General features: G+C 43.3%; 1 protein-coding gene across 3 annotated transcripts; it reads left to right on the forward strand.

The window, feature by feature from the left end:
- Positions 1–35,584: 35,584 nt before the first annotated feature.
- On the forward strand, positions 35,585–60,460 carry LOC136484038 (achilleol B synthase-like). 3 transcript variants are annotated; one of them, XM_066481206.1, is made up of 18 exons: positions 35,585–35,847; positions 36,391–36,576; positions 38,706–38,795; positions 38,912–39,100; positions 40,388–40,472; positions 53,053–53,219; positions 54,641–54,829; positions 55,740–55,853; positions 56,550–56,672; positions 56,756–56,875; positions 57,144–57,242; positions 58,360–58,416; positions 58,748–58,794; positions 58,885–59,028; positions 59,116–59,293; positions 59,514–59,588; positions 59,676–59,759; positions 60,132–60,460. In XM_066481206.1, exons 1-18 carry the CDS (start codon positions 35,650–35,652, stop codon positions 60,270–60,272), a joined length of 2,286 nt encoding a protein of 761 aa, XP_066337303.1. In that variant the 5' UTR covers positions 35,585–35,649; the 3' UTR covers positions 60,273–60,460. The 3 variants fall into 3 exon arrangements, with proteins under 3 accessions (XP_066337303.1, XP_066337305.1, XP_066337304.1); XM_066481208.1 differs by lacking the exon at positions 53,053–53,219 and adding an exon at positions 54,165–54,226; XM_066481207.1 differs by lacking the exon at positions 38,706–38,795.
- Positions 60,461–72,089: the final 11,629 nt, after the last annotated feature.

Below are 72,089 nucleotides of genomic sequence, written 5' to 3' on the forward strand. Positions count from 1 at the left end.
TACCGCATGGCTCCTAAAGAATTAGTAGAAATGAAGAAGCAGTTAGAGGAATTATTGGAGAAGGGATTTATCCATCCTAGTTCTTCACCATGGGGTTGTCCAGCCATTTTTGTGAAGAAGAAGGATGCCACTCTTCGGATGTGTGTGGATTACCACCCTCTCAATGCGGTAGCCATCAAGAACAAGTATCATTTACCTCGTATTGATACTTTGTTTGATCAGTTAGCTAGTGCAAAAGTGTTTTCAAAGATTGATCTTTGTTCTAGGTATCATCAAATTAAGATCCGGCCACAAGATATACCAAAGACAACTTTCTCTACTAGGTATGGGTTGTATGAATACCTAGTCATTTCTTTTGGTCTCACCAATGCTCTTGCATTTTTCATGTATCTCATGAATTCAGTCTTTATACTGGAGTTGGATAAGTTTGTAGTTGTGTTCACTGATGATCAGTGTTTTCCTAAACGCTAAACGGTAAACCGTAGGTCATCTACCGTTTAGCCATTATTCGGGCAAAATGTCCCATTAAATGGGCTAAACGGCCAATTAAATGGGGTAAATGGGTGATTAAACAGAAACGACGCACCACCGTGTAGCGTTTACACGGTGTTTACATGGGCTAAATGGCCGTTTAGGTGAACAGTGCTGATGATATTTTGATATACTCCAAGAACAAGGAAGAGCATGCCCAACATCTTTGGATAGTACTGACTCGATTAAGGGAACACAAGTTGTATGCCAAATTTAGCAAGTGTGAGTTTTTGTTAGATCGAGTGCAGTTTTTGAGACATGTTCTGACTCCTAAAGGTATCTCTGTAGATCCTAGCAAGGTGCAAGATGTGTTAAATTGGAAGTCTCCAAAGTCTATGCATCAGATTCGTCAGTTCCTTGGTCTTGCTGGTTATTATCGGTGCTTCATTTCTGACTTCTCCAAAATAGCTCAACCAATGACCAAGTCGCTCCGGAAAGATTTCAAGTTTGTATGGAGTCCGGCTTGTGAAGAAGCTTTCCAAGCCCTGAAGAAATTTCTTACCACTGCTCCTGTTCTTGCCCAACCAGATATTGATAATCCATTTGATGTGTATTGTGATGCCTCAAGAATTGGACTGGGATGCGTGCTTATGCAGGATGGGTATGTGATAGCTTATGCTCCACACCAGCTAAAAAAACACAAGGTGAATTATCCCACTTATGATTTATAGCTCATTGCTGTGGTGCACGCTCTAAAAATTTGGAGGCATTATTTGTTGGGAAATAAAGTACACGTTTTTATGGATCACAAGAGCCTCAAATATATTTTCACTCAGTCCGAGCTGAACATGAGGCAACGGAGATGTCTAGAACTAATCAAGGATTATAATTTGGAGGTTCATTACCATCCAGAAAAAGCTAATGTGGTAGCCGATGCTCTGAGCCAGAAATCATATCAAGTTGAAGAAGCATCCTTGTCTCTCAACCATGCTAAGGTGCTAGCCCATATTGCTCTAGTCTTGGATTTACTTGAGCAAATTATTATAGAGCAAAGGCAAGATGTTTCGGAAATCCCGCATATCAAGAAGTTAATTGCTGAAGGGCGTGGTCCTCATTTTAGTATTGACGATCAAGGTGTAGTGAGGTTTAAGAACAGATTGGTTGTTCCGTCAAGTGAGGAGCTTAGAATAAAGATTTTGGATGAAGCTCATCATTTGTCCATCCATCCAGGAAGTAACAAGATGTACCATGATTTGTGCCACTTGTATTGGTGGTCCAATATGAAGCAGGATATCACCAAGTATGTCACGGAGTGCGATACTTGTGGTAGAGTTAAGGCAGACCATATGCATACCCCAAGATTTTTGTAGCCCTTGCCTATACCCATTTGGAAATGGGAAGATATTTCTATGGATTTCATTGTGGGTTTACCCCGCACGTCCAAGGGCTATAACTCTATTTGGGTCATTATGGATTGCCTCACCAAGTCCGCTCATTTTCTCCCGGTGGATACCAAATATTCAGCCAAGAAGTATGCCAAGTTATATTTTGATCGGATTGTGGCCCTCTATGGAGTTCCTCTTACCATTAGTCTTTGTCTCTCATTTTTGGGAGCAACTCTAGGAATGCCTTGGTACTAGTCTCCTCAGAAGTTCAGCTTATCATCTGCAAGCTGACGGTCAAACAGAAATGGTAAACTAGGTACTTGAGGATATGTTGAGAGCTTGTGCTATTTCTTTTCCTGAGAAGTGGGACGAATGCTTGAATTTAGTTGAGTTTTCTTATAATAATAGCTATCAAGAAAGCATTCGTATGGCACCTTTTGAGGCCCTGTATGATAAGAAATGTAGAACACCTCTTAACTAGGTTGAGGTGGGTGATCATGCATATTTTGGGCCTCATTTTATCAAAGAAGCTCGAGAGCAAGTTAGTATTATTTAGAGACATTTGAAGGCAGCTCAAAGTCATCAGAAAACTTATGCGGACAAGTGAAGAAGGCCCTTGCAATTTGAAGTTGGTGATCATGTGTATCTCAAGGTATCTCTCATGAGAGGTGTACATCGATTTGGTGCCATGGGAAGGTAGCCCCTCGCTATGTTGGACCTTACAAGGTTTTGGCCTAGTGTGGTTCTACTGCCTATCGTCTCCAACTTTCAGACATTTTGTCAGCGGTACACAATGTTTTCCATGTTTCTGAGTTGAAGAAATGTTTGAGAGTTCTCAAGGAAGTAATGGAAATTGATGGACTTTCCCTCCAGCCCGACTTGTCTTATATTGAGCATCCTGTCAAGATCTTAGATCAGAAAGAAAGAGTGACTAGAAATAGTGTGGTGAAGTTCTATAAAGTTCAGTGGTAAAATCACTCGGAGGACGAAGCAACGTGGGAGCAAGAAAGCTATATCTTGAAGCATTATCCCCACCTTCTTTCTAGTTCCCTGAGGTAGTTGTTTACATCGAAATATATTTCTTATCTCTTTTCCCACACTAGGCACATGAAATCTCGGGACGAGATTTTGTTTATGGGGGGTAGATTTGTAACACCCTCGGTGTTACACTATAAATCATTTGCTAAAACATGTCATGAGCATCATGTTTATGTGTTAATGCATGTAATAAAGAGTGTAGTTCAATTTCCGTAACTCAAAACGATCAACGGAAATGTGAAATGAAAGTTAATTCAATAGTCATGTTATATCACTTAGGGTTTAAAACCAATTTTTATTAAGCAAAAATGCTATAGAACATGTATGTGATATTTAAATAAAGTTTGAAGTACAAACTTTGTAGATGACAATGAAATACCTGCGGTCGAAAAATGATATTACTAGCTAAGATTTTCAATAGCCTAGAAATGCAATTTGAAATAGAGTTCAACTCAAAACTTAAAAAATTTCAAAGTTTGTTGATAATTCGACACTGCTATGTTTGGCATTTGTTGTGTGAGACTGGGTTGAGTAGTAGGGTAGTATTATGGCTTGTTTTTGTAGTTTAATATACCCTCTTTGGTATAGCAAAGGTGGTTTGGGGATTGGATCAACTGTTTAGATTTTTTGAACGCTTCAAAAACCATGCACAACACGTTCTCGGCCTGTTTCCTCGTGTGGGCGTGGTCACCACGTCTCTGGGATGCGACATCATCGCCTTGGCTGCCCCGCATGCGCACACTCTGCCACGCTCGATCGGCCACCATGGGTGGGTCGGCCTGGCCGCACGATGCTGCTACCACGTGGACCCAGTGCCCTAGCCACCGTGCCGCCCTGACACACGGGTTTCCCATCCCGCTATCGTGCTGCTACCACTATCTCACATTGCAACGTGGCTGCTGCTACTGCCATCGCATCTTCTCGCACATCGCGCTACGTCTCTAGCCGTGTTGATGCCGCCGCACATGGCCGTGCATGCCGTCGCCACGCCATTGATGGCACTGCACCACGTGGGCCATGCCGGTCGCATGTGTGCATGTCTATCAACTAGTGCCTAGCCACGGGCTATGCCAGTCATGACAACCATGTCCAACCAAGCACGCTCGGGCTGAGTCTGGACCAAGCCCCAACGCCTCCCGTCCGCCCACGTTCCCTTGCCTTTTCCCCTACTGCCACCGCGCCGCGACATTGCCTGGATGCGAGAGGCACCTCTCATTAATTCCGCATGCCTGCACCTGCGCTCTCTTGTCCTCCACCACCTGAGCCACCCACAGTCTTGATGATGGTCGGGTGGGCGCTAATTTGGCGTTTCCTCCCTAGCAAGTTGTTAAGGCCACGCTTGGCCATGGGCGCGGACAGCTCGCTCGCCATTCGCCCACTGTCTAATTCGTTGTACCACTACTTTTGCCTAGCTCTTTCCTTCGCTCCGCGCACCTCAGCCCAGTCGCTACCGGCTCGCCTTCGTCGTTGATGCGACCGTGTCACCGCAGTGCGCCGCCACCAAGCTCGGCCACATGTGGTCGGCTTCCCTCAGCTGCCCTTTGCCACAACCATCACTTCAGGCAGACTCACAGTGCGTCATTATCGCTTAGCCACCACCTCTACCGGCCTGTTAGTGTTGTAGCTCGTCAGGGTGGCTGTGCCGCCATTGTGGGCGGTCATGCACGGTGGCAGCTCGCTCCGGTTCACCCTGTGGCTCCGTATCACTGTGTTGGGTAAACGTTAGGGTCGTAGGTGGTTTTGGCTCTTTGGTGGGGTCAGCGTGGGTCTCGAGTGGCCGGCGCACCGCCTTATGTTGCCGTCCGCCGCGCCAACGCATAGTAATCGCGTGAATAGCAGATGGAGTGGGGGCGTTTTCGCAAAAGTACCAACGTGCGCGGGCTCCCCCGCTATGGGCCGCCTTCGTGCGTGTATGGGCCGTGCCATTCGTTAGTGGGCCACGCGGGTTGAATTTGTTTTTCATTTTTCTAGAAAATAGAAATAGGTTTTATTTTTAGATTCTAAGCTAGACTTTGAAAAATCATATCAATTCACATAGACGTCCAAAAATGATGAAATAAATTAAGTTTAGTTCCTAAAAATATTTTCTAACTGATGGTATGATTAGTGGATATATGTCAAACTTGATGCTTAGGTATATTAATTCATTTGAAAGAGCTTAGTATTATGAGGTTAATATTTGTAGGAATTTTTGTGGCAAATGGGTAATAGGTTTGTCTATGAAATTTTTATAGTAGGTTCATTGTATTATTATGTGCTCGCTGTAATTTTTGTAGCCTTAGAACATGTTAAGAAATATGGTAGCTAAGTAGTCCTTATTGTAGTATATAGGAAATCATTAATAATAGTAAGAATATATTTTAGTTGCTAAGTAGCTCTTGTAGGCGAAACCCTGCTGGTTTGATGGGGATAATGATTAGCTTGGTATCTTAGTCATTAGAGATAGCTTAGTGGCTTAGTAGATGTATTCTTATTTTAAGAACTGATATTGCTTCAATATTGAGCGTTGCATCGTCATTGCATGCATGTAGAGAACGAATTGGTAGAGTTCATAACCGCGGGCGAGCCAGAGTACTTGGAGATAATTGAGGAGTACAAGGAGGAGATCTTCATCTAGGAGGGAGCCCCAGAGCCACCAGCTGCCGACTTTGCTGACAGCCCGCCTGCCAAGGGAAGCCCCGATGCATAACCCTTATTTTGAACAATCACTGGAAATATATATATGATGTGCATTATGTTATAGGATTTATATTGAAACTACATGCATAGATATACCTACCCATGAGTCCTACTAGCTTAGGTCGAGTAGCTACTATGCTTAGGTTTGTCGGTAGCATGAGTAACATGTCGTTACTCACAATAGGTGATTATTATTATCACTCATGATAAAATGGTGAAAGAAAAAATGGAGGCCGGGCAGGGATATGGTATGGGTATTGGTGGGTGTAAGAGGTTGTGTCCCACGGCCAATGGGCATAGCTTGATTACACAGTTTTCCCTATCCGTGTTTGGTTAAGGACCAGCCGTTGCATTGGATTCTAGTCAAGTGACAGACTTATTATCCTGAGCACATACTTGTTTATGGGAGCAGGGAAGGCTCGTTGCTCGCTTGTCGTGGGTTTCGGCTCTTTTTAGATCAATTGATTGGAGGTGGGGATGGTGGAGGTCTAAGCACCACACTGAGTTTGGGACTCAGGTGTGGGGGCTTGGAGTCCAAGTTTGGACGAGGACCTAGACCCGTTGATAGGAGAGTGATGGGTTGGTCCTGCTTGTGCCTAGGGTACAAGCAGGGCGTGTGTTTCGGGTACCCAACTGGTCACATTGATTCACGAATCATCGGGTAATCTGGTATGACTTGTCTACAATCTAGCACCATAGTAAGAACTGGAAGATGAAAGGTGGTGAAATGGATCTGATTGCTCAACTGTTGCTTGAGTGTAGAACAAGTTCTTACCTAGAATGGTTCGATAATGAACTAATCATGATAGCTAATAAGAAATATACATAAGGATTCACTACTAGTATTGCTTTCCGCAAAAAGGAAACCCAGTAAACTATAAAACTTATCATATCCTTCGGAGTTGGGAAATTATTCCCACTAGTCGGGTAAGTCTTGTGAGTACATTGTGTACTCAGGTGAAAGCTCTAGTTTGGTTTTGGTGAATTGATGAAACCCTATGTGCTAACCTAGTTTATCAAGTGATCATGACATAGGTAGCACATTCCAAGTGGTGAAGCAAATGAAGATCATGACATGATAATGGTGATGTCATGGTAATGATCAAGTGCTCGGACTTGAAAAGAAGAAAGAGAAAAACAAAAGGCTCAAGGCAAAGGTATAAATGGTAGGAGCCATTTTGTTTTGGTGATCGAGACACTTAGCGAGTGTGATCACATTTAGGATCGATAGTCGTACTATTAAGAGGGGTGAAACTCGTATCAGAATGCGGTTATCAAAGTGCCACTAGATGCTCTAACTCATTGCATATGCATTTAGGATCTAGTGGAGTGCTAACACCCTTGAAAATGTTTGTGAAAATATGCTAACACATGTGCACAAGGTGATACACTTGGTGGTTGGCACATTTGAGCAAGGGTTAGGAACTTCACCAGTGGAGTGTCCGCCCGTAGAGTGCGGACAGTCCGACGGTGCCACCGGCGCCCTAGACAGAAAAGACAGAGGTCACTGTAAGTGGTCGGACGCTGGTCTCGGTTGGACCGGTGCATCCGGTCAGGGGCAGCAGAGGGCGTGTGTTTCGGTCTCATGACCGGACGCTGGAAGGTTGCGTTCGGCCATGCTGACATGGCAGCAAGAGGAAGACACCATGTGACCAGACGCTGGCTGTGTCCGATCAAGCATGACCGGACATGTCCGGTTGGGAAAAATCCTTACTGGAAACGACTGAACACTAGGGGTTCAGCGTCCAGTCACTGTTAGCTGCTGCATCCGGTCGACTGTTGACCGTTGAGATTGGGCGAACAGTATTCAAAGAGAGGGGACACATGGCATGTATCACGTGACCAGATGCTGAGGGCCAGCGTCCGGTCGATCTGACCGGAGTGTCCGGTCACCCCGAGTTCTGCCTAGTGAAGGGGTACAATGGCTCTATTTTGTAGGGGCTTCTATTTAAGCCCTATAGCTAGCTCAAGCTCACTCTCTTGGCCATTTGCATTGACATAGCAACCTTGTGAGATTAGCCAAAGCCCTCCCACTCATCTCCATCATTGATTCATCATCTTTGTGAGATTGGGAGAGAATCCAAGTGCATTGCTTGAGTGTTTGCATCTAGAGGCACTTGGTGTTCGTGTTTCGCTGTGGGATTCGCTTGTTAGTCTTGGTGGTTGCCACCACCTAGACAGCTTGGAGCAGTGAGGATCGTCGAGCAGAGGGTGGTGATTGTCTCTGGCTCTAATCGTGTTGATTGTGAGGGGTTCTTAACCTTTCCCCGGCGGAGAGCCAAAAGGTACTCTAGTGGATTGCTCGTGGCTTGTGTGATCCTCATCTTGTGTTGGTTGTGCGGCACCCTATTGAGGGTTTGGCGTGTGATTCCAATTAGCGCGTGAACCTCCAAGTGAGTGAATCGCCACAACGAGGAGTAGCTTACCGGCAAGCAAGTGAACCTCGATAAAAAATCATTGTGTTCATCATTTGATTCCGAGGTGATTGGTCTTTCATTGTTATTCATTCTTGTGATTGATTGGCTCTTTCCTCGACACGACGGTATAAACAAATTGCTCACTCTCATTACTTTACCGCAAACTAGTTGTCAAGCTCTTTAGTTAGCTTTTGAGAGCACACTAACTTAGTGTAAGGTCATAGCTATTGTGTGGATACAAACTATATAAACTAGAATTATGGTAGGTGGCTTGCATTTTTAGTAGGCTAGCGCAACACTTGCTTTGCCTCATAATTGTCTAACCGGTTTGTTAAGTCCCCCCTCTAGCCATTAGGACCTTTCAAGTGGTATCGGAGCCGAGGTCACCGTGATTTGAGGCTTAACAACCTTCGGTGTAAAAATAGCTCAAATCAACAATACAAAGAAGCCACCCCAATTTGATGGCTCCAACTATCCCTATTGGAAGGCTAAGATGACAACTTATATCAAGTCAATCAATAGAAATGTTTGGAAGGTGGTAGAAACAAAGATTGAGATAGAAGATGAAGTGGCTCCCACTGCCGCCGAAGAGATGCTACTCCAAAATAATGACATTGCTCTTAGTGCCATCCATGATGCTTTGGATGAAAGAACATTTGAGCAAATCAAGAACATTGAGAGAGCTCATGAGGCATGGAAGAAGTTGGAAGAATCATTTGAGGGCACTCAAGCCGTGAAGGGTGCAAAGGCATACATTCTCAAAGAGAAGTTTGCAAGCTTCAAGATGGAGGATGAGAGTGTGCCAGACATGTTCCATCGGATGGAAGTGCTTGTTAATGATCTTAAAGCACTTGGTGAGAAGATAGAGGACAAGGACTTCTCTAATAAGTTCTTAAGATGTTTACCCACAAGATTTGGCATGTTGGTCACCTTGCTAGTGAGGACCGGTTTGGACACAATGACACCAAAATAAATCTTGGGAGATATTATGATCGATGATGCTTATAGAGATGATGATGAGAAGGAAGAAAAGAGGGAGAAGAAGGATGAGAAGAGGGATGACAAGAAGAAGAGTGTGGCATTCAAGGCCACATCATCCAAGGGCAAAGCTAAGCAAGAAACATCAAGTGAAGAAGATAAATCGTGTGATGATGATGATGATGAGAAGATGGCCCTCTTTGTGAAAAGATTTGGTAAGTTCATGTTGAAGAAGGGCTACCATGCTAGAAGAAAGAAGTCTTCATCCAAGAACAAAGAAGAGTCAAGAAGGTGCTTCAAGTGTGGAAGCAAAGATCATCTTGTTGCTCAATGCCCATACAATAGCGACAATGATGATGACAACAACAAGAACAAGAAGAAGGACAAAAAGGAAAAGAAAGAGAAGAAGGACAAGATGGCCTTCAAGAAGGAGGGTGGTTCATATGTGTTCACTTGGGATAGTGATGCTTCCTTAAGTGATGATGATGATAGTGATGATGACAAGACCACCAAGAAGAAGGCATTTGCAAGCATTGCTATCAATGAGAAGCCTTCTCTCTTCGACACTCCATCATGCTTCATGGTTGAGGCCACTAAGGTACAAATTTGTGATGATGGAAGTGATGAGGAACATGATAATGAAAATGATAGTGACAGTGATGATGATGAACCTACTAAGGAAGAATTATTTGACATGCTAGAAGATGCTAGATAACACTTTGACATCAAGAGAAGGGAATGCAAAAGCTTGCGTAAGGAACTAAAAGACCTTAAGCAAGCCTTTGATGAGCTCAATGCATCTCATGAGAGGCTAGAGGAAGCCAATGAGAAGCTTGGCAAAGCTCACAAAAAGCTTGAAAAGGCTCATTCCTTTTTGCTTGATGAGCAAAATAAAAATAAGCATGTTGAAACTTGCAATGTAGGTTTAACTTATGATATAATTGATGAATCACTATCTATGCCTATTATTGTTCCTCCCACTAACCCTTCTTGTAGTACTTCCACTTCCACCTCATCTAGTAGTGATGGTCTCACTTGTGATACCTCATTAATGGTTGAGAATGAGAATCTCAAGAAGGAGGTTAACAAGCTCACACACACTTTGGCTAAGGCCTATGGTGGTGAGGACCACTTGCTTATGTGCTTGGGTAGCCAAAGAGCTTCTCTCTATAAAGAGGGATTGGGCTATACCCCCAAGAAAGGCAAGGCAGCTTTTGCTCCTCACAAAACTAGTTTTGTGAAGAACAATGGTCAGTTTTGCACTAGTTGCAAGCAAGTTGGTCATAAAGAGCATGAGTGCAAGAACAAGAGCAAAAATGCTAATGTATCCTCAATTAACATTAATTCTTTCTATGTACTTACTAAGGGTACAAATGGGTTAAATGCTAAGTTCATTGGCAAACCATGGATGGGCTCAAAGAAGAAAGCCATTTGGGTACCAAAGAGCTTAGTAACTAACCTTCAAGGACCCAAGCAAGTTTGGGTACCTAAAAGGAATTGATCTTCTTTTGTAGGTCAATTACAAAGCCGGAGGAAGGCATTGGGTTCTTGATAGTGGGTGCACTCAACACTTAACCGGTGATGCAAGAATGTTCAACTCAATCAACACCAATGGCAATGATGGTTATGATAGTATTACATTTGGTGATAATGGCAAAGGCAAGGTCAAAGGGCTTGGTAAGATTGCAATATCCAATGACATGAGCATATCCATTGTGTTGCTAGTAGAGATCTTGAACTTCAATTTGCTATCCGTGGCTCAATTGTGTGATCTTGGATTCAAATGCATATTTGGGGTAGATGATGTAGAGATCATAAGTGTAGATGGCTCTAACTTGATCTTCAAAGGCTTTAGATATGAGAATCTATACTTGGTTGATTTCAATGCTAGTGAAGCTAGATTATCTACATGCTTGTTCACTAAGTCTAGCATGGGTTGGTTATGGCATAGAAGGCTTGGTCATGTTGGAATAAAACAATTGAATAGATTGGTTAAGCATGACTTGGTTAGAGGCTTGAAATATGTTGTGTTTGAAAAAGATAAGCTTTGTAGCTCTTGTCAAGCAGGAAAACAAGTTGGAAACACCCATCCCAAGAAAAGCATGATGAGCACTAGTAAAGCATCTGAGTTATTGCACATGGATTTGTTTGGGCCAACATAATACACTAGCATCGGTGGTAACAAATATGGCTTTGTGATAGTGGATGATTACACTAGATACACATGGGTATTCTTTCTAGTGGATAAAAGTGATGTATTTGCAACATTCAAATCATTTGTCAAAGGCATTCACAATGAGTTTGAAACAACCATCAAGAGACTTAGGAGTGACAATGGTAGTGAGTTCAAGAATACTAGAATTGATGAATTTGGAATTAGACATCAATTCTCGGCCAAGTACGCTCCACAATCAAATGGCCTTGTTGAGAGGAAAAATAGAAAACTCATTGATATGGCAAGGTCTATGCTTAGTGAGTATAATGTTAGTCAATCTTTTTGGGCCGAAGCTATCAACATGGCTTGCTATTGTAGCAACCACCTCTATTGTCACCCATTGAAAGAGAAGACACCATATGAGCTCTTGAATGGTAGAAAGCCCAACATTGCATATTTTTGGGTCTTTGGTTGCAAATGCTATATCTTAAAGAAAGGCACTAGATTGGGCAAGTTTGACAAGAAATGTGATGAAGGATTCCTACTTGGCTACTCCACTACAAGCAAAGCATATAGAGTTTGGAATTTGGATAGTGGTACTCTTGAAGAAGTTCATGATGTTGAATTTGATGAAACCAAGGGTTCACAAGTAGAGAATGAGAACTTAGAAGATGTTAGAGGCATTCAACTTTCAAATGCCATGAAGAACATGGATATTGGTGAATTGAGGCCTAGGCATGTGAATGATGATGAAGATGATCAAGTGCAAGTGCTCTCTAACTCAAATGTGCAAGATGATACAACTCAAGCAAGCTCTCATGATAATGAACAAGATCAAGTGGCTAGTATATCATCTCAACCTAATGATCAAGCAAGTGTAAGCAATCAAGTTCCAATCCTTCAACCAACCAATGTTGCAAGGGATCATCCATTGGACACTATCATTGGTGATATTTCTAGAGGTGTGCAAACTAGATCAAGATTGGCTTCATTTTGTGAGCATTTCTCATTTGTGTCATCCATTGAACCAAAGAAGATAGATGAAGCATTGAAGGATGTTGATTGGGTGAATGCTATGCATGAAGAATTGAATAATTTCACAAGAAATCAAGTATGAGAATTAGTAGAGAGACCAAAGGGACATAATGTGATTGGAACCAAATGGGTCTTTAGAAACAAGCAAGATCAAGATGGGATAGTAGTAAGGAACAAAGCAAGATTGGTAGCACAAGGATATACACAAGTTGAAGGTCTTGACTTTGGAGAAACATATGCCCCGGTTGCTAGATTGGAAGCAATTAGAATCTTGCTAGCCTATGCTTGTGCCCACAACATCAAGCTCTACCAAATGGATGTTAAGAGTGCATTTCTCAATGGTTACATCAATGAAGAAGTATATGTTGAGCAACCTCCCGGTTTTGAAGATGATAAGAAGCCCAACCATGTGTACAAGTTGAAGAAGGCATTGTATGGCTTGAAGCAAGCACCTAGAGCATGGTATGAGAGATTAAGGGACTTCCTACTCTCTAAAGGGTTCATGATGGGCAAGGTTGACACCACTCTTTTATCAAGAAGATTGGAAAAGATCTATTTGTATTGTAAATCTATGTTGATGATATCATATTTGGATCAACCAATCAAGATTTTTGTGATGAGTTTGGAAAGATGATGGCTAATGAGTTTGAGATGTCCATGATTGGAGAGTTAAGTTACTTCCTTGGTCTTCAAATCAAGCAATTGAAGAATGGCACATTTGTGAGTCAAGGCAAGTATATCAAGGACATGATCAAGAAGTTTGGCATGAGTGATAGTAAGGCCATTAGCACACCAATGGGAACAAATGACATCTTGGATAGTGATGCAAGTGGAAATATGGTGGATCAAAAATTGTATCGGTCTACGATTGGAAGCCTACTCTATGTGACCGCATCAAGGCCGGATGTCATGTTTAGTGTATGCATGTGTGCAAGATTTCAAGCCTCACCAAGAGAAAGTCATTTGAAGGCTACTAAGAGAATATTGAGGTACTTGAAGTATACACAAAATGTTGGTTTGTGGTATCTCAAAGGAGCAAAGTTTGAGCTAGTTGGTTACTTCGACTCGGATTATGCGGGTTGCAAGGTTGAAAGGAAGAGCACCTCAGGCACATGTCAATTGTTGGGAAGATCACTTGTTTCATGGTCATCAAAGAAGCAAAATAGTGTTGCATTATCAACCGCCGAAGCCGAATACATATCCGCCAGTAGTTGTTGTGCACAAGTACTTTGGATGAAGGCCACTTTGAGTGATTTTGGAATAAAGTTCAAGAAAGTGCCATTGCTATGTGATAATGAGAGTGCAATCAAGTTGACCAACAATCCGATCCAACATGCAAGAACAAAGCACATTGATGTCCGCCACCATTTCATAAGAGATCACCAACAAAAAGGGGACATTTGCATTGAGAGTGTAGGCACCGAAGATCAACTTGCCGATATATTCACCAAGCCATTGGATGAGAAAATGTTTTGCAAGCTAAGGAATGAGTTGAACATATTAGATTTCTCAAATATGTGTTGATGCACCCTCCACTTATGTGACATGCATCTCCTTCGAGCAATCCAAGGTAAAAGTTGATTGGCATGACATACATCCTTACTAAGTGAAAGGATCAAGATGCCCAAGAGGGGGGTGAATTGGGCTAATTATAAATTTCTTTGCAATAATTAAATCCTACGGTTAGCCCAATTAACCCCTTGTGCCTAGAAAGTGTTTCTAATTGTTCTACCACACAAAAGACTTGCAACCTAAGTTCCAATCCAACTCTAGCATGGCAATTCTATGAATGTAAAGACAAGAATTGAATTGCTCAAAATAAATGCTCAAAGTAAATGCTCAAAGTAAATAGAGAAGGAGGAATGCGCGATGTTTTGCCGAGGTATTGGAGAGTCACCACTCCCCACTAGTCCTCGTTGGAGCACCAGCGCAAGGGTGTAGCTCCCCCTTGATCTGCGCAAGGATCAAGTGCTCTCTATGGGTTGATTCTTCGACACTCCATCGTGGTGAATCACCCACAACCGCTCACAACTTGAGTTAGGTCATCCACAAGCTCTCCGGAAGATCACCAAGCTCACAATCACCACCAAGCCATCTAGGTGATGGCGATCACCAAGAGTAACAAGAACGAACTCTCACTTGACCATGACAAGCCTAATGAGAAGGGTGGATGCACACTTTGCTACTCTTGATCTCACTAATGAGGACTCTCTTTGGGATTTCAAATCTCAATCACCTCACTAGGACCTTGCTCTCCTAGGCACTCTCTAAGGTGTTTCTTAGCTGTTGGAATGAGCAAAAGTACCCCCACACCCGAGTGGTAGTTGTATTTATAACACTGGCTGAAAAACGAACCGTTATGTGTTCTGTGGGGTGACCAGACCCTTCAGTCATGTTGACCGGACGCTCCGGTCAGTACACCCCAAACTTCAGTGGTTTAGTGTTGACCAGACGCTGGCCAGCGTCCGGTCAGCACTGACCGGATGCTTCCGGTCACGTTTTCCCCTCACTGAAACCTTACTGATGTCGATCGGACGCTGGACCCCCAGCGTCCACTCACTTGCTGAGCAGTGTCCGGTCAGTAGCCAGAACCTAATTAGCGTCCGGTCAGCATTGACCGGACACGTCCGATCAGGATTCTTCCTCTCTAGGACCTTACTGGAGTCGACTGGATGCTGGCCCTCAGCGTCCGGTCACTTCTAGACGCTTTCACCTTGGTCAAATGAACTGACCAGACCCTGAGCTAGCATCCGGTCACACCGGAGCCAGCGTCCGGTCAGTATTTGACCCTCCATTCACTTTCAACTCTCGATCATATGTGAATGAAGTTTGCTCCATTCGATCAAAGGGCTATTATGGAGCTACCTAGTGCTAGTTTTAGCAAGTGTGCACCACACCTAACTCACTAGACTCACCTAGGTCAAGCTACCCATTCATACCAACCTTAATAGTATGGCCAAAGGAAAAACAAAGTCCTAAACTACTCTAAGTGTCTCTCCAACTCCAATCGACACTTAGAACTAGTCCATCCTTAACCTTGTCGTCCATCCTTTGAAAACTGAAACAATTTCCATCGTAGGGGCATGACCACCTTGATTGCCCAATCGATCACCATTACTGTGACCTAACTTAATTGCCTCTGCAAAACACACATTAGTCACAGTAATCACGTATTGTCATTAATCACCGAAACTCAACTAGGGGCCTAGATGCTTTCAATCTCCCCCTTTTTGGTGATTGATGACAATACTACCTCGAGTATGTGAAAGAGATGAGGTTTTTAACATTTTGGTTCATATAAGCTTTTGGCAATAAGAACAAAAGTGTTAGACAAGCTTATATGACCCAAGCCAACATGATGTACTCAAAAGATATGAAATAAGCATGAGTACAAGTAATGAAGCTCATTTGCATCAGAGTAAAACATGGAAGCAAAGGCAAATGAGCATAGCACAAGTGATATGACATATAAATAATTCAAAGTAGAGAGCACACATGTCATATATCACGATCACGTAGATATCACTATCACATAAATATAGTAGTAAACATGAATGCATAATGTATCACACACATAAAAACTCCAAATGTAATAGATAAGCTAAAATAATAACTAAGCTCCCCCTAGATATGTCGCTCCCCTTAAGGCTAACATACTCGAACCCTCTCCCCCTTTGGCGTCAAACACCAAAACCTAAGGGTTGGTCGGCGGGGCTACAGCGGACGAGCCGGGCGCTGAGGTACGAGGAGCGAGGTGGAACTGGGTGCCATCATCATCTGATCCTAAGCTCTAGGCTGTCTGACCCTCTGTAGCTAGAAGTGATGTTGAAGTAGTCTGGGTCGAATCAGAAACTGAAGCTGCTGTAGGCTGTGCTGGTATGACTGAAGCAGCCGGCTCTGATGATGCCACTGAGGAGGGGAGCGTCTCTATAGTCGCTATGATAGGTGTAGCCATAGAAGGACCTGGAACATGCAGGTATGGAGGAGTGGGCTGCCCTATCAACTCACTGAAGGAGGCACCAAGACTCCTGGAGACTGAAGTGTCTAGCACTAGTAGCGACGATGTTTGAGCCAGTGTGAAGCCCGTCTGAAGAGGTGTGAACTGCGGGGCTATCACTAGCGAAGCGAACCACTAGGACACCTACTCTATAGGTGAAGCATACTATGCTGGTGGCTATCCCTAACTCTTAAGCCCACTAGGCTATAACGCTGAAGTCATCGAAGTGGTGGTAGGCTGACCAATCTGGGGCGAAGGCTATGGCGGTGGGGCCCCAATTGCTGTCACTACATGCTGCATGAATCCGAGAAGCTGCTGCTGCATGAGGATCTGCTACTGATGCATGGCCTGTTGCTGCTGTAGAGCCTACGTCTACTGCTGAATAGCTAGCTGCTATCGCTGAAACTCGTCCTGCCGAGTCTAGAACTAAGCAAATGTAGCAGCTGTCTCCTGAGCCTGTCGTGCCTGGTCCTGCCTCATCTGCTCAAGTATAGCAAGAAGAGCAGGGTCTGTCTGTGGGGTAGGTGGCGCTGAACTGGAGCTACCGGCCTCAGCATCATGTCATCGTGGAGGCATCTAAGGAATGGGCTGGTAGTCATCATCAGAACTATCACTAGGCTCGCTCGTGACCATCCCCTCCTACTGAGCAAGCTGCTCCTCCGCTGTAGCTGCAATACCCCTGATAATATCATCCTACTGGGCTATAGTCTCTGGCACCTCTAGGCGACGACACGGCTGGCTAGGTGCCTATGGTGTACTATGGTAGATCATCTGAGTCAGGTTATAAGCAAAAAACTCTGTAGTGGCACCACTGTACTCAGCTAGCATCTCAGGCGGCCTCACTGTAACTACTCTATGGATAAGGAATGTGATCTAGTGAGCATAGGGTAGCTGCCTATGACCTCTAAAGCCCTCAGCTATAGTGTCCTCCACCTCTGATAAAAGAAGATCCCAAATATCAAAAATTGTCTGCTACATCAGAGAGTTGAGAAGCCATAGCTGTATACGAGTCAATCCCTCTCTATATCCCATCCTCGGAAGTAATGTCCTCCTCATGATAGCCTCAATCATGCGAGCAGTGGGAGTGAGATCACTGGGGTTCCTCCTCGACCCCTCGCCAAAGGGCTCTATGAAACAGTGATGAACCAAGTCCGTGGGGGCACCATACCACCATGAGGGCGTCTGGGGGTGTGGTCTCTCCATAGCAAACCTCATGAAGCCTGACTGGCTGCTCTTGAAGCCTGAGTATCTCCCTAACCCTAGTGCTCGTCAGCCAACAGTCTCTGCCTCCGAATGCAAAGTGTATAAACCTGTGCTGCGGATAAATCTAGAGTGTAGCATAGAACTATCGAACCCAAGATGGAACATACAGCCCTATCCATCCAATAAGATCTGTCAGCCCTAGTAAATAGGATAGATACAGGCGAATGTGCTCTCCAGCTACTGCTACTATAGACTCTATGTTGCACACCCTCTATGATCTGAATACTGCTACACTATTGAGATAGGCATTATAGAAATCCTCCTACAAGAGTGTATAGAATCCCTCTGATGCTCTCTTATCCCTCCTGGGTGGAAACCACACCTCAAAGTCCATGAACCTCAGCTGTTGTACCTGCTTGGCCATGGCGGCCCTCAGGTCAAGATGGATCACTAGAGGCAGAACCTGTGGTCTATGCTATGGATGAGAACCCCTCCGCTGAGTGTCTGGCCTCGGTGTAACTGGAGCACGGGTACGACCAGAGCAGCATAACTGTGGCTGAGGTGCTAGCTCTGTCTCCTTGGCCTACTCGGCCTACTCACCCTCCTAAGTCTGCTGTGCTGGCTGTGCCTCCTGAGTCTGCTCTGCTACCTGTGGCTGCTGCTGTGACTCCCCCTAAGGCTAACCCTCGTCAATGGCAACACGCCGTCCTCCAATCATGAGAGTCCCAGCTAGACCACCATGAAGGCACTCAACAAGCTCAAGTGTAGCCCTTGCTTCTGGTGAAAGCTGATCAGCAATCCGAACTCCACTACGAGCACCTCCTCTCTCAGCACGCTCTGTGGCCTCTACAACTGCGGCGGCTCTCACTGTCTCTGCATCTGGATACTTGTGTTTCCTTATTGCCAACTTCTTTGTCTCCTTGCCTTTTGGATCTGCAGGCTGGCGAGGCGGGGGCCTCGGATCCTCGTCATCGGGACCACCTCCGACATTCTTCATACGAGCCATCTGATGGATCTGAGAAGACTCAACTGCCGCTGACAAAGATCAACTATCACTTCCAAGGTTTGGCCTCATTCCATACTCGCAAGCTTGGCCCCGAGTTGACTGACAACTGCCACTGACACCTCAACGGCACCGACTCGCTGCACGATGGAATAGATAGGATTTACAAATAATTTTAATTATGCATCTAGAGATACGAAACCCTAATAGAGCAAGCAATTAGGTACAAAATTGAGAGGCGGGCTTGCTACCTGACGAAACAGCGATCCAAGGAGAAGAGAAATGATGCACGAGGAACCACCGAATCGCGAGGCTAGGAGTCACTGGTCGGCGTGGATCGGCGACACTAGATTGCGATTGAAGTCACCGGCGAGAAAGTAATGGGGGCGCTAGGGCACTACAATGGCACGGCGGGAGCGAGCGCTGGGGCACGGAGGAGGAGCTGCTATTCGGGTGGTGCTACGGCGGTGCAGGGCGTACAGCGGCGTGCGGAGCGGCTCTAGAGGTGGCGGACGAGCGCGGGGACGAGGCATGGTGGCTAGGGTGCAGGGGCTCAGCAATGCTGCGACGGCTAGGGTTAGGAATCCGGTGAAGACAGCGCGGATGTGGTGCAAAGGTCACGGCTCGATGGTTATAAGGTCCCCTGAACGAAGTTGGATAAGGAAATAAGAAAAGAGATCGAGATCCGCATGACTCCTACTGACTGGACGCTCTAGTGGTAGCGACCAGATGCTGCCACCCAGCGTTCGATCGATTCCAGAGAGGTCCAATTCCTCTAGAATCATGACCGGACGTGTCCAGTGGACATCGACCGGACACAGCTAGAGTCTGGTTAGTATAGCCTTCATCTTCTCCACATGACCGGACGCTGAAACGCCTTCTGACCGGACACTGAAACGCAGAGTCCAATCACTCCTTTGCAGCAAGTTTACCTCCTGTGAACTTACCGGACGCTGGACTCTAGAGTCCGGTGCAGTATCCGGTCACTCTTTCTTCAGCAAATCTTCAAAGTTCTTCATGTTGCCTGTTCCCAATCAAGTCCCAACTCAAATAAGATCCAAATAAACATCAATTGGGACTGACATGAGTGACCTCTCTCAAACCCTCAAGTTTTTCAAAATATTTTGCCTTAGGCTATAATTCTTTTTAAGAAAATAGGCAATAAGAGGGCAATTTGAAGACAAACAATAAAACAACATTCATGCATATGGAATGCAATACTTGTAAGTAAATCTAGTTGCTTGTCAAGTTTGATCCAAGGTTAAGCTTCTTCACACGCTTTTCGGTGGTTATCTTAACCATGTTAGACAAGCCCTATATGCATTACAAAACATTAAACATGTTGTATATTACAATGCAATGCAAGGGACAACACAAGCTCATTTTTTAGTGAAGTTACTAAAATCAAGCACATTGAGCTCATTCCGCAATCTACAAAATGTTGCCTCATTTAGCGGTTTAGTGAAGATATCCGCCAATTGATCCTCGGTCCTTACACCTTCTAGTGATATATCATTCTTTGCAACATGATCTCTAAGAAAGTGATGATGGATATCTATGTGCTTGGTACGAGAGTGTTGAACTAGATTGTTTGCAAGTTTTATCGCACTTTCATTGTCGCACAAAAGAGGAACTTTTTCTAGAACTACACCATAGTCTAGCAAAGTTTGTTTCATGTAAAGTATTTGTGCACAACAAGCACCCACGGCAATGTATTCCGCTTCGGTGGTGGACAAAGCCACACTATTTTGTTTCTTAGAGGACCAAGACACAAGTGATCTACCAAGCAAATGGAACCCTCTGGATGTGCTCTTTCTATCAACTTTGTAACCGGCATAATCCGAATCAGAATAGCCAACTAATTCAAATATAGCTCCTTTGGGATACCAAAGGCCAATGCTTCGTGTGTGCTTAAGATACCTAAGAATTCTTTTTATGGCAATCAAATGAGTTTCCTTAGGATTAGCTTGAAATCTAGCACACATACACACACTAAACATGATGTCGGGCCTAGATGCGGTTAAATATAACAAACTACCAATCATAGAGCGGTAGAGAGTTTGATCAACCAGGTTACCTCCCTCATCTAGGTTGAGATGTCCATTAGTTGGCATTGGTGTCTTGATTGGCTTACATTCATCCATCTTGGATCTCTTGAGAAGATCATTAGTATATTTCTCTTGAGAGATGAAAATCCCTTCTCTCATTTGCTTGACTTGAAAACCAAGAAAGAATGTAAGCTCTCCAATCATTGACATCTCGAACTCCATCGACATCAATTCACCAAACTCTTTGCATGAATCTTCATTTGATGATCCAAAGATGATATCATCAACATACACTTGACAAATGAAGATATGCCCATCAAGCCTCTTGGTGAATAGTGTGGTGTCGACCTTCCCAATTGTGAAGCCCTTCTCAATGAGGAAGTCCCAAAGGCGCTCATACCAAGCTCTTGGAGCTTGCTTAAGCCCATATAATGCCTTGGACAACCTATAAACATGATTAGGATATCTAGGGTCTTCAAACCCGGGAGGTTGATCAACATAGACTAGTTCATTAATAAAGTCATTTAAAAATACACTTTTCACATCTATTTGACAAAGTTTCATTTCATGATGTGATGCATATGCAAGGAGGATATGAATGGCTTCTAATCTTGCAACCGGTGCAAAGGTCTCTCCAAAATCCAAACCTTCAACTTGAGAGAACCCCTTTGCAACTAGTCTTGCCTTGTTCCTCACAACAACACCTTGATCATCTTGCTTGTTTTGGAACACCCACTTTGTTCCAATGACTTGCACATTTTGGCCGCTCTTCAAGAGTCCAAACTTCATTGCGGGTGAAGTTGTTCAACTCTTCATGCATTGCATTTATCCAATCCGGATGTTGAAGAGCTTCTTCTACCTTAGTAGGCTCAAAGCAAGAGACAAAAGAGTGATGAGCAATAAATGAAGCAAGTTTTTGTGATCGAGTCATTACACCCTTTGATGGACTCCCTATGATGAGATCTTGTGGATGATCTTGAAGTAGAGGTGTATTTATTCTATAGACCACTTGAGGGGGAGGTTGTGGAGCATCAACATCTTGTGCTTGTACCACCATTTGTTCATGGGAGACATGAGTATCTTCATTTTCTACTCTCCCATCTTTTTCACCATCTTGTGGCACACTTGATGAAGAAGGTGGATCAATCACTTGTACATCATCTTCATCATCTTTAGGCTTGATGTCTCCAACCAGAATGTTCTTCATAGCCTCCCTCAATGGTTCATCACCTACATCATCAAGATTCTCATGTGCTCCTTGGGAGCCATTAGATTCATCAAATTCCACATCATATGTTTCTTCAACCAATCCGGTGGCATGATTAAATACTCTATATGCTTTGGACTTTGATGAGTAACCAACAAGAAAACCAATATCACAACATCTTTGAAACTTCCCTAGGTGTTGGTGCTTCTTGTAGATGTAGCATTTACAACCAAACACCCTAAAGAATGAGACGTCCGGCTTCTTCCCATTGAGCAACTCATAAGGTGTCTTGCTAAGGAACTTTTGAAAGAATAGGCAGTTTGATGCATAGCATGCGGTGTTGATAGCTTCCACCCATAGAGCTTCGGGGGTGTTGTACTCATCAAGCATTGTTCTTGCAAGAGTGATCAATGTTTGGTTCTTTCTCTTAACTACACCATTTTGTTGAGGAGTATATGTTGCGGAGACCTCCTGTTTGATTCCAACTTCATCACAATAAGCTTCTATGTTTGTGTTGTCAAATTCCTTCCCATTGTCACTTCTAATCTTTTTGAGCTTCACTTCAAATTCATTTTGTACTCTCTTGGCAAACTTCTTGAAGCAAGATGCAACTTTGGATTTGTCATGAAGAAAGAATACCCATGTATACCTCAAATAATCATCAACAATCACAAGACAATAAAGATTTCTTCCCAAACTCTTGTATGTTGTTAGTCCAAATAAGTCCATATGAAGGAGTTCTAGCACTCTTGCGGTTGACATGAAAGCTTTTGTTGGATGGGTATTTGCAACTTGCTTGCCGGCTTGACATGCACTACAAAGCTTGTCCTTCTCAAACTTCACATCCTTCAACCCTCTCACCAAATCATTCTTCATTAGCTTCTTGAGTGAGCTCATCCCAACATGAACAAGTCTTCTATGCTATAGCCACCCAAGTGTTGTTTTGGTGAATAGGCATGTCTTCAAGTTTGCATCTTCGGAGGTGAAGTCCACTAGATATAGGTTGTTGTATCTAAATCCTTTGAATATTACATGATCATCCTCCTCCTCGGTAAACAAGCATTGCAAGCCAAGATCACACAATTGTCCAACGGATAGCAAGTTGAAACTCAATGAAGAAACATATAGCACATTTGAGATGGAATGATCATTTGATATTGCCACTTTGCCCAATCCTTTGACCTTGCCCTTTGAGTTATCTCCAAATGTGATTCTTTCTTGTCCATCTACTTCTCCATCTAGTGAGGTGAACATACGAGGATCACTGGTCATATGTTGTGTGCAACCACTATCAATAACCCAATGACTTCCACCGGTCTTGTAGTTCACCTACACACAAGAGATCAAGCTTTAGGAACCCAAACTTGTTGAGAGCCCTTCACATTCGCAACAAGTGCCTTTGCAACCCAAATTTTCTTAGGCCTATTTTTGTTGGGAGGTCCTAAGAACATCACTTTCATCTTTCCACTAGAATCCTTTCCAAGCATGTAGTGAGCATTGAAGGCAAAAGGTCTAGCATGCTTGGCCAAGGGTTGTGGTGGTGGAGTTTGGCACTCATGAGCAAAGTGGCCTTCTTGTCCACAGTCAAAACATCCCTTTGGCTTTGGCTTGGACTTATGTTGTTGTTGAGCTTGAGCCTTCTTTTCTTGGTTTGCCAAGTACCCAATGCCACTTCTATCCATCTTCATGATGGTGTTCATTAGTAGCTCACTTTGAAGATGCTTGCCTCTAGTGAACTTGCTCAATCCAATCTTAAGATGCTCTTTCTCCAACTTAAGCTTCTTGTTTTCTTCCTTAAGAGCATCATTGTTTTTCTCTTCCTTGAGCTTCTTGTTTTCTTCTTTGAGCTTCTCATTTTCAAGCATCAACTCACCATCATGATCAAGAGTTTCTAGCACAATGGTGTTGTGGCTTTTGATCTCTTCAAAATCTTTCTTGAGCTTTGCATTGTCATTCTTGAGCTTGACAAACTCATCATAATCATCGACCTCAACCACTTGCTTGCCCTTGCTACTAGAACTTTGCTCAATGCTCTCAATAATCAAGTCATCACATGATGTAGCTATATCAATCTTAACAACATCGTTAGTAGCATCATGTGGCTCATTGGATAAGAATTCTTGAGCAATAACAAGATTATCATGATTAACCTTAAGAGTAGTATATTATTCTCTTAGCTTGTTGTGGCTAGTGATGAGCTCATTATGTGTCCTCACAAGTTTATCATGTTTTTCTTTAAGCTTTTTCTTAGAAGATTTGAGCTCCTTGAGTTTGGATGATATAGCATCATTTGCTTCTTTAAGCTCAACACTAGCCTTCTCCGCTATATCACATTTGGCTAAAAGAGAGTCATTTTTAGCTTCTAGCTTTTCATTTTTAGCTCTAGTTTTTATAATGATCTTAGTGTATTGTTTTAGCAATCTAGCAAGATCATCATAAGAAGGTGATTCATATTCATCATCATCACTATCGCTATCATCATCACTAGCATGCTCATCATCACTACTATCATCATTATTAGATACCTTGCGGTCACCCTTGGCCATGAGGCATAGGTGTGTAGAGGATGATGGCGGTGGTGGCAATGAAGATGATGAAGAGTTCATAACAATTGCGGCCGCCTTCTCGTTGTCACTATCATCATCGGATGAGGCACTAGATGAATCAATGTTCGTGAGCCAATCACCGACAATGTATGCCTTTCCACTCTTCTTCTTCTTGTGGAAGTCCCTCTTCTTGCCATCTCTCTTCTTGTATGGCCTGTTCTTCTTCTTCTCTTCTTCTTCTTCATTACTTAAGTCATCTTTCTTGCCCTTGTATTTGTTCTTGAACTTGTCTTTCTTGGGCTTAGTGCATTGGTGTGCTAGATGGCCAAGTTCTCCACAATTGAAGCAATCCATCTCGTAGATTGGCTTCCTTCTAGAGCTAGTGAAGAACTTCTTCTTCTTGCCATCAAACTTGATGCCACTCTTGTTGAGCTTCTTTAGCATCTTGGCAGTCTTCTTCACCATGAGAGCAAGACTTTCATCATCAACTTCATTATCACTTGAGCTCTCATACTCAAGTCTTGCTTTGCCCTTCTCTTGGCTAGCTTTGAATGCTAAGTCCTTATCTTTCTTCTTGGTAGAGGATGAGCCATCTTGTGGCGTGATGTGCATGTACATCTCATGAGCATTGATCTTTCCCAAGATTTGTGTCGGTGTAGCGGTGGAAAGATCACCTTGATGAAGCACAGTCACAATATGCCCATATTTATTAATGGGGAGGACACTCAAAATCTTTCTTACAACATCAGATGGTTGCATTTGAGTGAGTCCAAGCCCATTGACTTCCTCTACAAGAACATTCAAACGTGAATACATCTCATTAGCACATTCTTTACGAAGCATTTCAAAAGAGTTGAGCTTTTTCATGACAAGATGATAGTGTTCCTCACGCTCACTCTTAGTTCCCTCATGGAGCGCACAAACGTCCGACCATAGTGCATGGGCGTCTTTGTGGTTCCTCACCCAATTGAACACATCTTTGCAAAGGCCTCTAAAGATGGTGTTTTGAGCCTTTGCATTCCACTTCTCGTAGTTCACCTCATCGCCTTGTAGGTGAGTAGCATCCCGAGGTTTTGGGAAGCCATGTGAGGCGGCTCTAAGAATACCAACATCTAGAGCTTCTAGATATGCCTACATGCGAATTTTCCAATAAGGTAAATCATCTCCCTCAAAGATAGGAGGAGGTCCATCCCCATAAGACATCTTGCTCTAGGCGGTTAAGCCTAAATATGTGAGCATGAGGCTCCGATACCAATTGAAAGGATCAAGATGCCCAAGAGGGGGGTGAATTGGGCTAATTCTAAATTTCTTTGCAATAATTAAATCCTACGGTTAGCCCAATTAACCCCTTGTGCCTAGAAAGTGTTTCTAATTGTTCTACCACACAAAAGACTTGCAACCTAAGTTCCAATCCTACTCTAGCATGGCAATTCTATGAATGTAAAGACAAGAATTGAATTGCTCAAAATAAATGCTCAAAGTAAATGCTCAAAGTAAATAGAGAAGGAGGAACGCGGTGATGTTTTGCTGAGGTATCGGAGAGTCACCACTCCCCACTAGTCCTCGTTGGAGCACCCGCGCAAGGGTGTAGCTCCCCCTTGATCTGTGCAAGGATCAAGTGCTCTCTACGGGTTGATTCTTCGACACTCCGTCGTGGTGAATCACCCACAACCGCTCACAACTTGAGTTGGGTCATCCACAAGCTCTTTGGATGTCACCAAGCTCACAATCACCACCAAGCCGTCTAGGTGATGGCGATCATCAAGAGTAACAAGCACGAACTCTCACTTGACCATGACAAGCCTAATGAGAAGGGTGGATGCACACTTTGCTACTCTTGATCTCACTAATGAGGGCTCTCTTTGGGATTCTCAAATCTCAATCACCTCACTAGGACCTTGCTCTTCTTGGCACTCTCTAAGGTGTTTCTTTGCTGTTGGAATGAGCAAAAGTACCCCCACACCCGAGTGGAGGTTGTATTTATAACACCGGCTAAAAAACGAACCGTTATGTGTTCTGCGGGGTGACCGGACGCTCCGGTCATGTTGATCGGACATTTTGGTCAGTACACCCCGAACTCCAGTGGTTAATTGTTGACCAGACACTGGCCAGCGTCCGGTCAGCACTGACCGGATGCGTCCGGTCATGTTTTCCCCTCACTGGAACCTTACTAATGTCGACCGGATGCTGTACCCCCAGCGTCTGGTCATTTACTGAGCAGTGTCCTGTCAGTAGCCAGAACCTGATCAGCGTTCGGTCAGCATTGACCGAATGCGTTCGATCAGGATTCTCCCTCTCTAGGACCTTACTAGAGTCGACCGGACGCTGGCCCTCAGCATCCGGTCACTTGATCTCCCAGTGTCCGATCACTTCCAAACGCTTTCACCTTGGTCAAATGAACTGACCGGACCCTAAGCCAGTGTCCGACCACACCGGAGCCAGCGTCCAGTCAGTATTTGACCCTCCATTCACTTCCAACTCTCGATCATATGTGAATGAAGTTTACTCCATTGGATCAAAGGGCTGTTATGGAGCTACCTAGTGCTAGTTTTAGCAAGTGTGCACCACACCTAACTCACTAGACTCACCTAGGTCAAGTTACCCGTTCATACCCCGCTTAATAGTACGGCCAAAGGAAAAACAAAGTCCTAAACTACTCTAAGTGTCCCTCCTACTCCAATCGACACTTAGAACTAGTTCATCCTTAACCTTGTCGTCCATCCTTTAAAAACCGAAATGATTTCCATCATAGGGGCACGACCACCTTGATTGCCCAATCGATCACCATTACCATGACCTAACTTAATTGCCTCTGCAAAAAACACGTTAGTCACAGTAATCACGTATTGTCATTAATCACCGAAACCCAGCTAGGGACCTAGATGCTTTCACTAAGGACAGGTCTAGTACATCTAGACATCTTTCACATTTAATAGGCTCATTCATGAAAATCAAATGAATTTGATGATTATATGGTACCACTATTGCTTCTATGCTTATTTTGATCTAGTGGTAGCATATGACATGTTTGTGGGCTTGTAAACCTAGTGTTTAATCTAGAAAATGAGCTCTAAGTGTTTAACTCAACATGGTACAAGATAACCCTTATTTGGAGGTGTGAAGAAGCTTGTCCTTGGATCAAACCGAGTTAAATATCTTTGACAAATGATCCAGATTGGACCAAATTTGGAAATATGATCCTCACACCATTGATTGACATTGATAATCTCAACCTATCTATAATTTAAGCCTTTGTGGTCATTGATGACAAAGGGGGAGAAATAGTGCACAAAGATAGTGAAAAGACAATACAAAGGGGAAGAGAAATAAAGATACAAGTGATAGGGGGAGAACTTGACATAAGGGGAGAAATATGATAAAGGAAAGGGATCAATTAAAATGTTGAGCACACAAGTAGGGGGAGCAAGCTCATGAACTTGTATGGTGCATTTGAATGTGCATTTCATATGTTTGCTTGCATGGCACAAGTTTTAAATTTCAATATCCATGCTTGTGTGGTGTATGCTAGTTATAGGTTTGAATGATAAAATGAAAAACTAGCATGCATAGGATATCTAATGATTTCATTTCCAAGTATTTCCAAGTGGTATCAAGCTAACCATGGTGCTAAGGATGGTATAATGGTGCACTCTGATTGGTATCACGCTTCAAAGGTCCATCTTTTATACCTTAGCATCATTTGGTAGACATTGTCTCCTATATTTCCTATCTAAGCATATGTTCAAGCTACAATCCAAACTCTTAGCACATATGTAGAGGGAGCAATTACTACCATATGGGGTTCATGAAACTTGTCCATATCCTTTTACACATGGTAAATATGCTTGGGCAAGCAACATGGATTCAATTGAATTTTAATTCATATCTTTGTGAAAGGGTTGTCATCAATTACCAAAAAGGGGGAGATTGAAAGCTCTAGTTTGGTTTTGGTGAATTGATGAAACCCCAAGTGCTAACCTAGTTTATCAAGTGATCATGACATAGGTAGCACATTCTAAGTGGTGAAGCAAATGAAGATCATGACATGATGATAGTGATGCCATGGTAATGATCAAGTGCTCAGACTTGAAAAGAAGAAAGAGAAAAACAAAAGGCTCAAGGCAAAGGTATAAATGGTAGGAGCCATTTTGTTTTGGTGATCAAGACACTTAGCGAGTGTGATCACATTTAGGATCAATAGCCGTACTATTAAGAGGGGTGAAACTCATATCGGAATGCGGTTATCAAAGTGCCACTAGATGCTCTAACTCATTGCATATGCATTTGGGATCTAGTGGAGTGCTAACACCCTTGAAAATGTTTGTGAAAATATGCTAACACATGTGCACAAGGTGATACACTTGGTGGTTGGCACATTTGAGCAAGGGTTAGGAACTTCATCGGTGGAGTGTCCGCCCGTAGAGTGCGGACAGTCCAACGGTGCCACCGGCGCCCTAGACAGAAAAGACGGAGGTCACTATAAGTGACCGGACACTGGTCTCGGTTGGACCGGTGCGTCCGGTCAGTGGCAGCAGAGGGCGTGTGTTTCGGTCTCATGACCGGATGCTGGAAGGCTACGTCCAGTCATGCTGACATGGCAGCAAGAGGAAGACACCATGTGACCAGACGCTGGCTGTGTCCGGTCAAGCATGACCGGACGCGTCCGGTCAGAAAAATCGTTATTGGAAACGACCGGACGCTGGGGGTTCAGCGTTCAGTCACTGTTAGCTGCTGCGTTCAGTCGACTATTGACCATTGAGACCGGGTGAACAATATTCAAAGAGAAGGGACACGTGGCGTGTATCACGTGACCGGACGCTGAGGGCCAGCGTCCGATCGATCCGACCGGAGCATCCGGTCACCCCGAGTTGTGCCAAGTGAAGGGGTACAACGGCTCTATTTCATGGGGGCTTCTATTTAAGCCCCATAGCCGCCTCAAGCTCACTTTCTTAGCCATTTGCATTGACATAGCAACCTTGTGAGCTTAGCCAAAGCCCTCCCACTCATCTCCATCATTGATTCATCATCTTTGTGAAATTGGGAGAGAATCCAAGTGCATTGCTTGAGTGTTTGCATCTAGAGGCACTTGGTGTTCGTGTTTCGCTGTGGGATTCGCTTGTTACTCTTGGTGGTTGCCGTCACCTAGACGGCTTGGAGCAGCGAGGATCATCGAGCGGAGGGTGGCGATTGTCTCTGGCTCCGATCGTGGTGATTGTGAGGGGTTCTTGACCTTTCCCCGGCGGAGAGCCAAAAGGTACTCTAGTGGATTGCTCATGGCTTGTGTGATCCTCATCTTGTGTTGGTTGTGCGGCACCCTATTAAGGGTTTGGCGTGTGATGCCAATTAGCGCGTGAACCTCCAAGTGAGTGAATCGCCACAACGAGGAGTAGCTTGCCGGCAAGCAAGTGAACCTCGGTAAAAAATCATTGTGTTCATCATTTGATTCCGAGGTGATTGGTCTTCATTGTTATTCATTCTTGTGATTGATTGGCTCCTTCCTCGACACGATGGTATAAACAAATTGCTCACTCTCATTACTTTACCACAAACTAGTTGTCAAGCTCTTTAGTTAGCTTTTGAGAGCACACTAACTTAGTGTAAAGTCATAGCTATTGTGTGGATACAAACTATATAAACTAGAATTGTGGTAGGTGGCTTGCATTTTTAGTAGGCTAGCGCAACACTTGCTTCGTCTCATAATTGTCTAACCGGTTTGTTAAGTGTTGTTGTAGAATTTTTTAATAGGCTATTCACCCCCCTCTAGCCATTAGGACCTTTCATCAGGGTTTATTCCCCCTATTGCATGTGAAGTTTGAAGGGTAGTTGTTCTATGGAGGATTCTTCTGGTGGGCAGAGACAGATCTTGTATTCTACATTAGATGTTTATTGTAATTCCGCTGTTTAAATTCCGCACTCAGAACTTGGTACTGTAATAATGAATTTCTAGAACTCTGGTTGTATGAAATTGGCTAAGTATTATAAACTTGTCCTCATTATTGGATCCTGGAGGAAAATGTGGATTATTCGAGTTCTCCCTTGGGGTGTGCTCAACGGAATCTGTCTGATGTAGCTTGCTTTCGGGGTGCTTAGTGTCTGGTGGAAGATGAGCGCCTCCGAAGGTGGGTTATTTTGGGCAGTTCTCCCACAGGTATGGATGAATTAGAGCCACTAGATTAGATCTAGATGGCCCAGATTAGAAACAAGGGAGGGAGAGAGAAGGCCACCAGCCCGAACAGTGTCGGCGCAGTGGATGGCCATGGATGGCGGCGAGAGACCTCGCCGACGTACACGAAAAAAGGCCTATGAGCCTCGATGTGGCACAGGAAAACCACAGGAAGTTAGAGAGGGAGGTGGCGAACATGGCTAGGGGTTCGAAAGAGGTTGCGAGGGTACGATGGCAGCACCGGGCTCACTTTGGCGGCTCGGGTTGGCCGGAGATGCTCCGGCGAGCTCGTAGAAGCAACAAAGAGAGAGGGAGAGGAAAATAGCGGTAATGGCCGCTTGCTTACCTGCTAGCGAAGCTCGGCTAGGGCTCGGGGTGACGGCAAAGCAGTGGAGCAGGAGTTCAAGTGCCGGCGACGGCTCTAGGGTTTTGAGCAGTGGCGTGGGTGCTCTAGGCGTGAGGCGGCAGCGCTGCGGCTTGGTTGGAGGGCGGAGAGCTACGGGCATATGGCTTTTATAACTTGGTGGTGGCGCCATAGATGGAAAGGGAGGATCGGAGGGGGATTCAATCCTTGGTTCAAGGAAGGAAAGGGCGGCAGCGTTGTCTTGAGGAGGAAGATGGAAGGCATTGTGGGTCGCTGATGAACCGGGCCCACTAGTTAGTGGTAGAAGGGGCGCGAGGTCGGCCTGTCATTCAGAGGGAGAGGGGGGAAGCTACGCCTGCGCGGCTTGGGCTTGGAGGTAACCTAGGCCTTGAGATGGAGCGGGCCTGCGCGCATAAGCTATGGCTCTAGTTGGGCCGACCTGCCTGGGCTCACTGGTGAAGGAATAGAGGGAGGGAGACGGGCCGGAAGAGAGAGGGAGAGTGGGCCTTCAGGCCAAAACAAGAGAGGAGGGAGTTTTCATTTCCTTTTCTTTTGTTTTATTTCAAAGCCTATTTCAAACCATTTCAAAAGCATACTTGAATCATTGTGTTTTGAATAAAAACACTCATCACAATAAATAATATGCACCAACATGTATGCACAACAATGTTGCTACACCCTATGATGAATTGTAATTTAATAAAAAGTTTATTTTTCCTATGTTTTCATGAGCACAAAAATTCAAAATTAAATCATTATAGCTCTATTTCCAAATAAGCAAATTTTAGGGTGTTACAAAAAGTCTACCATCATATGCCTCCTAAAGCACACAACTTCTGCGCTAGTAAGTTCGACGTTTGCACACAACTTTCACTAATGGAGCAGCTCCATCAGTGGAGCTGGTGAAGCTAGAGGTGTTTGGTATAGCTCCACCTTCATCCTTTCTATTTCACTTCCAATTGAGCCCCACGCATCATAGGGCAAAATGATAAAACTGCAAAAAAAACAACGGTCTTTCTTCTTCCCCTGATGCGCGGAGGGAGGGTGGGCGTGCGGCCTCGGCAACTGAGCGACGCACCACCAAGGCCGGGCACGGCTCCCGCAGGCACGACAACGGCCAGACCGAGCTCCAGCAGGTGGGCAGCGCACCTCATTAGGAGCGTGACGGTGGAGCTCGACACGGCCCGGTGCAGCCATGGTGGATCTCGGGGCGGCACGATGCGGCCACAGCGGGACTCCACGCGGGCAGGGCGCGGTAGCATTCAGTGTAGGAGCGTCGGCAGTCTTGCACAGAGGGGAGGAATACATAGAGAAGAAAACCGGAGAAAAAGAAGAATAGAAGGAAATGTTATGTGTGTAACCAGACATGGTGGGTAATTTTTTTCAACTCCACCAAACTTTATGAGAAGCCGCCAAGAACGACGGTAACGGCGTGTCGGCGTCCACTAGGGAAGCTAGTGGAGCTAGAGGTGTTAGGCTAAAAAATTTAGATGTGGATCTAAATTTTATGGATCAGAGCCGGTGGAGCTGTCCTAAACATACTCTTAAAACAATATTTATTTTGGAATGAATAGAGTAGGTGCACTGCACGCCCATGGCGTGATGGACTACGACACTCAAGCCCGAAGAAGAGGAGGCTACGAAGGAGTGGCTATCCGGAGTTGTGAGCGAGGCCGCCAAGAACGACGGTAACGGCGTGTCGGCGTCCATGCCACAAGCTCTATGAGAAGCCGGTCCGCCAAGCACGGCGGCACCCTCTCCAGCCTCGCCAGTCTACACGTGCCAGAGCGGGTGGCACTAGCACCAGCCCACGTGCCCGTTCAAACAGCTCCTTTGCCGTCGCATCTCCGGCCTCTCGACAGCTCCAAGTTCATTTCTTGGCACCGCAGCTCGTGACCTGCAGTGCTCACTTGTCAGAACTCAGAACCAGCTCGTGCAAGCTAGCGGCGGCACAGGGGCTTGGGCCAAAGGTAACTGCACATGCACACGGCAAGGACGTGCGCACGAGGGCGACAGCGATGAGGAGGAGGAACAAGGGGTCAACAGTGTCACCGTCAAGCTCTCACGGTGATGGACATGCATGGGATGGACATTCCCGTTTTACCGTCAACTAAATATAATTAAGTAATAACAAACTAGATCGGATTCTATCTATTTTAATACTGTTCCCACCTATTTTGGTATTGTATCTATCTTTTTGTACTTTAAGTAATTTCATTTTGGTACATCCTATATATTTAAACCGTTCGGTTTCTTCTTATAGATGGTCTATATTTTTTCCTTCTATTATAAAAAGAGAAATTTTATAATAGTTGGAAAAAATATGAACCATCCACATGACAAGATCGGATGATGTAAAAATAAGAGGTACCAATATGAAAGTACTTAGAAGTACCAAATTAATGGTGATAGTACCAAAATAGGTGGGACCAATTACCAAAATAGGTGGACCAATTCCATATTTTCTGAATTTATTTTATTTATAATAAGGATAATTTGGAAAATTTCAGTATAGTCGTTGAAGGCACCCGGACCATTCTTTCTTCTCAATTTGACGTGTGCTCACTTAGACACTCGTTGTTTTTTCTCCGCATCGGGAGCACTCGGACCGTCGCCGCCGCGCGTCCGTCTCTGTCCCTCCGTCCGCAAACGTGGGGAAGTCCCTGGAGAGGAAAGCCTTGGCGTTCGTCGCCGCCTCCAGCACTGCCCAGCGCAACAGTCGTAGCTCGCTGGCTTCCTCTTCCCCGATGCCGACGCCCACGTCCACCACCCCACGGATGTGCCCAGCTTGATTGTCCACGGTCTGGACCATCAATATCTCCAGTAAGGGGGCACCTTTATGCAGCTGCTGGACTCGAGCAATCCTAGGGCTGTTTGGATCCTTTTATTTGGAGTAATTGAAATCTACTTAATAAATTAGGCTATTTGGTTTGGAATTTGACGTTCCATGACTTTTCAAAGTTCACATATAAGCCTATCTCAATTTGATAGGGTGAGAGATGAAAATTGATTCTATAGATCACCGTTCTATGTTTCCACTTTGCAACTTATAACACGCTTTTTCACTCACTCTTCTATGATAGAAATGGAACACATAAGTATCTCTCTTGTATAACCAACAATAATATACAAATATTATCTATATACAACCATATTAGCTTAATTAATATGTGTCTAAATTATGATTATTAAAATGAATTCAATTCTAAGTATAAAAAAAAGAGCCTTAGTGTTTGTCAAGGACAGCTACTGGACCATCAATATTTTCACGACTAGACCTTGCTGAATGTTTTTTTGACTTGTTCATGTTTCCCTGAACACAACTGAATGTTCAGCCTGCTGTGCTTAGGCGCCCACGGCAGAGCACCAAGAATCAACATCGATGGGGCCTGACGGCGTGAGCACCTTGCTGTTGGGGGTGAAGACACCTCCAGTGCAGCCACGACCCAAGACGACGAGGAGCCGACCTCCGTTGCTCGTAGGCTGCTGCAGCTGCAACGCCCTGAATCCGATACACGATGTCCGATCCCCTGAATCCGTTAATCTAGAGAGGAGCGCCTAACGGCGGCGGTGGCGATGACGAGCGATCGGGAGTTCAGGGTGCGGCGGCCTTTGACAGAGCCGAGCAGGGTGCGTTCGTGGGTGTGGCTAATCCTAATAATCTGAAAAAACACGTGAGAGGCCACCGTGTTACCAAAATACCTCTATAATACAAATTATATTTTATAAATAATTTTCCTCAATTAATTAGCAAAGAAAATAAAAAAATAAAACTACCTAGAGGTACCATGGCACTTTCACAACCATTGTAAAACAACTCTTATAAAAATTCTCAGAACAAAGAACTATCACAAAAAAGTCCTTACATGGTATTATGATCTACTTCTGATGGCATACCTGAAAAGAACGCAAAATGAGTTACAACCAATAGTTGTAGTTGGCTAGCTAGCTGGCTAGAAGACTTGGCTAAAAATTGGTCCACCAATAGCCATCTTATTTGGATATTATATACTAGATCTAAACTAATTTTTAAGCTAACTACTACCAATTAGCACTTAGTATCCAAACAGGTTCTTTGTTTGGCTTTTCTTTTTCTCGCTTTGTTTGGCTTTTCTTTTTCTCGCTTGTCTTATTAGTTTGGCGCCTTTAACTTTGGTCTTTGCAGGTCGGCTTCTCGTGTTTTAGCCCGGTATATAGTGGTGTTTTTAAGTAGTCTCTTCTTTTTTTCTTCCCTTCTCCTGGTAGTTCTTACTGGGTGTGAGCTAGTAGCTGATATCTCTTGTTGTTCTCTATTCCTATTCTTCCTATAAACTACTGCATTTGAGGTAAACATCCTGCCGTCCTTTTCTTAAAAAAAGGGGGCACAAGTTGAAATATACTAGGGCCATGCAATTATTTCCCTCACGACAGAGACTTGCAAGTTTTGGGCCTACAACATTTTATTAGTAAAACGAGGCTCAGGTGTAAGCCAAGCATGATTCATGTATGGGTAAATGTGCAGCGGCAGTGGATATTGCGGTAATGGGACTGAGTGACAGAAAAATTGGTTAAGAGGATAACATCACAGCAAAAATTGCATAAGCTCGTCGCACTCTGATCCTGTACACAAGAGATTTCTCTAACTAACCTGCCAGATAAACAAACAATACAAAAACCTGGAACACGGACATCATTGACCAAAATGTTCTATAGTGTAGCTCGGAAGGCTCAAAACTAGTTCAGGGTCATAAGTATCCAGGTAGCATTGCCCTCTCAAAATAATGCTATACGTATCCATCTACCTCAGAAGGTTGCATTGCCCTCTCAAAATACTTGTTAAAGTAACTGCGGCCACTCTCGACCCCTATAAAAGTCTACCATCATATGCCTCCTGAAGCACACAAGTTCTGCTAGTTAGTTTGACGTTTGCAAGGTCGCCTAGCCTTGCGAGCAACATTGAGCATCACTGACTGGGCAGCTCATGTGGAGGCTGAAGATCGGCGAGGGCGGCGGGCCATGGCTGCGGTCGGCGAATAACTTCATCGGCAGGCAGGTATGGGAGTTTGACCCCTACGCTGGGAGTCAGGATGAGCTCGCTGAGATTGAGAGACTGAGGAAGGAGTTCACAGAGAACCGTTACCAGAAGAAGGTGGCCCAGGATCTCCTTTTGCGCATGCAGGTAATAACAAGCATAATAGAATTTGAAATTTATGTATTTTTCATTCACATGTTTTACAAGAACATAATACCTGGTCAAACCAGTACCCTTTGCAGTTATCACAATGACAGGCAACACTGGAAATAATTCCACTGTAATATTCCACCATATATACACTTGTTTTAGGTGTGTTGCCCAGGATAAACAAGGCCTTGTTTGGATGCACATTTTTGGAATATTGAAAAATACTGCAGTTCTGCAAAATACTTTGCTTTTCCAAACCTGCTGGGTGCACAAGATTCACCTGCTAGCACATTTCCATAATTAATCTGCAACACTTATATTTATCCAAAGCTGAACCCATAGAGATATTGTTGGCACTTGGCAGAACGTACTCTAAGAGTAGCAATAACATAAGGGTCAAAGTGGCATATCAGTAGCTAAAACTTAAGAACATGTCTACAATATTCTGTTTGCACTATTATGACGTGCACTAATTTAAAAGAGGCATGACATGTACCATTAAATTCTCACGGTATATAATTGTATATATATGTAATGCAGTATGCAAAACAAAACAATCTTCAAGTGGATGTTCCGGTCATCAAACTTGCACATAGTGCCGAAGTAACGGAAGAGACTATATTAGCATCATTGAGGCGAGCCCTTGCCCAATATTCTACTCTACAAGCACATGATGGTCACTGGCCTTGTGATTATAGTGGTGTCATGTTCATTATGCCTATTCTGGTACGTGTTTTCTTTTAATTTGCAACAACTATGTATATTTGAATCATATTAAGGATGCACAACTATATAAGCATCATCGCCGCAGGTTGGGGATCTCCAATCACAGTCGGTCTTGCAAACCGGTGGTAAATTGAAGATTATATCACCGTCAATTTGCAACTGACCGTGATAATAAAATAAAAAAATTAAAAAAAAAACATGTGCCTCGGCAAGTGTTGTTGTCACCTGCAGCTACACCTCGGGCCGAGCTCACGCCCACACCGCCGCCACCCAGCTCGCCACTAGTGCCACTCGTCATCGTCGGATTTGGCCACCTGCCCGCGCTTGCCGCTAGCACCTGGCACTGTCGGGGGGCGCTGCGCCGGAAGGCTGCCTGCTCTGGGAATCGTCAATCGTGCTAGGTAGTGAGAGGGAGAGAGATAGAGGGGAATAGAAAACACACGGAGGATAGCACCTCTCTGCATGCGACAATTCTTGGGGCGACATGCAGGTACACGCGCCTGCTTGTCAACCAACCCCAAGAAAGCACACATGGGTGAGAGAGATGTAGCACGCGCAGGTTAGTCTGGGTGGTTTTTTACCATGGGCTCTTCTCCCGAACCAGTGGAGAAATTGATCTTGTCCGTATAGATGGCCATCGGGCCGGCCTGGCCCAGCATGGCACCGGCCTGTGATAGGCATGACCCGATGGGGTCGGGCCGGCACAGGCACGGCCCGATGGGGGTCAGGCCGGCACGGCACGTCGTGCCTCCTAGAACGTGTCGAACTAGGCTTCGTGCCTTACCAATGGCCCAAGCACGGCCTGTCGGGCTGTTATTGAGGCTAGGCGGCCCGAGAAGCATGGCCCATCCATCGTGCCGTGCCCGCCCAAGGCCCACGAGGGAGCGACGCCGTCGCCTGTCGGGGGAAGTTGAGGTTGCAGCCATAGCGCTGTGACGGAGTCGGAGAGGGAGCCTCCGCTCGGTGCCTCCACGCGCTTGACAAGGCAGGAGCCAAGAGGGGAGCCACCGTCGCACTTTGCTCCCACGCGCTCGCCTCGGGGTCGTCGGATCCACACGATCGGAGGCACTCGCTGCCGGATCTGCATGGCCGACGGGCTGATGGAGTGGAGGAGAGAGTTCACGATGAGAGATGGGAAGGGGAGCAAGCGCTGGGCGCCCGAGCGTAGCGGATGGGAAGGGGGTGAGCGCTAGGCGCCCGAGCCGAGCGTGGCGAGTGCGGCGCCTACGAGCTGTGTCAGCGAGAGTGCGAGTGCGGGGTGAGGAGGGGGTGCGCAAGGGGCCGGGCCTTAGGTTTAGGAGGGGTTGCTTGCTAGGCTGGGCTGACTAGCTGAGGGCGTGGGGAATTTTAGCAGGCCGCACTAGTCATCGGGCCGCCACCGGGCCGGCCTGGGTCCGCGCAATACCAGGCCAGGTCATGCTTAGCTCCGGCCAAAAAACCGTGCTTCGAGCCGGCCACCGGACTGCGGGCTGCATGGACATCTATACTTGTCCAGCAGTTTTATTCGGAGCCGAAGTGATATATTGGTGATTTTAATAAAACTGGCAGCATAAATATCATTGGCAAAAACCATTTTGGTAGAAAGTTCTATTTTCATGTGGTTAGTGAATAAGTTAGTTTTCCATATATAATCATTAGTGATTAAATATCATTGGTGATTTTTTTTAGAATTACAGAGTGCAACGTAGACGCACACAACACGCACGCACACTCACCCCTATGAACACACATACGCAAACCCTACCCCTATGAGCACCTCTGAAGGACTGAGCCGGCAGATCTTGAGATTCACGAAGTCACCACAGGTGACTCGCTATCGACAGGGACGTCACCTACCACTAAAAGCATAGTGTCATTAAATCATAGAATAAATCTAGGAAAATGCGAGCACCTGTGCCAGGTCGAGGACTTGAACCCGGGTGGATAGGTTCTACCATAGGAAACCCAACCAACTGATCGTTTGCAAATATCATTGGTGATTAAATAAATGATCTTAAGTCATTTCGTTTGTAAAAGTTGGTTATGCACGTCTTTTGTTCTCACTCTCTTTTAGCTTTATATAACTCATATAGGTACCTTTCAAAAAGAAAAAAAATACGTATGTTATGAAAGTTCTGTATTTTCTGCAGGTATTTGCACTATATGTCACTGGATCACTCAATACTGTTTTATCAACAGAACATCGATATGAGATCTGTCGCTATATTTACAACCATCAGGCATGACAACTAAAGCTTAGTTACTTTGTAGTTAACGTATTTGGTTGAACAGGCAGTATTTTTTTCTACAGGTAAACACAATGAATAAAAGTTTTTCTGTAATATATTCCATGTAGAATGAAGATGGTGGTTGGGGCATGCAAGAGTTAGGACCAAGCACCATGTTTAGCTCATGCTTAAACTATGTTACCGTAAGACTTCTCGGGGAGGTGTGTACGCATGACGCTTTAACCAAAGGACGAGCATGGATTTTGTCTCATGGAAGTGCAGCAGCAATACCTCAATGGGGAAAGATTTGGCTCTCGGTATGGCATTGAAATAATTAATAAATAAATAGAACTTTATTCTTTTATATGTGTTTGTGTTTGTGCAATCAACTAGGTTGAGTCCCATGTCTAAAATTTATAGTTTCCCTTATGTATTACCATGTATGATTGTTTATAGAGTGTTTCTATTTTTAATAATCTTTTGCGCTACTAGTGGCCCCACTCGAACAACTGCACTGTACGTACCATACCTTTAAATCATACATGGTAGTACAAAATGGGACGTTGGATTAGGATTAGATGAATATTTAACCTGTGGCACCTGCAAGAGGTGGGGCAGGTAGAGGAAACATGCTAATTAGTGGGGTTGGTAGTTGATGAGCGCGTAAGTCCCAACGAGGAGGACAAACAGAGGTGGGAGGGAAACCTGCTATGATTGTTGATCGTTAATATTCTATTTTAGTGACCGTTATCCGACGCTAATTATTGGCTGTGGTATAGTGGTATTAGTTTAATGTAAACCTTCTATTTGAACTATCTTGAAGCAGGAAAAGAATAAAGTTAAAGTATAGTGCGAAGTTAAGTAAAGCTGAAGCATTGTTTAAATTTGTTTTATGGTTGACCTTAAAAATGAAGGGTTTACAAAACACAGTTATCACAGATGTATTATACATGAATTGCATAAGGTTATATGCACAACCTTATAGTACAAATTCTTGGGAACTCAGGGTCGAGTAGTCCGCTAATAAACCAAAGGGATGTAATAGGTGATCGTACAGATGGGTTATAGTGAAGAATTTAGCAAGGCTGTGGTATTTAGAAAGATTCCTACTCAGTAATTGAATGTCAGTGCTCTTTCATTTTTCTTATTTTTTTTATGAAAACTAATTAGATTTCAGATGGATATCAATTGAAAATGGTGGATTGCACCATGGTGCTCAAATGTAGTGTTAATACTTAGTTATTATATTATTATATATAGTTGAGAAGTCCATTGCTAACTCAAGTTAAAAGTGGGTTTCACATTAAAATATTACTCTGTTTCCCTTTAATAAATGTTACATATTATATATACCACAGAATCATTGATGTTCACTTTGCAATTGTGGATAGGTTGGGTCTAAACAAAAGATTAGTCATGATTGTTTCTTTGTTTCGTGGAGCATCCTTTCCTCTGTTCAATTCCTAGGGTCTAAATAATGATGGCCGAATTCCAGCTGCAGCTATTTGATTTTTTTTAGATAAGGGCAGCTATTTGATTTATATAAACTAATATCTAGCTAGTGACCAAGAAGGAACTAATTATTGCCTTTTTTCCAACTGGAGGTGATCGGTTTATATGACTGGAATGGGAATAATTCGATCATTCCTGAGTTGTGGCTTGTTCCATATTCTCTTCCATTTCATCCAGGTATATGTTTGTTTCTTAGAACAATTATAACTTAACTTTACCATAGACAGGTAAGGTCACTCCCTACATCAAGTATCAACTTTTCATATTAATTATTACTATCACATTAGTCATTATAGTCAGTCATTAAATACTATGCTATAAATTGATTTGTTGAAATATATACATGGCTTGGCAAGAACTATATTTTTTACTCTACATAACAATTTCTATACTCGCTAATACTTTTTCTGTTCCCATGTCTATCCATAGAAACACGGTCATGTTGCTATGATAAAATTTTGAATTTGCAAGAATATGACTAATATTAGGTTGAGGATTGTGGAATATCTAATAAGCACTCATACTAAATGGGATTTTACCATAAAATAGCATTCCTCTAATTACTTTTCTTAGGACATGGAGAATAGAATCAACCTGGGTGGACACTTGAATCGTAATTATCAGTAATTGGTTTTGGATACTAATTTAAACTTGTTACCTATGTAGAAACAAGAATAAATAAATATTTACCCTCAAAGATATAATTTAACTAAATTCTGTAATCTAAATGTTGAAAACATTCTTTGGACGTGAAATCTATTATTATGTTTAAATTCCAATGAATTTTGGGGCATTTACATACACCTAATCTGAATTTGCATAAAGTATTGTCACACCCAAGTTTTAAGGATAAAATTGAATGCATAAAGCTCATGTGTGCCTAGGGATCAGTCACACACATAAGTCGACAAATTACATAAAGTATCATCACGGTGTTTCTTACATCACGATTAATACCATCACATAATCTTATACAACACAGCGGAAAATAAAAGATAACTCTCTCGTGGTAACTTCATCACAAGGAAGGTTAACTGGTTGACCACAAGCCTAATAGTCCTTAGGAAACTCCTCATACACGTTGTCATCTGTTACCCATCCGGGATTTTTATCCAAATATAGAAAGTAAACAAGCGTAAGTAATTCCCATACTTAACAAGTTAACATGGGGTTATGAAAGCTCAAAAAGGATGACTCTAGTTTACTGCAGTTAGCACTTTTATTAAGACAAGATTTTATCATCAACTATTATCAAGTTATGCTTAAGCTCCCATTTAAACCCATATAATCAGATATCAGAATCATTTGGGTCATAGCATCGCCGTATAACATCATAGCTGAACAACAATAAGTAACTAGTTATTCTGTGAGTTTTCCAGGCCGCTCGTGACCGTGAGCACGGCTGTTATAACAGTTTGTAATCCTCTGCAGAGGTTGTGCACATTCACCGCAAGTCGTGATTCCCATATGCCCGAGTTAATTACTCCCATATCACTGCCAAGGTGAGCGGGCAGGGTACGCTATGAAGCCATTTCATAGGTTTCACTAACAAGTTAGGGCCGCTAGATTTCCTCGGCAGGCAGATGTAGGAACCCCCCTTTCCTATGGCACAAATCCATCGCGGCTATACACATAGGAACAGAGGCAGTCCTATACCCAACATGGCAAGCCCCTTTTGCGCCAAAAAGGTAACCTCTAACAAGCTAGAAAAAAGATCCTATTACTGAGCTAAAGTCAGAGCCATATAACTCTCATGGTTGCACTGTCAGTCCCAGCTTTTGCCGATAGATAAGTCCTTATGGAGGGCCGAGAGCATCATGATCAAAAGTCATTTGCTCCTTCACCCTATACTTTAGTTGTTTAAAAGCAACTTTTACCTTTTCTTTCCACAGAATCATTAACCATTGTATAGATCATGTTCAGTTAGAGCGCTAGCAATCTACCCATATGCATATAACCCATAGGAGAACAAGGAACAGGATAATCAAACACTAGGATGTCCTTACGGGTATCAAAATTAGACACATGCAAATGAGTAATTAATAAAGGTGAATAGGACATCAAGGTAGGCCCATGCTATACTTGCCTTGGTTAGCAAACTCCTACTGGTCCTGCTGGTCATCGAAGAACTCTTGGTCTCCAATGTTCTCCTCACCGTCTGAACGCGACCAACACGACAACATACAACATTCCAAAGGCATTCATGCAAAGCAAACAATCCTATAGTTAGAACAGTACACTAGTAGTATAGAGAACAAGATAAAATGTTTATGAAAAGATTCTATGTCTCGCTACGATCACGTCAACGCGAAGTTCACGAAAAACGGAGCTAAAACGCGAAAGTTATGATTTAAACTGGATTTCCTATAGCAATTTATTTAACTAAATCTAATCTCAAATTTTAAATGTTGCAAACAGGGTTAACAGTGGTATTAACACGTTGATTATGAAATTATGAAACTAACGCAATTTGAACGGGTCGATTCGGAGCTAAAACGACGATTCTATGAGCAAAACAATGCAATGGCATTTCTGTAAAACAGTGCAATGAGCAAAACAATGCAATTGCATTTCTGTAAATACTGAAAACGTATTTTGGACTAAAACAGTATATTTTACGTTTTCAAAAGGAGAAAGCGTACTCAATAAATGTGCTTTGGATTGTGGGTTATATTTGGCCAAACTCGGGGTCTCTTTAGCAAAACTGCCACGCGAAGGGGTATGGGATGATCTATGCCGTTGGATCACAGATGGGTGGCTCGGATTAGATCTAAGGGGAAGAAAGAAGGAGCCAGCCGGGAACAGTAGCTCCAACGGCGGCGCAGCCATGGCTGGCGGCAAGGAACATGCCGGCGTGTGCGGAACTCGGCCTACGGGCCACGGTGTGCCCATCCAAGAGCATCGGGGGATAGCGGGGGTGAAGGAGACCTCGACCAGGCCAATACGGCGGCCAGAGGACGCAGCCGAGGCGGCGGTCGGCGAATCACGGCGCTTCTCCGATGCAGTGGTTGCGGCCTTTTCATGCGCGGGAGAACGCAAAATGGAACGGGGAGGCAACAGGGGGTGCGCACGGAGGGTCTCGGTTCCCTTTTAAAAGAGACAGGGGAGCGGGGCGACGTGCCCACGTCACGAGGAGTGGGCGTGGGGCGGCGGTTGTGGCTGACGCGTGCGGTGCGGGGGGTTGGGGCGGCTCTGACGGGCGGGGCCAGGTTGTCAGCGGCTGAGGCGCGGCGGCAGTTGCCGTGCGGTGCTGGGCTGGCACGGCGCCGGTTGCTGGGCCGGCCCAAGAAGGAAAATGGGAGGAGGAGAAGGAAGGGAGGTGAGCGGGCCGTCGAGGAGCTGGGCCAGCAGGCCGAAGTGAGAGAGGGGAGGGTGTGAGAAGGATTTTTCCTTTTCTTTTTTTTCAAATAAGCACTTTCAAATAGATTTTGAATTCATTTGAACTTTGAATCAAGACCAATCATCACAAAAATAAATATGCAGCAGCATGTATGCATCAAGAAGTTACTAACCTTATGTTTGATTTTAATTCCATAAAAATTATTATCTCCCTAGGTTCAATGCTCACCAAAATTGCTTAATAAATCATTTTACCTATTTTGGAAAAATGCAATTTTTTCAGGGTATTACAATTCTACCCCCTTAAAAAGAATCTCGTCCTCGAGATTGGTTGATCGCTTACTCGAACAGCTAAGAATAGGATTTTCTCATATCCTCTTCTCTTTCCCAAGTAGCCTCATCCTCTGAATATTGATTCCACTGCACCTTGCACATCTTTATAGTTCGGCTTCTTATAACTCTTCCTGCAGTTTCCAAGATCTTTATCGGATACTCTTCATATGTAAGATCTTTCTTAACAGCAAGTTCTTCTAAAGGAATCTACTCTTCTGGTACTCGCAAACACTTCTTTAATTGAGAAACATGAAATACATCGTGCACACCTGATAAACTCTCAGGCAGTTCCAACTGATAGGCTACTTCTCCACGTCTCTCTAGGATCTTAAAAGGTCCCATATACCTCGGTGCCAACTTTCCTTTCATATTGAATCTTTTCACACTTCTCATTGGTGACACCTTCAGGTACACATAATCTCCAACTTCGAAAGTCAGCTCTCTTCTATGAGTATCAGCGTAACTCTTATGTCGGGACTGAGCCACCCTCAAGTTGTATCTAATCATTCTCACTTGTTCTTCTGCGTCTCTAAGGACATCGGGTCCAAACACTTGAGTTTCACCAGTCTGATTCCAGAACAAAGGTGTTCTACATTTACGCCCATACAATGCCTCAAAAGGTGCCATCTTGAGACTCTTCTAGTAACTATTGTTGTATGAGAACTCAGCATATGGTAAACTCTTGTCCCAACTAGTACCATACTGCAGTGCACAAGCTCTCAACATATCTTCAAAAATCTGGTTGATCCTTTCAGTCTGTCCATCAGTTTGTGGGTGGTAAGCAGAACTGAAATTCAACTTTGTCCCCAAAGATCTATTATGTACTTTCTGCCAGAATTGCGATGTAAACTAAGTGCCTCTATCCGACACAATTTTCTTGGGAACACCATGTAAGCACACTATCCTTTCCATGTACAACTCTGCTAGCCTTGCGCCCGTTATAGGTAGTCTTGACTGGTAAAAAGTGAGCAACCTTGGTGAGTCGATCTACTATTACCCATATTGAATCATAACCTCTTTGAGTGCGGGGCAAACCTACGATAAAATCCATACCAACTTTTTTCCCATTTCCACTCAAGAATCTTCATTGGTTGTAGCAATCCTGCAGGTCTTTGATGCTCAGCTTTCACTCTTTGACAAGTGTCGCACAAAGCCACATACTCTGCTACATCTCTCTTCAAACCATACCACCAATACTTCTCTTTGAGATCCAAATATATCTTCGTACTTCTGGGATGTATAGAATAAGCAGACTCATGGGCCTCTTGCAGAATTGCATCACGGATAGCCTTCACTTCTGGTACACATATCCTTTTTCCGAACATAAGAGTACCATTCTCATCCATCCTGAATCCTGGTGCCTTTCCAAGCACTATATTCTCCGCTATCTCTTTTAGTTTTTCATCCTCCAATTGACCTTTGCGTATCTCTTGCTCCAATGTTGGCTCTATCACCAATTCCATTGGATTAGTCACAAGACTCAAGTTGAGATACTCCATTTCAGCACACAACCCTGCTGACATCAATGTCAACCGAAGTCCATTGGCATAACTCTTCCTGCTAAGTGCATCAGCTACGACATTTGCTTTTCCCGGATGATAATGCACTTCCAAGTCATAGTCTTTGATCAATTCTAACCAACGATGTTGTCTCAGATTCAGATCTGATTGGATAAAGATATACTTCAAACTCTTGTGATCTGTATAGATATCACTCTTATGCCCAATTAGATAACGTCTCTAGATTTTCAAAGCATGAACCACAGCTGCCAATTCCAAGTCATGAGTAGGGTAATTCAACTCATGCTTCCTCAATTGTCTAGATGCATATGCCACCACTCTTCCTTCTTGCATAAGCACACATCCAAGGCCCAAATGATATGCATCACAATATATAGAGAAGTTCTTGCTTAAATCTAGCAAAATCAACACTAGAGTTGTAGTCAATCTCTTCTTTAGCTCATCAAAGTTTGCCTGGCATTTATCAGACCATGCAAATTTAGCATTCTTTTCCAATAGAGCTGTCATAGGCTTAGCAAGCTTGGAAAAACCTTCTATGAACCTCCTGTAGTATCCAGCCAATCCCAAAAAGCTACGAATCTCACTTACATTGATTGGTGGTTTCTAATTCAATATATCTTGCACTTTGCCTGGATCCACTGCTATTCCACCATTGGAGACAACATGACCCAGAAAAGAGACCTCCTTCAACTAAAACTCACACTTGCTCTGCTTAGTGTACAACTTATGTTCCCTAAGCTTTTGCAAGACCAACCTTATATGTTCATCATGTTCTTCTTCGGTCTTGGAGAATATCAGTATGTCATCAATGAATACCACCACAAATTTATCAAGAAACTCCATGAACACCTTATTCATCAAATACATAAAGTATGCAGGTGCATTGGTCAATCCAAAAGACATAACGGTATACTCATACAAGCCATACCGTGTAGTGAATGTTGTCTTAGGTATGTCCGAGTTTCGAATCTTTAGTTGATGGTAACCTGAGCGGAGATCAATCTTGGAGAACACATAGGCTCCTCTCAACTGATCAAACAAATCATCAATCCTAGGCAAAGGGTATTTATTCTTGATTGTAACCTCATTAAGTGAACGATAATCCACACACATCCGTTGGCTACCATCCTTCTTATCCACAAAGATCATAGGTGCCCCCATGGGGAAGAACTGGGGCATATAAAACCTTTTTCTTGCAACTCTTTTAGTTGTTTCTTAAGCTCTTCTAATTCATTAACACCCATTCTATATGGACGTTTAGCTATTGGTGCAGTTCTGGGTAATAATTCAATAATGAATTCAATGTCACGGTCAAGTGGCATACCTGGCAAGTCATCGGGGAAGACATCCAGGAACTCCTCCACAACACGATCTTGTTTATTGGCATCACCATCCAGCTGATTCACAGTGGCCGTTGGCTGAGCTTGCACTACCACCTCTACACAGATTCTATCTCCATTGGGTGATGTCACAACCACAGATCTCTCCTGACACTGAATCACTGTCTAGTGTTGTTTCATCCAATCCATTCCCAGAATAAGATCAATTCTCGCAGTTCTCAACACAATAGGTTTCACTTTGAAGTCTACCACTCTTAAGGAAATGCTAGTTGAGGGACTCCAATAAGAAGCTGGCATACTACCTTCTGGTGAATTCACTAGTATGGGGTTTTTCATGGCACATAAAGGTATGCTATGCATTCTAACAAAAGCTTGGGAAATAAATGAATGCGAAGCTCCAGAATCAAAAAGTACTGTAGCAGAGATAGAGTTGACACTGAACGTACCCAACATGACCTCAGGTGTCTCCTGAGCTGCATCAGATGACACATAGTTCACCTTCGCAGTGTGAGGTGGTCGGGCATTGAACTTCTGATTGCCATTCTAGTTCTGAGGAGCTTGCTGGTTCTGCTTCTTTGGACACTGATGAGCATAGTGACCTACTTCTCCATAGCGGTAGCATGCATTAGGGTTATTGGGTGCACCACTCTTCACAGGGGCATTGTTGGGCATTCCCTGGCGTGTCGCCGAATTGCCAGTCTGTTGTGGGAGACGCTGATTACCGAACTATTGTTGGTACTGAGGGCGTTGCTGGAACTGATTACGCTGAGGATACTGACCACGGTTTCCCTGGTTAGATGGTCCTTGATTCCTCTACTGAAAACCCTACTGAGGATAGGCACGCGGGCGGGTGTTGCTTCCAGGAGCTTGCCCTTGAAGTCTCCTCTTCTTGGCTTCCATCTCTTTGCGCTTATCGTCAATCACAATAGCGTGGTTCACTAATGACTGAAAGTTAGGGTAGGTGTTGGACATCAGCTGGAGCTGCAGTCCATCATAAAGTCCCTTGAAGAAGCAGCGCTGCTTCTCCTTATCCTCAGCTACATCATTTGGAGCATAGCGTGACAGTTGAGCAAACTTGTCACGATACTCCGCCATAGTCATGGATCCTTGCTTAAGGGATCTGAATTCCTCTTGCTTCAATTCCACCAGTCCATCGGGGATATGATATGACCGAAAGTTGTCCTTGAATTCCTACCAGGTGATAGCAGGAGCATTGTTTGGGCGTCCATACTGCAAAAAAATCCCACCAATCCTGAGCTGCTCCCTGGAGTTGACCAGAAGCATACAACACCTTCTCAAGATCATTGCATTGTGCTATGTTAAGTTGCTTCTCCACAGCACGCAACCAATCGTCTGCTTCCAAGGGGTCTGAGGCATGGGTGAACACTGGTGGGCAACCCTTCATAAACTCTCCATGCTTATCTCTGACCTGAACAGGCGGTGGTCCTTTTGTAGGTTCGTTATCCAAGCGTTGCATCATGACTTGCATTAACTGCGCTTGCATTCCCATCAATTGTTCCATAGACACTGGTGGCGGTGGTGGTGGATTTATGAGAGCATCATGACCACGACCATGGCCTCTGCCTCTTCCTCCTCTTGCGGCCATCTGTTTTTCAACAAATGCACAAAATTTTAGAGATTTCTAATTTATAGAAAGCTTATGAAAGATAATGAACAATGCTGAAAACTTTCTGGATAAGATTCAATTACAGCAGTTCGGTAAATCTGTCATAACTTGAGTTTCAGAGATCCAACAGAGGTGTACCAAGAACGGTTGGAAAGCTTAGGAGATCGGCTACAACTTTTATTTAGATCACTTTTACAGATTCTGTCATACACAAGGTCAAAAACATAGCTAAACCGAATATGTTCTGGGTTCCAGTCTGCGCAAAAACATCAACTTGTGACAGCTAGATCTCACAAACCTGAACATATATTGACGTGATTCGAGAGACATTTTAAAGATACAGAAGTCTAGATATCTCCACAAAAATTTCAGAATTTTTGGCAACCTAGATCTCGAGATACAAGATAAAGAACACAGGCTGCTCCAGAAATCAGCACAGCAGAGATAAGATAAAGCAAACACATCTACATTAAGACCATCATCTAAACTTAAGGTTCAAACCTAAGGAAGTTGTGGACATGCCCACAAACTTCCAGCAATCAAACAAACTCTGAATTAACCAAGTTCACAATTAAAGACATCTGATCACTAAAGTTCACAAGACCAAACAAGACTAGACATGACTCACGAACTAACAACGTTGTAATCTTTAAACAAGGAATCTAACACCTATGGGGCGGTGTCAATCATGGTGAACGACCGGCGCTTCTTCTTGTAGATCAATGGCAACCCAAGTTGAGCACGTAGTTCATCAACTTGCTTCTAGAGATGCCTCTCGGCCCTCTATGATGCACGCAGCTCTCCCTTGACCTCTACATCTACCCCCTGCATGGCATGGACATGTTGCACTATTGCTTCCAGGGTTGGATCACTCTCTGGTGGTGCCAGGACCTGCCAATTACCCTCATGATCATTGCGAGGGAGGAACCTAAAACGATCCTCCTTCATGGCCTCAAAACGACGACCATGGTAGTTGATGTAGGCGTCCTATGCTGCATCTTCCATGCCATCCAATGCGTGAGCCCGTCTAGCAGTGGCATGGTGAATAGTCTCCACCTCATGTCCATTCTTTATGTCATTCCAAGCGGTGACAACCAACTCTACCTTTCAAAAGGTTGCCTCCAAGGGATGCTGGTACTCCGCACAATGATAGCTGATGGAGGCATGCAGATCAGGGTTGTAGTCATCCAACACATGAGTAAGGAGGGTCTGGTAGTAGGCCATCTCCGGGGCTGGCTTGAAGTAGTATTTGCACTTCCAGCCTATCTCCTCATCCACCACAGGAATAGCTGGGGATGGCATAGGCATAGGTGAAGTAGCTGATGACTCCGCTGGGGTAGCTACAGTGGGATAGACAGGTGCAACAGCTAGAGTAAGAGCAGGTGCAGGTGTTGGGGTAGCCATCCACTCCTCATCATCGGAGATGATCACAATCTCCTTCTCCTCCTATGGAGCTTGGGGGTGAACAAGGCACGGTAGCCTGCAGTGCTGAGGCGGGCGGTCTTCGGGTTACGAGACATCTATAGATTTAAAGTGAGATAGAATTAGAATCAACAATTTTATATAATAGATTAAGGTATGAATAGCATAAATATTTTAATAAAATAACAAGAATGAGACAGTAAGCAATAAACTAGTTGAGCAAAGATGCTAAAACGACCATTTCTAACTAGGCTTGCATCCTACAGTCAACACGGCTCTGATACCAAATTGTCACACCCAATTTTAAGGATAAAATTGAATGCATAAACCTCATGTGTGCCCAGGGATCAGTCACACACATAAGTCAACAAATTACATAAAGTATCATCACTGTGTTTCTTACATCACGATTAATACCATCACATAATCTTATACAACACAGCGGAAAATAAAAGATAACTCTCTCGTGGTAACTCCATCATAGGGAAGGTCAACTGATTGACCACAAGCCTAATAGTCCTCAGGAAACTCCTCATACACGTTGTCATCTGTTACCCATCTGGAATTTTTATCCAAATATAGAAAGTAAACAAGCGTAAGTACTTCCCATACTTAACAAGTTAACATAGGGTTATGAAAGCTCAAAAAGGTTGACTCTGGTTTACTGCAGTTAGCACTTTTATTAAGACAAGATTTTATCATTAACTATTATCAAGTTATGCTTAAGCTCCCATTTAAACCCATATAATCGGATATCAGAATCATTTGGGTCATATCATCATCGTATAACATCATAACTGAACAACAATAAGTAACCAGTTATTCTGTGAGTTTTCCGGGCCGCTCGTGACTGTGAGCACGACTGTTATAATAGTTTGTAATCCTCTACAGAAGTTGTGCACATTCACCGCGAGTCGTGATTCTCATATGCCCAGGTTAATTACTCCCATATCACTGCCAAGGTGAGCGGGCAGGGTACACTATGAAGCCAATTCATAAGTTTCTCTAACAAGTTAGGGCCGCTAGGTTTCCTCGATAGGCAGATGTAGGAACCCCCCCCCCTTCCTATGGCACAAATCCATCGTGGCTATACACATAGGAACAGAGGCAGTCCTATACCCAACGTGGCAAGCCCCTTTTGTGCCAAAAAGGTAACCTCTAACAAGCTAGAAAAGATCATATTACTGAGCTAAAGTCAGAGCCATATGACTCTCACGGTTGCACTGTCAGTCCCAGCTTTTGCTGACAGATAAGTCCTTATGGAGGGCTGAGAGCATCATGATCAAAAGTCATTTGCTCCTTCGCCCTATACTTTAGTTGTTTAAAAACAACTTTTACCTTTTCTTTCCATAGAATCATTAACCATTGTATAGATCATGTTCAGTTAGAGCGCTAGCAATCTACCCATATGCATATAACCCATAGGAGAACAAGGAACAGGATAATCAAACACTAGGATGTCCTTACGGGTATCAAAATTAGACACATGCAAATGAGTAATTAATAAAGGTGTATAGGACATCAAGGTAGGCCCATGCTATACTTGCCTTGGTTAGCAAACTCTTGCTGGTCCTGCTGGTCATCGAAGAACTCTTGGTCTCCAATGTTCTCCTCACCGTCTGAACGCGACCAACACGGCAACATACAACATTCCAAAGGCATTCATGCAAAGCAAACAATTCTACAGTTAGAACAGTACACCAGCAGTATAGAGAACAAGATAAAATGTTTATGAAAAGATTCTATGTCTCGCTATGATCACGTCAACGCGAAGTTCACGAAAAACGGAGCTAAAACACGAAAGTTATGATTTAAACAAGATTTCCTATATCAATTTATTTAACTGAATCTAATCTCAAAATTTAAATGTTGCAAACAGGGTTAACAGTGGTATTAACACGTTGATTATGAAATTACGAAACTAACGCAATTTGAACGGGTCGATTCGGAGCTAAAACGACGATTCTATGAGCAAAATAGTGCAATGGCATTTCTGTAAATACTGGAAACGTATTTTGGACTAAAACAGTATATTTTACGTTTTCAAAAGAAGAAAGCGTACTTAGTAAATGTGCTTTGGATTGCGGGTTATATTTGGCCAAACTCGGGGGTCTCTTTAGCAAAACTGCCACGCGAAGGGGTATGGGATGATCTATGCCGTTGGATCACAGATGGGTGGCTCGGATTAGATCTGGGGGGAAGAAAGAAGGAGCCAGCCGGGAACAGAGCTCCGGCGGCGGCGCAGCCATGACCGGCGGCAAGGAACATGTCGGCGTGTGCGGAACTCAGCCTACGGGCCACGGTGTGCCCATCCGAGAGCACTGGGGGATAGCGGGGGTGAAGGAGACCTCGGCCAGTCCGATACGGTGGCCGGAGGACGCAGCCGAGGCGGCGGTCGGCGAATCACGGCGCTTCTCCGATGCGGTGGTTGCGGCCTTCTCATGCGCGGGCGAACGCAAAATGGAGCGGAGAGGCAGCAGGGGGTGCGTGCAGAGGGTCTCGGTTCCCTTTTAAAAGAGACCGGGGAGCGGGGCGACGTGCCCACGTCACGAGGAGCGGGCGCGGGCGGCGGTTGCGGCTGACGCGCGCGGTGCGGGGGGTTGGGGGTGGCTCTGACGGGTGGGGCCGGGTTGTCAGCGGCTGAGGCGCGACGGCAGTTGCCGTGCGGTGCTGGGCTGGCGCGGCGGCGGTTGCTGGGCCGGCCCAAGAAGGAAAATGGGAGGACAAGAAGGAAGGGAGGTGAGCGGGCCGTCGGGGAGCTGGGCCAGCAGGCCGAAATGAGAGAGGGGAGGGAGTGAGAAGGATTTTTTCCTTTTCTTTTTTTTCAAATAGATTTCGAAAAGCACTTTCAAATAGATTTTGAATTCATTTGAACTTTGAATCAAGACCAATCATCACAAAAATAAATATGCAGCAGCATGTATGCATCAAGAAGTTACTAACCTTATGTTTGATTTTAATTCCATAAAAATTATTATCTCCCTAGGTTCAATGCTCACCAAAATTGCTTAATAAATCATTTTACCTATTTTGGAAAAATGCAATTTTTTCAGGGTATTACAAGTATACAGTTATAGATAACTCTATCTCCTCTTATGACAAAAAAAAACTTGTCATAATATATTTGTCATTTAATGTCCAATTCTTAAAATCAAACAAGATGTTTTCCTGTGTAGGACGTTTCTGGTGCTTCTGCCGGTTGATATATATGCCAATGGCTTATTTATATGGCAAGAAGTTTGTTGGGCCAATTACACCAACCATATTGTCAATAAGAGAGGAAATCTATGAAATACCATATTATGAGATCGATTGGAATAAAGCTCGAGATACTTGTGCTAAGGTTGGGTTTACTAAGTTTTGACTAGATCCAAAGTAACCCTTGCTCATTTAGGAATAAAATATATTTGATGACTGAGTATCTATTTAGTAAGTATAACAGCAAAGTAGGTATGTATAGTTCTGTTTGTTTCTAACGTTGCACATCAAGTACTTTGTTTCTTTGAATCTTATCAGGCACTATGCTATTTTTTGTTATGTACAATGATGGAACAATTTTTTTTCTCCAACTAATTTTGAGTTTCAATACATCAGTCAGAGAAAAATTACTAAAAGATTAAGTACCAGTTGTGCAATTAGAATTACAAACAATTTGAGCATAAAACATCAAGAAAATATAAGAAATTTGTTGAAAGTGTCTATTAAACAGCGTTGGGGACAGCGGAACTTCCTTCTGCAAATCCTGCTGGCTTGCAATCTCTTCTCCTGCTAAACCATTATGTAGCATCCTTGTTGAAGAATTATAGAGAACTACTCAGATGAGATTCCTCCAAATTAGGCCAAAATCACTTGTCTCAACATTTCCAATAAAAAGACCATGACACTGAGTCAAAAAATGCTTTCAAAATGTCTAGCCTTAGAAGAATTTGTGGGAGTTTATGTTGATGTAAAAAGACCTGGACAGCTGAAAGGTTGCCCCACCCCAATCATTGTACTCTATGTGACCAAGAGCCTGATACCGCGTGCATCATATCCTATCCGATTGCATCTTCTCCAGGAAGGTGTAACCACTCCTATTCCGTCTCTATGGTTTGCCAGATCTCTCATCTATAAATGATGACAAGGAGTTCTATGGCTAGTGGTTGAGGATTACTACCTTGGGGCCCAGGGTCAAAAGAGGTCTAGATTCCTTGCTAACCCTGTGGGCATGGATTTTGTGGAAGCACAACGATTGTGTGTTCATTAATTCAATGGGGGTCTAACTAGCATTTAGCTTGTTCTTGGACAGATTTGGAGGAGGCTCAACTCTGCTGTATTGCAGGCGCTAGAGGATTAGCAGCCTGTTTGAAGGTTGCTTCCAGATAATTTGTTGGTCCATTTAGTGTTTGGTTGGGTCTTTTGTCTATTCTTTTCCAAATGTGCGTATGTATTATGTCCCTATCTGAGGTTTTGTGTGGTGGAGTGCATTGCTTTATATTCTTCTTCTTCTTAATTGAATGATCACAGGTCTCCTGCGCATTCAAAAAACAGAATATGTTACAGTTTTATGTCATAATAATTCAAGATGAGCTTAGCTTTTGCTAACTTGATTTTTATATCAGTATATCAGAAATTAGCTTGTATAGCATTTTCACCACTATGGGTAGTGCACTATATATATATATATATATATATATATATATATATATATATATATATATATATATATATATATATATATATAGTTTTAACCTTTTGATTCCATGGTGTTTCTGTTATGAGCAGGAAGACCTTCTCTACCCAAGGTCGTTCGTGCAAAACGTTATTTGGACTTCTGTGAATAGAATTGTGGAACCATTGCTGAATATTTGGCCAGCTAAGATGTTAAGAGATACAGCACTGAAAAACATCATGAAACATATCCATTATGAAGATGAAAGTACTAGGTACCTTTGTATATGCCCAGTAAACAAGGTAATGCATTCAGGAATGTTAATTTGATTAATTTGAATCCAAGAAAATTGGTTAACTGCCAATTCTTCTGGTTAATGGATGAGGAAATTTTATTGCCCTTTCCCATTTGACTCTAAATTTCTGTTTACTTCAAGTCATGTCATTCCAGCCACAATGAACTTCTGTTTATTTGGTGCCAGACCAGAGCTAATTCCAATGTGCCTTAACAAGCTTCGGTTTATTTCAAAAGCTGCGTGCCAGCCATCAGAACTTCACTTGAGCTAGCTAGTTGAATGATGTCCCACCTAGCATGTTAGTAAATCCAGTGTAATGCATGATCAACTTGTGTAGTGTGTGAACAAGGATCTGGAAGTTTGAAATACGTACGATAGGTTTAGGTACCTAAACTCATATTAGTCGATCACCAATTATTCATGATGTCCCACCTTGCATGTGGTTCCAGTGAAGTAAACAACCTACCACGATATTCTTAATCACAATTTGTGATGGGATTACCAGACGAAAGTACTGGTGATGAATGATTAGTTTTGGATTTCTTGGAATTTTTTGTATATGATTGAAGTACATTGCAATGGTTTGTTTTTATCACGAAAGCCATCCACGAGAACCTGAACCAACTCTGACTCACCAGAACCACATGTAGACTAGAAACCGATTTTATTAACTACTCAGCTAGACAACCAAGACAAAGGAAAGAAACAAATCATTGGTTCCTGCTTAAAGAAGGTCGTTTGCAGCTGTTGGGAGTCTTTTCAGAGATCACGAGAGTGTTAGGCTTTATTTAGTCATTTCAGCAACTATAACTACTTGTAGTTGGTTAAAGACTAATAAGACCTATAATTGTTTTGGATAGCCTAAGCAGTTTAGGTCATGAAGTAATTGCAACTACTATACTTTTTTCTATTTGTAGGCACTAAATATGATTTGTTGTTGGGTTGAAAATCCAAATTCGGATGCATTCAAGCAACACCTTCCAAGGATCTATGATTATTTATGGCTTGCTGAAGATGGCATGAAGTTAAAGGTATTATCCTACCATATCCTATGTATTGGTTGCATTTCGGTTCCTATTCGTAGTTAAGAAGAATGGCTTAGACTAATCACCTGTTGAAAACCTTCCATCCTCTTCATCCTTCAACTTTGTCCAATATCCATTAGAAAAACTACTATAACAGTGAATTTAAGAAAATAAAAAAGTATATCTATTGTTTTCTCTATCTAAATGTAACTTTGCTTGCCTTTCGCATATTGTACACAACACACTATTAACTAAGATGGTGACATTGGAATCCTACAATACACCAACACCATAAGAAGTGGTCTGGAGTTCAATTCTATCTTTCTTTATCCATTTTTCTTGTTATCTGATCTCTTCTTTCTCCTTTAATTTTAAGGCTCTCCCTCCTATACCCTAGTTACCTCTACAATATATTCAATAATAAATTCTCTCCATCCTTTATTTCCTACTACCCACTCTATGCTGCTACCAAAATAAAATATCAGAGATCTCCATTCTGGAGGACATACACAGAGGATGCTATCAGTCCAAGTCATCACCATGTCTGCTGCTACCGTCTCCAGCCAGGCTATGCTGCCTTGTTGCACTGGACATCGGCCAGCAAATTGCTCTAATAATTATTCAAAATGATGTGGCAAATTAAATGTTGATACGGCAGTTCAATCAGGTGATTGCGAAATCTAATTCCCCGGTCTATCATAGGTGTATGAAGGCACACAAGCATGGGATACAGCTTTTATTATCAAAGCATATTGCTCGACTGACCTGGTTCATGAGTTTTCTCCAACACTCCGGAAAGCTCATGAGTTCATAAAAAGTTTGCAGGTTTAATTGTATTATTCAATACTCTTATGTACTATAAATTTTTACAATAGTTGCATAGAAAATATTGACATGCATGATTTTAGATACCTGAAAACCAACCCGACCATGAAAATCATTACCGCCATAGATCAAAAGGTTCATGGGCTCATTCAACATTAGACAATGGATGGTCTGTATCTGATTCTACAGCAGAAGCAATTCAGGTCAGTGCAAGCTATGTATGGTTTATCTAGAGAGTCAAAAATATTCTTCCCTTGTATATATAAGTATAATGAGGGCATTATAACAAGGAGCGTTTACAATGTGCTGCTATATCTTTTGCCCAAAAAATAATGGTAGAGAATCCGTGAGTTGTTACATGGCACTTTCTAAGAAACTGTACATATGCATAAAATGTCATGTGTTAATTAATGACAGCTTCTTGGATTTTTCTTCTATATTAACCCCTAATAAGTTAAATTCTATATATAGGCATTGTTGATGTTATCAAAGATCTCTTCCAATCTTGCGGGGGATCCCATAAAGGAAGAAAGATTATATGATGCTGTGGATTGCTTGCTTTCTTTTATGGTATGAATCTATCTGAAATTATTTATCATTTTCTTAATTATTATAGGGAATGATTAGTTTTTCTGTTCATAGGCTAAAGCCTATCTAGCTGGGAAATAACCCTGTGTTGAGCAATATATATTTAGAGGCCATCGTTTGGTTTGTTTGTACTAGTTAAGCCTATGATTACTAGATCTTGTTCTGTGAGCTGTCTAGCTTGGTTTCAATCACCTCATCTTTGCTAAAATGAAATTTAACTCCATCTATCCCCTCTCTCGAACCTCAAGCTGGACCTGCACACTGTTGTTGCACTACTGCTCGAGCTAGCTACTGCTTTCAAAGCATTGTCCGCATCGGCCTGGACTTAGTCACTTCCATGGAGCTGCCTGCACCTTGGCTATGCTGAGAACAACGTGCGCCCTGTGGCACCCTGCGCCTAACCCAGCACCAGCCGCAATCTTGCAAGGGTCCGCCATAAAGGCAAGGAAAGAAGCTCGCCGCCCCCGTGGTAGCTGCTGGGCTCAGCGACTCTAATAGTCTGACTAACATGTCCATTACATTAGAGTTAATTTCACATTTTTCATAACTATTTTTATACAGCAAAGAAAATGAACATCATATTTCAGAATCCAGAGTTTAAGAGCCCAAAGAAAGGGTCTCATCTAAATTGTACATAACTTTGTCACAACAAGGCATGCTATTCTAAAAATACTCCCTCCGTCCTATAATATAAGGTATACAAGCATTCAAATTTGTCCCAAATTATAAGGGATTCTAGATATACAGACCCTCCAAAAAGCAACATTCACATGCATACCTAATGTTAATATATCACCAATCCAAATATGGTAATTAGAGAGGGTTACATGCGTCATTTGTTTCACCACATAATGTGTACTAAAATTTCTTGGATGCCTTATATTTGAGGATGGAGGGAGTATGATATTGCAAACCACAGTGGCTAAAATTAAAACTGACAGCAGCACTGAGTCCTCTATAAAAACCTTTTCTAACGGGAAAATCCAATTCAGAATGTACCATCACTAAAGCTTTCATGGAGCGGATAATCATTATTGAGACAATTTAGTCTTGTATTTAACATAAGTTGTACTAATCGCCATTTCTTTTTCCATTCAAGAACAAAGATGGCACCTTTTCAACATATGAGTGTAAGAGAACTGCATCTTTGTTGGAGGTGAGTACTTTTTTATGTTGCATTATTATTTGCGTGTAAAACCGAGTTTGTGAACGAATTCTCTTTTTTTTGCGAACATTGTGAACAAATTCTCTAACATGGGCAAGAAACCCTTGAAGGAAAAAAAAGGATATTATATAATAGAATGAGTCGGCCCAGTGCACCAAGACAGGTTCAATGGCCATATGCGAGAAAATATTCTTTAATCTTGCATTGCCAACAAAAATAAGTCTTCTCCATGGATGCATGTTTTGTGGGTTTCTTCAGGATTTTGAACTGTTGTTCATGTTTGCTTTGTCATCCACACTCACCTCAATTATGTTTGCAATAGGTTCTCAACCCTTCTGAGACTTTTCTGAACATTGTTGTTGATCACCCGTAAGAAAAAAAATACATTCTCATTTGAACACCATTAATCCTATTTTTCAAATGTGTGCGAGCTAATTCTTGTGTTCAACAAATTGACAGATCTGTTGAATGCACGTCATCAGCAATTCAAGCTCTTGTTATGTTCAGAGAGTTGTATCCGGGGTACCGTGATGAAGAGATTAAAAAATGTATTAAAGGAGCATCCAAATTTATCGAGAGCAAACAACGAAAGGATGGAACATGGTATTTAAAATCATCTTGCCTGTTGTATGCTGTTATCCATTCTTTTAATGCACACAGATAATAACTAACTTACTAATTACATAACAGGTTTGGCACTTGGGGTGTATGTTTCACTTATGGGACATTTTTTGCAGTGCAAGGATTAGTTGTTGCTGGAAGAACTTATGAAAATAGTTCTTCCATTAGGAAAGCATGTAGCTTTCTATTGTCAAATCAGCTAAGTACAGGTGGATGGGGTGAGACTTACCCTTCTAATGAAACTGAGGTAATTCTGAATTTCCTTTACCTAACTATTTGCCTTCTTGGTCATTTCACGTTTGATATTTGTTAGAATGGTATGGTACACACATATATATATTTGGTCTCCGATGAAAGATTTAAACATTATCATGTGGATTGTTCCCAACTAGCAAGTCCATCGATTAGTTGAATCCTTAAAGCATTATAGATCATTGTGTAATGGTTTTCATTTTAATATTTAACAGGTCTATGCAGAGGCCAGCAGTCCTCATGCAGTGAATACTGCTTGGGCAATGTTGGCTTTAATTTACGCTGGACAGGTAGACATCCCACAAATTGCTACATTTGGAGCATGATGAGACTATTAGATGTAAAATTTGTAGTTCATTTGTGTGCATGCAAAATAGGTTGAGCGAGATCCAACACCACTGTATGGTGCTGCAAAAGAACTGATCAATATGCAACAAGAGTCAGGCGAGTTTCCCCAACAAGTAAGTCTTCATCTTTTAGGCCTCACCATTTGGCAGTTTGTAGGGATTATCTTTCACTTAGATTTATCACTAAACCTAGTTGGAGATTCTAACGATGAAAGGCTTTATTTCAACCTCTGTGCAAAGCATGCAGGCACGCTCAACTAGCAATTACAGTTGAGTATTACAAACTGAGAAATCCTATAATATAATTCCTATTCTAAATCATTATAAATGGCTCATACAGGTATAAAAAATCGTTTTCTGTACAATCATATGGATATGAGTTGTACCTGAATGCACATATAGCAATCTCAGATTTGTAGAATTCATGGTCTATAGTTTCTGCAATACACGTCAGGCAGGCTAAACCCCTCCTATGTTTGATCACAGGAACACATTGGGAGCTTCAATTGTTCCTTCTACTTCAACTATGGAAACTACCGTAACCTGTTCCCAATTTGGGCTCTTGGAGAGTTTCGGAGACGAATTGTTGCAGAAAAGAAGAGGAACCAACAAGCATGTTTGTTTTAGACAATGCTACGGTACTCTAGTTACCCCATGCATTCGAACCCGTTTATACAAATCCATATTTGTAGTTCATCCATTCATACCTGTTAAATGCAAAAAAAAATCAGATATTTAGATGTTTTGTCAATTTTTCGATGTGGATATGTATACTGGAATCGAATATCAATACATGGCAACTAATATCTGATGGATATTGTCGGGGTAGGGGTGGTTGTGCCTACCCCCTCCATGTAAAAAGGCCTACTGCCTAGTAGGTCTGAGGACCTTTATGTAAATTCATAAACTAAAAGGGGTGGGAAGGAAGATACATCATCCCACCTCCCTATAAATAGAACCCAAAGACAAAGGGGAAGGGGTCCTCTCTTTTCCCACTTTATTCTCCTGTGTGGGACTAGCTCACTAGCGTTCCCTTCACCCCGGTGAAGGTACGCGCGAAGGACTATATTCCACCAGTGGCACCGAGTGTCGGGACCCCATTGCACCACAAGCAAAAAAAAAGACACGAAAAAAGACTACACTCGTCACCCTACCGTGGCCAAGCAAAGCTACCCTCATTGTGGCTAGACTGGGCAACCCTCGTCGTGGCCAGACTGAGCAACCCTCGTCACAGCCTAACTAAGCAACCCTCGTCACGGCTGGGCGGAGCTACCCTCGTCACAGCCAGGCAAAGCATCCCTCATCGCCACCGGACAGAGCAATCCTCGTCGCGGCCGAACGGAGCTACCCTCGTCACGGCCGGGACCGTGCAGGAGCTCCGCACCTGGCCGGGACTACAGCCCACACCCAAGCATCGCGAAGGTGCACGCATGAGCGCGCTCGAAGCGCTCAAGCAAAGGAACTAGCAGTTAGAGCTAATCCCCACTGATGACTATGGTTCGGACGCGGACGCAACAGCTAGTTGGTCCACAAGCATGATGATCAAAAGAAAAGAAAAAAAACGAGAGAGGAAAAAAAAACCTGAACGCTGGATTTCCAGGCGGAGGTCCACCCTCCACTTCGTCTCTGCGCGTAGGGCCACCCTCGTCTGCTGCCTGCAAATCACCTTAGGCCATCCTTCGTCCTCGGCCAATCTTCACCTTCGTTGTAAGTCGACTTCCATCTCTGCTCGACAGAACGAGGGTGAGGCTAGAAGATATCCTAAACAGCAGACCGGCCCCTCGCAACTGGCCCAGGGAATTGTTACCTCCGCCTCTACAAGGTCAAGCTTAGGCCTAGGGATCTGCCCGTCTTAGTCCTTCGTGTTGCCACGAAGGCCTCGTTCGGCTAGTAAGTTTCTAGCTGAAACCGACTGGCGCTAAACCTCGGCATAGTGCTCACACCAGCCAACAGCAGCAGAATCAGCCGACTGAACCAGCAAGCAACATAATTCAAAAAAATGGCCCCACATCCTCATTAAATGCATTTCGAATTCAAATTCAAACACCTCCAGCCGAAGGCTGTTTCTGCTACTTATCAATGAAAACGCTCAGTACAACAGCAACAAAAAAAAATTCCTAACCATGCATCAAGCTGATGCAGCACATAATCTCACCCAAACCCATGACATACATGAGCACAAGTGACCAGTCTAGCTTATGAGCCTCCCAGGCAGGCTATGCCTTGTCGTTCTAGAACTGACTGAGCTCCACCTTGTTCAATCGCAGCAGCAAGGAATGAACCCACGAGCTTTCCTCTGGAAAACCAAAAAGCGAAGGAAATGAGCAACATAAGTTTAAATCACTACACTACTTGCAGCTAGAGTTCAAACTTGTCACAGCAAAAGACGCCGAGAGAAAGACAAAACTAGGAAAGAGAGTACTCTGAATCAAACAGAAAGTTTGTCACTTGTGAAGACCGTTTTGCATTGAAATTTTATAGCTAGCTAACCGACGCTGATACAGAACTACAATATGCTTATAACAAGCAAAGTGAATCACACGTCATTCCAATTATTATCGATTTGTTGGCAAATCATGCACTAGGAAATACTGATGGATGCAGAACATTTATAGTCATAGGGATTTTTTAGGCTATTCCAAAATCAGTTATAGAACAAGAACCAGATACACAGCAGTATTGTTTAACTGAACTGAATGTAGTTCAAGGAGCACTGCAGTCGAATTATAGGAAATAGTAAAGCTCACTTCATCTTGATGCAAGGATGTAAATACGGAGATATATCCTGGAACCTACACGACCTTCTCTATGCTGATTCCTGCAACCATGTTACACAAGAGAGGTGCGCTCCCGTGCTAAGACAAAGTAAAATACAGTTAAGAATGGTGCAGTGCATGTACATTCCATAGTTTTATTTAGACAATAACAAAAAATGTCCAACCAAATCTCATGTCAATGGATGCCCAACTTGTACAGATATTGAGCAATCTTATGTGACGGCAACAGAGCAGACATGTAAATGTTGGTAATGCTAAAAAAAATTGCACATGGTTTAAGTGTGTCAGTGTGCATCATGACTTATCCATCCAGTTGTCATATTACAAACAAGACTAGGGAAGCATAGATATTGGACAAAGATTTTCTTAGTAATACCTCAAATAATTTTTTAGAAGTGGACCTGTTGCACCATGTAGGCAATTACTTCACCTGCATGTGTACATACCCTCATTAGACCCAAACTAGGCAGCCATGATGAAAAATGCATGACTTATGTGATAACATCCACAAAACGAAATTGTTTCACTTACGTTGTCTTCCCAAGGATTGTAAGTCCATATGTTATCCACTCGCGGACATGTTCCATGTCATTAGGATCTCCCAACGCCATAGCTGCCACTTGACTCAAAGGGCCAAGGTCTGGCGCCTGCCTGATCCACACTTGTTGATGCTGACCCTCCAGCTCATGCATGTAGTTGTGCAGTCCACAAAGAGAAATAATTATCTAGGTTTGCTTGGTCCCCGGATAGTGAGGTATGCCTTTCAACATATGCCACTTTGCTTTCGCTGCCCCAAATGTCCTCTCTATGACATTTCGCAGCTTCCAATGATGCCGGTTGAACACCTCCTGCGCATCTGTTGCCCCCCTTGTCTGGAACTCCTTCACCCAATACCTCTTATTTGGATACGGCGTCAGATACCTGGGGCAAAGTGCGTAACCGGAGTCCACTAAGTAATAGCGATCTACATAAATTCATAGCAACGCATCAGTTAACATACAATTAGCTACAGCCTTACACAACCAAATTATCTAAGTTGAACTAACCTGACGGTGGATGTGGGAAAGAGGGATCGGCTTCTGCCTTTCTTTTTGACCCGCATATCATGTGCGGAACCCTCTGTCCCCTCCCCAATAAATGTGAACCTCATGTCAAAGTCACAGACCCCAACCATATTTTGGGTTGGCCTTCCTTTCCTATTAATGTGGTTATCACGGACTCCTTGATCAACTATGACATCTATGTGAGTGCCATCCATGGCGCCTATGCATCCATCAAAAAACGGCGAGTACTCCACCAATTCAGCGGGCACTCCTGAATAACTCATGTCCCTAGGCCTAATTATGTCATTTGCAAATCCAGTCATGGCAGCTAGAACATGGGAAAATACCTTGCTACATGTCCCCAACCCCCTCCTAAATCTCTCATGCATTTATCTCTGGCATTGATTTGTACCACATGCCCATAGAAACATGGCTAACGCTTCAATTGATTCAAGGTCACTACTGCCTTTTAGCCCATAGCTATCACGTAGTATGCTATGCAACCTAACCAAATTTTCAGGCTCCATTCGGCAGTTTTCAAAGCACCTACCAGCATCTGACAACAGCTTCTCTACCCACTATCTTCCAGTAGGCTCAAGCACTGAGACATAATGGTTACCTTGTGTTGGTACCTGCATCATGTCCGCAATTGCAAAGCCTACAGCCATAGTTGCAGTAACTACCTCGTTGTAGCTGGTCTCACTTGAATTCTGACTTTCCTCGTCGTTGTTGTTCATGCCCCAAAATGCTGCCAAGGAAAAATATAAACCATCGTTGGTAAGCACATTCCAACATAGTTTGCATCTGGAGTGGACACTTAGTAATGAGAGCACTTTAGACTCAAACCATTAACCCAAAATTGTACTCTAAGTTTCTTTAATCAATCATATTCATTAACCATTTACAACCTAGCTTGTATGCCACTGTTGTAAGGCTGTTTTCTTAACTGCGATATATAATTATGAGTTTCTCACTGGCATCCTTGTTTCTCAGGGTAACCAAATTGCAGCTACTGAAGTGTTATAAGAAACATGTCAAAATCCCTTTAGTTTCAATCTTACAAATATCACTAAACTAGAATCTACAATATGCTCAAAGGATGTTTAGATTTAACGGATAAACATCACAGAGTAGCTTTAGAACAGAAGCGAGCCTTTTCCAATTGAACTGTAACACTCATAGAAGAGCACCATTAATGTTAAGTTGGTGTATATGAATGCGCAAAACCCTAGAAGAATAATGAGATGTTATCAACCTATAACTGTATATGTGATATTATCAAACTGTTACTGCATGTTGGGTGTCCGGTTTCATTATTAACTGCATATGAGATGTTATCAAACTATAACTGCACATGAGATGTTATCAAACTATAACTGCATATGAGATGTTATCAAACTATAACTATATTACACTATAACTGGCAAAGGCATACACACCTTCAAGCTTGTCGATCACTGATGACCCCTGCAACCAGTCCCTAACGTACCTACAACAAAAGTACCCCATTATGATTTGTTAAAATATAGAACACTTTAAAGCATCTGTTAACAATGAAATATTTTTGGCCAAAGGCCCCGTTACAAGACAGAAATCTCAACACAACTAGGACAACAATGAATGTAAAGGATAAAGACGACACTCCAATGCCACCGTTGCTTCACAACAAACTCAACATCCCAGCGGTTGAACTACTTCTTGTTCTTGTTCATTTGATATGTCAGCCACGCCATACGTTCTTTGGATGTCAGCAGATTCTTGAACACCCACCGGGGCACAGAGTTATTGAACAAATCCGTTGCCAAGAAGAACATGTCTGAAGTGGCTGGCACACCATCTTCTCGTAAAAGTTGCATAACTTCGTCTACCTCCACCTGTTCACGGGTCCGCTCTCTATCCCTTGATGCGCTCCTTGCAGCAATGCTCTAAGATAACCGGGCAATGTACTCCCCCACATTGCAATTCTTCTTCTTCTCTAGGTTGTTGACAACATGGTCCTTGCTGTCCCTCTTTAAACCAGACTGGTAGCTGGATGGGCCGCCTAAGTCTAGCTGACGCAAGGCAGCAGGAGGCGTTGACACCTGAATACCACCAGCGGACACGAAGCAGCCCGTGTTTCGGTTGCGGTCCCCAAATAGTGCCTCCAATTGGTCCAGGTAGGGAGGTTGCCTACCACGATGGCCTTCAGGCTGACTACCATCCTAAAAAAAGAGGAGCACATAATGTTAAACAAGGTAACCTATGTAATTGGAACTGTTAACAAGATAACATACCGAGTTCATGGGCTGGGAACATTCTTGAGTTTCCCAGTACTCAGTGTCAGCATCAATGGCACCCGTACATGGGTTCCTCCCAAGCCCAGTGGCTGTCAGCCCATCTTTCCATGTCTGGTAGGCTTTTTTTAGGTATCCTAGCTTATTGTTGCATTGTCTCTTATCAAACTGGGGGAAATAAGTGTAAATGTTGTTCCAGCCACCAGAGGTGAGACCCTGCTAGTGAAGTTACACTTTTCCTTCTCTTGAAGACAAAGGTCCAGCAGCGGCTTGGTTTCATCCTCGGTCCAAGTTACACGCTTTGGAGGCATCTGTTGGAACGTGGAAGGTCTATTATCGTTTGTGGCTGGACATACTAATGGTACCGCAAAAAAAACTAAAGGAATGAACAAAATAACTAAAATACGATGCAATGGATAGAATTGTGTACTTGCCTTGATTTCTTGCTTCACGTGCTTGGAACGCAAGTTGTACCGGGGGGATTTCGGCGGAGAGCAGGAAGCTGTTGATGTTCGCCATGACTCTCTGCACACCTCGTTCACATGTTTAGTTATGGCCGGTGACCGTCCCGCGCTCCCGCGTCGTCGTCGTGTTCCCGAGCAGCGACAGCAGTCCCTCGGCGGCATCTTCCGATGGATCAAACACGCGGAGAGGAGAGGTGGCGTTGAATGGTAGGATGGGCCGTTGTCCAACCCAATCCAAGTCCACGTTGGCAATGCAAATGCAAACACACACAATGCAAATCCCATCCCAAATTCAACGGCAAAACAAGGTCGTTTTTGCTTTGCTTTGCTTTGCTTCCCAACAACCCTGCTCCAGAAACAAGCCAGCCATCGGAACGCACGCGGGTACTCCCTGAACTTGGCTGGAACTTTTCGACGACCGATCGCAGCCGTGTGCCCATGTCATCATGTCTCATGTCAGCAGCAGCGCCACTAGTCCAAGGTCAAATCTCCCACGACGGGCAGACCCAGAGGTAGATGCATTACCAACTCGCTTTGTCGCTTTGCTTCTTCGAGTCACCGGGTTCAGACGCGAGCACAAGGAAACACAAGAAACCTGCTGCTTCGATCGTATACGGCAGAGCACCGCCACCCTCGTTCGCCCTAGGGTTTAGGGTTTATACGACGGAGCACCGCTGCCCTCGTTAGGGTTTATACGGTAGAGCACCGCCGCCCTTGTTCGCCCTAGGGTTTAGGGTTTATACGGCGGAGCACCGCCGCCCTCATTCGCCCTAGGGTTTAGGGTTTATACGGCGGAGCACCGCCGCCCTCGTTCAACCATGTGTACAAACATATATACGACGGAGCAGAGCACCGCCACTCTCGTCACACCGCCCTCTCTCGTGGCCTAGTCGGTCAACATTCGTATTATCGTTATCGTTAACACGCTAACAACATCACACTAGGGCGAATTGCGTCGGTGACTAGGGCGAACCGTGTTGTTGATGTCACCGACGTGGTTCGCCCTAGTCACCGACGCAATTCGCCCTCGGCCGTTTATGTATAGCCCTAATGCGCCCTAGTACCGACGCAGTTCGCCCTAGTGTGGCGAATTGCGTCCGTGACCGAGGGGCAAGATTTAATAAGGCATATTGTTCGTAGATTTTACGCATGTAAGCAAAGATTTGACGTACTATATATTGGTTTTGTTTTTTGAAGCTAGATGGCCGACCCGAGAAACATGGATGAGGAGGAGTTGATGATGAATTTGATCAACACTGGCACTCAAGTTGCCGGTGATGATGGTGCTAAAAATAACGTGCAAGAGGATGCAGATGACGGGAGTCAGTACTTAGCTCTTGAACAAAATGAGCAACAACATATTGGCCAAGTATATATTTTTTTATTATTAGCTATTTATATTATCATATGTCTTATGTGTGCTCATGACATTAAAAATAATGTTTATGTTTTGTAGCCCTCTGGATCGACATCAACAACTACAACGAAGAGTAAAAATGTTCAAGGTCCCAAAAAGCCATTGGAGGGCCGCTTCATCATCTCGGAGTTCAATGTGGATACAGGCGAACCGGGGGCCAAATAAAATGAAATTCGTGCACCACTATGGTTACCTTGTACGGGACCGGCTCCCGATCAGTACCTGCGAATGGAAGAAGAAGACCAATGCTCCTCATATCAGTTTTGTCTCCGATCATGATAAGACGTTAATTTGGAATGATGTCTTGGAACATTTCACGCTCCAAACAGATGGTTATGATGATATAATAGATGGTGATGAATTGAAGGAGCGAGTTAGGGATTGGGCAATGAAGAAGATGGCCACCCAGTTTCAGACTTGGAAGAAACACCTATACACGACGTATGTCAAGAAGAACATAGCACCAGATTTCACTATCCCAGGCCCGATCTCAAAGCAGAGGCCCTATTGGGATGAGTTTGTACAGTACAAGACGTCAGAAGAGGGTGTGAGTCGGGTGATAAAGAACCAACGTAATGCCCAACAGAAGATATACCACCATAACTTGGGATCAGGTGGCTACCTGACTACCATTAAGAAGTGGAACAAAATGGAAGCAGACCTTCTTGCCAAGGGTATCACACCAGAATCACTTAAGTGGGGAGAGCGTGCAAAGAATTGGTTTTTCGCTCATGGGGGAACACTAGACCAGGAGATAGGGAAGTGCGTTTATGGCGCAAGACTGCAAGAAGCAGCAGAAAGATTGTTTTATGCTCAGAGAGCTACTGCTAGTGGTGCGTTCAGGCCCAACAAAGAAAAGGATGAACTGACATACGCCATCGGGACTATTGAACACGGTGGCCGAACTAGAGGCAAAGGAAGTGTCTCGTGGGAGCATGGATTCCCTCAGGACAGACCTTCCTACAGAAGCCGCCAGAGAAAGAAGGAAGAAGAGGCACAACGGCTCTAGAGGTTGGAGGAAGCGGTGCGTGAAGCACAGGAGCGGGAAAAAAACCTTGAAGCGAGAATGCAGGAGGAAATCAGAAGGCAAGTGCAAATAGCAGTGAGTGCAAGCAAACATGCATCAGAGCCAGGAATCAACATTAGCCAATCTATTCGATTGAGGCGGCACAGAAAAAGAAGCGGGCAGGGAAAGGAGTTGCACAACTCGGACAACAATCGCACCAATCAGTCCCCCTGCTAGTTGTTGGTAATGAATATGGTTCGAATTTAGGATTAATGCATCAGACAAACATACCTCCGGATATCGATTTGGATCACCTTAGTGAATTTATTGAAGAGACTGGTCTCGACCTTTACCATATGTTTGGTGATGGAAACATTGAGAGTGTGGCGGAGGTTGATATTTGGAAGAAAAAATTTGTACTAGGCCAGAGTCTATACAACCCTCAAGCCTTAGGTGATCTGGGGACGCAAATGTACCTGCTAAATAAGTGGTACATGCAGGCGTCTACCGGTGGATACTTCTGCGTTGGTGTCAGAATTAGAGACGAACATTGGTTCCGTGGCGATGATGTTATGTATGTTGACTTTGCATAATTTCATCAACTATGCCACCTGACCTCTCTGGACAAAGTTATCATTAGCTGCTATTGCCTGTAAGTAATAATTCTTTCGATCTATTATTAAACTCATCATATGTGTGTATATGCATATAAATTATCCTAACAAGTGCTATATATATGCAGATTTACAATGACAGAGTACAGAAAGAAAGGCAGCAATGAAATTGGTTTTGTTGATCCCCATATAGTATTCAAAGACCCAGTTACTCCAAAGCCTAATTGGAAGTCTGATTCAGAGAGTAACCTCATGAACTTCTTAGTGAACCAACGCCACAAGAAGGATATACTCTTTCCCCACAACTTCAAGTGAGTGTTAATAATGTCGATCGTCCTTAATGGCTCATATGTTGATTCTAGTTAATTAATGGGTGTTATGCGTTATATCCTATAAACACATGCAGCAATCACTGGATATTGATGGACATCGATCTGGTGAAAAGTCACTTGATAATCTATGACTCGATGAGAAAACCACAACAAGACTACCAAGATATGATAGATATTATCCAGAGGTAATTTCGGTATCTCTAGCAACTATATATACACACAAACATGATGATTAACTATATCTGATGACGTGGCAAATTTTTTATTGGGCAGTGTTTGGAAAACCTTTATTGAGAAGCAACACATGGGAAAATGCGAAGCGCCACTGAATGTAATCCCTTTGAAAATAAGTTCCCTAAATCGCATCATCTTTATTAATTAAACATATAGCTTTCGCCGGATCACCAAATTGGATGACAAATCTTTTTCTCGTAAAGTGGTGTCTGAGGCAGGAACAGGGAAACAACTACTGTGGTTACTACGTTTGCAAGTTTATCAAGGAGCTCTCCCAAAGAACTCCTACAGAGAGACTCAAAGTACGTTAAAAATACACTATATATTCATTTAATTATTATTATTGATTGTGTTACTATGTCTTTATATATATATATATATATATATATATATATATATATATATATATATATATATATATATATATATATATATGTATGTACATATATTAATTTATTTTTATTTAATTCAAACCTGTAGGCTCGATGGTTGGAGGAAAAGGTCATACGACAAGACCAGATCAAAGCAATTCAAGAGTCTATAGCCGGATTTTTTAATGACCAGGTCATCGATTCGAAGGGCGAGTTTTACTTCGACCCAACACTGCCATGGAAGCCAAGCTAGAGGATGAGAGAAAAATTGTTATATCACAACAACTGTAAAATACACATATGCATGCATACATGTAAATATATATATATGATGCATGCATATATATATATATATATATATATATATATATATATATATATATATATATATATATATATATATATATATATATATATATATATATTGTGTCATTTAATATGTTCATTGTGCTTGAACTGAAACATACGACTTCGAAAACCTATTTTGAAAAGAAAACAAAAAAATAAAAAGAAAAGAAAAAAGAAAAAAAAACTTTTAGTTCCGGTTGGTATTACCTACCGGGACTAAAGGGTGCCGGCCTCGTGGCATGTCAGGAGGCGCCTTTAGTCACAGTTGGTGTTACCCACTGGGACTAAAGGTCCCTCTTTAGTTTCGGTTCCTGACCCGGGACTAAAGGACCCCCTTTAATCCCAGATACTTGCTCCCGGGTAGAGAACCAGGACTAGAGGGGGTTCCCCACCGGGAGTAAAGGCCGTTTCTGTACCAGTGTGCACCAAGACATATTACCGTCCGCACTGACTCTAGCTCTGTAGAAAAAGAGCAACATTTGCAGGCTAGGCTAACTCCGCCCGGGCATGAAGGTCCAGGAGACTTGACCGAGAGCTCCATAGCTGCCTCAGCCCGTGAAAGTTCACCATCGAGAATTGAAAGACCAGTGTATATTGCACGCCCCGTGTGCACAGCCAGCGTGCACAGCCATATGAAGATGCTGGCAGAAGCATGTAAAGACCCAGAGGTACCAGCTATGCGAAGGTCCGGTCCCCGGAGCTCTTCATCACGCGAGGGTCCCAAATAACCTGAGGCCTAGCTAAGTATCATACAACTATTTCAGCAAAAACTCAATATCCTATGGTCTGCAGAGCGTTTGCTTACTTGCTTACCATCTGGGCCAGCATTGCTATTTTATCTTTTGGTCAGTGTAGAAACCGTCGCGCTGCTAGCGTGCCCTCACATATACCAGATTAGATGAATCCGCAGCTTACGTATTGACCGAGAGCCATCGACCACATTACCTGTCTAACTCACTTATATTGTGCTCGAAGGGCAATTTTCAAGTATGTCAAAATTAAACTTATATTGCGCTAACATGCAGGATGCCAGCACTGTGAGCATATTCTTACCCAATCAAACTAGCACTTTGTTAGAACTACCCCGTATTTGCTTTCCATTCTTCACGAGGTAACACTCTCCCGCATACATTTCAATACCTTCGCATGAAGTCTAAAACAAACTAGTAGCTAGTTGTGCTAACCTTCGCCTTGCAAGGCAATATACCTCTATATTGAAGATCTTTACGCCTCACCCGAGGTAACAACCATGCTGCTCATATCTCATTTGCCAAATACACCTTCGGCAATACTCCACAATTCTTATGTGGCTACAAATCATTGAAATAATCTCTACAAACTAATCTCTAATATGTGAAGCTCTTTTAAGTTTCAATTGATGTTGCAGGGATCAAACCACCCGTTTTGACTCTCACACATATATATTTGTGCCTTAAATATCACATTTTCACTATATAAATGTTTGGCTTACCTTCGCACTTGTTTTGTGCAAGTACTTACCATAAATGCATCAAGCACATTCATCATACCATTGCATTGCATGAGCATAATGCATACCAAACCTC

The sequence above is a fragment of the Miscanthus floridulus genome, chromosome 9 (genome assembly GCF_019320115.1).
Source record: "Miscanthus floridulus cultivar M001 chromosome 9, ASM1932011v1, whole genome shotgun sequence".
In the NCBI taxonomy this organism is placed as follows: Eukaryota; Viridiplantae; Streptophyta; class Magnoliopsida; order Poales; family Poaceae; genus Miscanthus; species Miscanthus floridulus.

Coding starts and splice junctions, on each gene's coding strand:
- LOC136484038 (XM_066481206.1), top strand. CDS start 35,650: ATGTGGAGGCTGAAGATCGGCGAGGGCGGCGGGCCATGGCTGCGGTCG. Junction 56,876..57,143: donor CTACAGCAGAAGCAATTCAG/GTCAGTGCAAGC, acceptor TTCTATATATAG/GCATTGTTGATGTTATCAAA. Junction 59,589..59,675: donor CTTTAATTTACGCTGGACAG/GTAGACATCCCA, acceptor CATGCAAAATAG/GTTGAGCGAGATCCAACACC.